At 40.5% G+C, this 72,089-nt stretch overlaps 1 long non-coding RNA gene across 1 annotated transcript; it reads left to right on the top strand.

Moving 5' to 3' along the window:
• The first annotated feature begins 27,992 nt into the window (after positions 1-27,992).
• Positions 27,993-38,641, top strand: LOC149462803 (uncharacterized). Its single transcript, XR_016312579.1, has 2 exons — positions 27,993-28,100; positions 38,188-38,641. It is a non-coding gene; the product is annotated as an uncharacterized LOC149462803 (long non-coding RNA).
• Positions 38,642-72,089: the final 33,448 nt, after the last annotated feature.

The raw sequence follows: 72,089 nt of genomic DNA, 5'->3' as shown, positions 1-72,089 counted from the left end.
CAGGACGTTTTAAAAATTCTCTTCCTCTTGGCAGGAGCGTTTTAGCAGGAAAAATGCCTAACGCTTGCTTAACTGTCCAACACGTTTACCAGCATCCATCGTTTGAGCATCACTTCATTTCATTGGCCATTAAAAATTTATTCTGACCATTGATATAAATTAACGCTCAAGCGCTAAATGTGCCTAGCGTTCACACGTCTTTAGGTGCGTTTAAGTGCGTTCACACACATCAAGCATTTTTTCTACCAAAACACTGCTGCTCCAGGATGCACTGGCCCTGGGTTTTTTTTTATGATTAACATTTTTATTAAATTTTTTTACATGTATATACATACATGACATTTTAAAGAAAAATAAAGGCAAAGAAAGGGATCGTCAATAATAATAACATGGGTAGAAAGAATAATAGTATACAATGATAATAGAGCAACAGTGGAAGGATGCACAAGTCAAGCAGGTTGACCAGAGGTGTAAACATCCCACGGGTTCTATACTGCTTCGAATGAGATTATAGAATCTGCATGTGAAGCGGTTAGATATTTCATTTTTCTGATATCTGCAATAATCTTAAATAATGTCAACATTGAGGGGGGTGTAGGGGAGAGCCAGCTCATAGGAATGCTTCTCCTGGCCGTCGCCAAAATATGCACGGAGAGTCTCCCCAACGGTTTAGAGAGACCTTGGAAGGGCAGGCCCAATAAAAAATAAAGAGGCTCAAAAGGGAGAGAGGAATGTAATACCAATTGTAGTAAGGCCAAAACCTCTTCCCAAAAGGGAGTGATAAACCTACAATCCCAAAAAATTTGAAAAAGGGAGCTGATTTCCCTCCCGCAGCGCCAGCAGGCAGGAGAAGCACTCGGGTTACGAGAATGGAGCACATCAGGGTTTCAATACCACAACATTATGATTTTGTAAGCATTTTCTTTATAAACTACACACATAGAGGATCTGGATGCATTCTCCCATATTTTCTTCCACTGCAACAAGTCAATGTCACAGCGGAGAAACTGGGACCACTGACACATATAGCAATGGGTATCAGTAGTTAAAGGAGGGACATCCATCAGGAGCTTATATGTATTGGAGATTGTGCCCTTTTGATGTGGGCCCTGAATACACAGGCGCTCAAAGGGTGTAGGTTTTCCCAGAGTCAATGAGGGTGACAGGGTGGAAAAAATGGCGAATCTGCAAATAAACATAGAAGTGTTGGGGAGGTATGTGGGTATTTTTTTGAATGTCGGAAAATGATTTCAATTTCCGAGTTACGGGATGGACCAGATGACGCAGTTGGAAAAGATCGTCTGAGGCCCATGGGAGCATTCGGTGTAAGGACAAACTATCCGGAAGGGAGGGATTAAAAAGAACATTAGTCAGAGGGGAGCACTCGGAGGACAAAGCGAATTTAACCCTGCATCTCCTCCAGATAGACAAGGAGAATTGCATGGGTCCAAGTAAAAGGTGTCGGTGAGAAGCGATGGCCGCCGCTGACATATCCCAGAGCAGAGAGCATCAATGGGTCGGAGTTAGTTGTAAGGTTTCAATCTCAGTCTATTTGTTAGGGGGGTGTCTGGTTGACCAGGAGATTAAAGATCGAAGGTGGGTGGCATAGTCATAGGTCACAATATCCTGCACTCCTAAGCCTCCCCTAGAGCATAAAGAAAGGAGTACAGTGCGTGCAATTCTATGTTGTTTGTTATGCCAAATAAAACGTAAAAGAGATTTTTGGATGGAGTGCAGCTTAGACATAGGGATGGGGACGGGGAGAGTTGCAAATAAATACAAAAGTTTGGGCAGTATGGTCATTTTTATAACATTTATATGTCCAAGAAAGGAAATAGGTAAGGTGTCCCAAACGTTTAAAGAACGGGAAATGGCAACAAATAGGGGGGGGGGGAAATTAGCCTCATATATGGAATGGTAGGAGGAAGTAAGGTTGGTACCCAAATACTTTAGCGAGTGGGTACACCAACGATATTGGTAAGACGCTAGGAGAGAGGTTAATATATTGGGTGGGATATGAAGTGGGAGTGCTTCGGTTTTGGATGTATTTACCTTGTAGCCTGACAGGGTCCCAAATAATTGTAAAGTTTTATGAAGAACCGGAAGAGAGGTGCAAGGGCTAGTTAGAGTTAGAAGGATATCGTCTGCAATCAGGGACAATTTGTATTCACGCCCATGGGAATGTATCCCTCGTATGTCAGGGCTAGATCGAATGGCAATGGCCAGCGGCTCTAGGCAGAGGATAAACAGTAAAGGGGAAAGTGGGCAACTCTGCCTCGTACCGTTCGACATCTTGAAAGAAGGTGAAAGAAACAAAGACAATCTGACCTCTGAGGACAGGGAGGAGTAAAGGACTTTGAAGGCCGCCACAAATGGGCCCCGGAAACCAAATCTCTCCAAGAACATAAACATGTAGGGCCAGCTAAGGCGATCAAAAGCTTTTTAAGCATCCAAACTCAGCAATATAGCAGGGGATGAAGTTCGGTTAATCAGGTCGATCAGGTCAATAGACCTCCTGGTATTGTCTGCAGCATGTCTGGCCGGCACAAAGCCCACTTGGTCCCTGTGTATGAGCTTGGAGATGAAACCGGTGAGCCTATTGGCCAAAATCTTAGTGAATATTTTGTAATCAGAGTTTAACAGGGCAATGGGGCAGTAATTGTCCGGAATAGTATGGCATGCGCCCCAGCCCTGGGTTTTTTTCCTGCTCCTAAACGCTACTGCTACTAAAATCTTCTAAAAGTCTATGTGTGCATGGACACATAGGATAACATGCAGGGTTGTTTGGAAGCAGTAAAAAAAATGCCCGACTTCCAGTGACTGCAAAATTGCCCTGAGGCCTTACGGTTCTGCTATGGATCTGTTTATTTGGCAATAACTTTACTTAAAATTACTAACTTTACTTAAGATAACAAAATACTTAAGATAACACATACTGTATATTGCTTTTTAAACGCTTAAGGACCGCCCACAGTACATTTACTGCTACAGGGTGGCCCCTGTGTGCAGGATCACATAGGGGGCAAGTGCAAGATGTGCACTTGCCCTATCCATGCCACTGATCGTGGCCCCGGGTGTCAATCACCGGGTCCAGCATGGTAATTACCCGCCAGCACCCGGTGATTACCAGCGATCACCTACAGAGAGGAGGGCTGCATTGTTTACCAACAGCCCTTCTGCCTGTCAGTTTGGGCACACTGCTCTGGATGGCTGAGCACAGCAATCCAGAGCAGTGTGCTTACAGTGAATCACACACCCCCACCCCCTAGTAAAACACTCCCATCACACAGTTAACCATTTGCACACCCCTCATTGTTAACCCCTTCCTGCCCAGTGCCATTAGTACAGTGTCAGTGCTTTCTTTTAGCACTGATCATTGTATTGGTGTCACTGGGGATGTCAGTGACACCAAGTCAGTTCCCCCCAGTATCAGAATGCCCACCGCAGTACCGCAGTCCCTGATCACCTCTATAAGTTGCTGATCACCACCATAAGTCAATGATCACTGCCATTATTAGTATAAAAAAAAAAGTATCTATACTGCCATTTGTAAATGCTATAACTTTCACGTAAACCAATTAATTTACGCGTATTGGGATTTTTTTTGCAAAAACATGTCATAGAATACATTTTGGCATAAATTTATGATGAAATTTGTTTTTTAAATTTTTTTATTGGACATGTTAAATAGCAAGAAATCCAAAATATTCATTTTTTTTCTCAAAATTGTTGGTCTTTTTTTTTATAGCACAAAAAATTAAAAATGATATGGGTTCAAGATGTATAAGACCTGTGAGAGGGCAACAGGCTATACATATAAGTTTCGGATTTACGAGGGAAAAGATAGTCATGTGGAGCCCCCTGGATGCCCAGACTACATGGGGAGTAGTGGCAAGATAGTTTGGGACTTGGTGTCATCATTTCTCCATATGGGGTACCACTTATGCGTGGACAATTTTTATTCAAGCGTGTCACTATTTAGACATTTGCACAATCTTGGAACTGGCACATGTGGCACCGTGCGACACTAATGTGTGCCCACCAGTAGAAGTGGGTGGATGCAGGGCAGTATATTCAAATGGTGGGAATACCACACACTTTTTATGGCAGAGATTTCTTGGCATATATACCCAACAAGGACCAGCAACGTATTGGTACATCACTGGACTTTGAATGGTTATACCAGGATGATGTCTACAGCTGCAGGCATAATCCTAGTATCATTTTTTTCAGCCAGTGATCAGCTTTCATGTAAAAGCAATCCTAGTGGCTAATTAGCCACAGAATTGCTTTTACAAGCAGTGGGACACAATGCCCTCCTCCCCTGCTGCCTTCCATGGCCTTCTCGGGCAGTCCTGTGCCATCGGGGAACCTGAGAATGCAGCCGATGTTTCTGCCAGCTGACCATAGAGCTGATTGGAGACCAAAATGGTTCCAATCATCTCTATAGTCTAAGAAGTTGGAAGCTACTAGCATTTTATAACTTCAGTTTCACGGGATATAAACAGCGCCATTTGTAAATTGGGAAAGAATCTGATCACGCCAATCTTGGTGAGATTAGATAATGTAAGGGCAGAAGAGATATCTACAGTCTGACAGACCCCAGATTTCTCAAAAAAGAATATATGACAATGCCCACTGACGTTATAGGAGATATTTGCATTCCCTGCGATAACAAAAGTGATAAAAAAAATGAAAGGGACAGTGTAAAAATAATTAAAAAAAAAAAATCTAAATTAGTGTTTACCGCGCCATCCGTACACCCCCCCCCGATATCTTGGCATATCAGACTGTGATAGATAGTGAGGAAGTGAAATGAGGAAGTTATGCACCTTCAGGCTTTCAAAGTGGTCATTGGATTTCAGGCTCCTGTATGTGGCTAGGCTCCAAAAAAGTCTCACACATGTGGTATCCCCATACTTGGTAGAAGTAGCAGAATGTATTTTGGGGTGTAATTCCACATATATCCATGGCTTGTGTGCGAAATATATAATTTAAACGACAACTTTGTGTAAAAAAAAAAGAATGTTTTTTCAGTTTCCAAAAACTTGTGGAAAAAAAATAAATCTTCCATGTACTCAATGTGCCTCTCAGCAGATAGCTTAGGGTGTCTGCTTTCTGAAAAGGCATCATCTGGGGGTGTCTGTACTGTCCTGGTATTTTAGCACCTCAAGAAATGTGATGGGCAATCAGAAAGTAAAAGCTGTGTAAATTCCATTGTCTATACCATAGTTTGTAGATGCTATAGCTTTCACACAAAGCAATGAATACACACTTATTAGAATTTTGTAACCAAAAACATGTAGCAGAATATATTTTGGCTTAAATTTATGATGAAATTTGAGTGTTTTTTAATATTTTTGTGACAGAAATGAAAATATATATATATATATATTTTTTTTGTTTATAGTGCCAAAAATAAAAAGTGCACAGGTGATCAAATACCACCAAAAGAAAGTTCTATTTGTGTGAAAAAAAACGTACATTTCATTTATGTACTGTATTGCATGACCGTGCAATTGTTAGTTAAACTAGTGCAGCACTGTATAGCAAAAAAAATGGCTTAAATTAAAAAGCGCACAGGTGATCAAATACCACTGAAAGAAATCTCTATTTGTGTGCAAAAAAGGATGTAATTTTTGCTTGGATAATGCATTGCATTATCAGTTGAAATATTGCAGCGCCGAATAGCAAAAAGAGGTCTGGTCATTAAGGGGGGTAAATCCTTTGGCTGGCAAGTGGTTAAGGACAAACAAGGCCTTTTTGTGATGTTGTCTTGCAACAATGTTTTTTTTTCACAATCCTTAGACAATAAAACATAACAAAACTAACCAAAATGCACTCTTTTTTATTGACCAATGTTAAGTTAAAAATAAATAGCGTTACTACAGATAAAAGTTGTGCACTTTGTTCTATGACTTGTCCTGTTTAAAAATACACTAAGATTATTATTCTGGTACAAAGCATTGAAATGTTATTTACAAAATGAAATACATGTTTTGTTTTTTTCAATTTTGCTCTTTTTTAAATGTGAAAAGTGCAAATATATGACACATTTAAAAATATAATCGAACAAAATAAACAAAAACAAGAAAAGGTTTAAATAGTAATGGTTATTTTTCTGCTGATTATTTTGGTTCCCTTCTGAGGAACAAAACATCAGCAGAAAAATAATAATTTAACCTTCCTGGTCGTCTTATTATGTCAATATTTTTGAATGTCAAAGTGGTACATTGTTTTGCATGGAAATTTGTTGTTTTATATTGTAGGCCTGTAATTCTTAGAAATAACTCACTTAAATCTGTCCAAACAAGAGTCTAGTAAACATCCCGGGTATGATAAAGTTTGAAACACGAAATCATAAATTATAATATAATAAATATTTATAAAAAATAAAATAATAATACATTTAATTCAATAATGTAATCAAACCAAAAACACTGGAATTTGAAATAGAGCACCAAGTTTGCACATCACTGAGCTCAGTCGCAGAATCGTCGCTGTCATCACTTTCAGTGTTTGATGACAAGTTTCCCTACTAATCACTATCGCTCAATTCTGCAAGTGATTCTAATTCACTATGGCTGTTTTCTAGGTGGTCTAAAACCACTTTTGACCTAAAGGGGCGCTTTTTGGATGCCATCGACGTTCTCAAGTTTCCAGGCAGAAAGAACGATAAAAGTGCAGGCAGGGCACTGGACAAAGCATTAGGGACAGAAGTGAGGTGAAATGGTTTGATACAGTAATGTAATCCTAACAGATTACAATGTATTGTTTGTATGTCATGTTTTTACTTTTTTTAATCTCCCTCCAGTTTTGCCCCTCTGTTTCACGCCCAGGGGTGGACTGACAACTCATGGGGCCCCGGGCAATAGGGGATCATTGGGCCCCTGTGTCCTTGCCCAAACTCAAAAAAGCCTATGAAAAAGGTACCAGGGGCATCTCATGGGGCCCCCTACTGACCCCGGGCCCTCGGGCAGTGCCCGAGTTTCCAAATGGTCAGTCCGTCCCTGGTCACGCAGCTCGCAGGGAAGGGAACCCGGATGCTGGCATCGGCTGGAGGACATCGGGGGATCTAAGGACAAGGTAAGTTGCACTACAGAGTAATCCCGAGTGTGGCTCGGGGTTACTGCTTTTGGTACTGAAAATTAACCCTGATCCACACTCAGGATTACCACCAGGGAGGTTAATGGAGAAGAAGAATACAGAGTTTATTAGGGCTAATTAGAGAAAACTATGGGTTAATAAGGGGTTAAACAAAGGAACATTTTATTAAGAAAACCTTTTTTTTTACTTGTCAGGCTATTTAAACTGACATCATCTGTAGATTGAAGTTCTTCCCTTTGATGTGCAGATGAATGTGGAGTATACAAATAACAACCCTATTTTTTATTTCTGTATTTCCCATTTGAACAGTGTTGTTGATAACACTGTGTTATAATTGTTTTTGACAGCTGCCAAGAGCTGCTCTGTGTATCTAGCATCTCCAGCTTTGATTGATCAGAGTCCAGAATTATTGTGTAGTGGAAGGGGTCCCTGCAGTAAGGTAGAAGGACTGGACATGCTACACATGCCCTCTGTACTATGATGTTTTTATTGGATATGTGTAGCACGTCCAAAGTCTGGAAATAGTTAAAGAAAAGTTTAATTGCATGGCTGTTTTGATGACCCTTTTGCATCAAAATTTTGAGTCATAAACAGGTAACAATTGACTTTTCTGATCTGCTTGCTTGCTCTAGGTTGGGAACGTAAAAAGTATTGAAGACAAAGCATCAACATAACAGCCATTCAAATCCAAAGAAAACTCTGCTTCTGCTTGAGGAAACATGAAACACCTCCTCCCTGGATCACTACCAGGCCAAAGTCTTCCTGAATGCAATAATCACTGCATAATAGCAAAGGATTGTCCAAAGCCACAGGAAATCTGTAATTCAATGAGTTTTCTTAGTGTAAATACACTATATTGCATTGTTTATCTAGACAGACACTGCAGCTTTGCACCATTCTTACCCAATAACTGACAGTCAACTAGCTTTTATAGAAGGAAGTTAGCAATGGCAGCCCCATATTTCTTTCCTGACAAGTTTACTTTAAAAGTGAACTCCTGCCTAACCGCTGACACCTTTTGATGTCTACTCTTTCCTTTATTAGCCAGAGGACATCCTCTGTGTCCCCCTCTGATTTAGTTTCATCTTAATGATTTGTGTGAAGAGTCAGCCTGGGGCAGGGTCAAAAGAGGGTTAATTGTATAAGGCAGGTACATCCCCTTCAGCCCTGCTTATTAATCAGCTGAACAGTGAGTGTGGTTGTTGTTGGTTTTACTGTCTACAGAGAGGAGACCCACATGCAGCCTAGAAAGACTCGATTGTCTGAGATTTACCTGAAGCTAAGCACACTTGGACTTATGTATAAGGACTGTGTATTTCACTAATGGGAAGCTGTAACTGTCTTGTTTGAGCTGATTCTGAAGACAAATCCTATTGTTTCTCTTTGCTGACAAATAAAGCGGACTAAGTTTCCAGAACTGTCTGACTCTGATCCTGGGCCTAACTTATCCAGATATAATCACTGATTCAATCTGTCACCTCCCATCCAATGAGAATGTCCTTAGTGGCCACTGAAATAGTCTCATTGGACAGTAAAATGGCAGTGGTCAAAAATATTAGAAAACCTGTCCTAATTGTCACTGTTCTCACTAAATAAACTGGCACTGGCATCAACTGACTGTGCGTTAGTGTTGCCATCCATCAGTATTTTTACTGGTGGCCAGTAAAAACGGGCACTTTTCTCCTTTCAGTAAATGCCAGTGACAAGAAAAAGTTGCCAGTTAAAAATATGGCTGTGATGCTCAGTGTGTGGTACCTGAGTACCTGCTAAAGTGTGTTTGGGAGGAAGCGGGGGCAACTTGGTGAAGGTGATGCCAGAGCGTGTCGTTTGATGCAGGGGCGGACTGACCATTCGAGCACTTGGGCACTGCCCGAGGGCACGGGGTCAGTAGGGGGCCCCATGAGATGCCCCTGGTAACTTTCATTGGCTTTTTCATAGGCTTTTTTGGGTGTGGGTGAGGACACAGGGGCCCCATAATCCCCTATTGCCCCCGGGCCCCATGAGTTGTCAGTCCGCCCCTGGTTTGATGTCATGATGCAAGGGAGCCTGCAAGATAGGAGCAAGGCAATCCAGGAGCAGGACTGTCAGTGTTGGGACATACTCAATGCAGTTTCCTGCTTGTTTAAGCTAGCTTCCATACTCTTCTTTTGACCTCTGGCTAGTATTCTGGTTAGTGTCTGCTGCTTTACCTGACTATTGGCTTGTATCTGTTTATCTGTAGCCACTCCAGTGTAATCTTTGGGGTTTTTTTTTGCCTGGTCCAGTCCAACACTTCCTGGTGTGTTTCTGATTCATGTTTTCTGTGGTTTGTGGTGCCTAAACCAAGGGTTGCAACCTGAGGTCAGAAAAAGCTCTGTGAGGGGGTCTTTGGTGACTCCTTTTTCATGTGCCAACCTCCAACACCATAATGAGGCACAGATCCTTCAAGGGTCATGTGCCACACTTCCAGCTCCCAGGCTATCTCTGTTCGGGTGTGCTTTCTCAAACTTGCTGGTAAGATGCAGATCCGGCAAGGGTTGTGTTCCACACTTCCAGCTTCCAAGATATATTGATGGTTGTCTGCTATGCTTCCAACACCTTGGTCCTCTCTGTTCTGGTGTACTTCCTGGAATGCCTTGGAAAAATTCAAATCCAGCAAGGGTCATGGTCCACGGTTCCATTTCCTAGGTCCTATCTGTTTCGCTTTGCTATACACTCTAGATAACCATCTGCCAACCTACTTTTGGGCACACCTGCTACTTCCATGTTATTCCATGCTGTGTAGCTGACATGTCAATCTTCACACAGGCATGCCCTGGCATGAACAAACTGTACAGCTGAGTGAAGCACACAATTCTTACTGTGTATTGTGGTGCACTCAGTTGCTAACAACAGGGGGTGTGCATTTTTTATCCATTGTATTGCCTTGTGGGTTCATTCATAATGAAGAGGCAATGAAGAGGCTGTCTTAGCTAAAGGCATGATAATGTGTACATTAACACACTGCAACCAATCACTAAAGTGTAAATGAGCTCTAAAACCAGCATAGACACATAGCCATGCTATTTGTGTTTCTAGAGAGCTCTGTTATCAGAAATGCCTTTGAAACCTGGCTGCATATGTGAACACCTATTCAAGTGTTAGAGCACTCTAGGTTTTTCCTCATTACCATACTGTGGTCTTCATTTCAAGAGATAGTCCCAAATTTTGACTTGTCCATGGTGTTAGATAAAGTATTGGTGTAGTCTCATATATCTTACCAATTCAGAACAAAGTGACAGAGTTCAATGAGTGTCAAGATGACCCCCCAGCGTGTATATACACTAGGTAGCATGGACATTGGGGCATAACTTATTGTCAGGGCTCCCGGGTATGACCAGAGGTATGTGACTGAGGCAGGGAAACGCAGACTTCAGATAAGTTATAAACAATATAATTTATTAACACTAACAATACAAACATAAACGCAGTGCAATACTTAAACATAACACAGTGCAAACAAACCAAACCAACCACCCATAGATAACAGTACATACAATGCAAGCGTCGTCAGGCAGGCCGGGTCAATAACAATCGGGCAGGTAGGTACAGGGGGAGCAAGCGGAGAATGGTCGGGGTCACAAGCCAGGTTCAGCAGGTAGCGGGCAGCGTGGTACAGAAGGTCAGGCAGAGGGATGGTCAGGAACGAGCCAGGGTCAGAGCAGGAGAGGGTCAGCGTAATCAGAACAGACAGAGTTTGGCAACAAGGAAACGTACTAGCAGGAACACAGGAACAGGAACAAGAATGCAGGATGACAAGATACAGGGCCCAGGAAAAACACACACACCAAGGCAAAGACTGCAGGTCTGGCCATCACTTAAATACACCTGCATAAGCAGTTTCAGGTGTTTGGCTGACTGCAGGGTTGAGTCTCTGATTGCTGGGAGCACCCGCTGGCCAGCCCTGGTACTGCAGCCCACAAGGCAGGTGAATCCCACCACTACTGGCAAGTCCATTCCTAACACTTATCCAAAATGTAACACTGAGCTACTCTGCTACCTCTTGTCCAATAAAAGTGTCCTTACTGGCCAGTGACATAGTTGCATTGGTTGGTAAAGTAGCAGTTGGCACAAACCAGTCCTAAATACTATTGTTCTTTCCAAAACTGAGCACTGGCATCAGCTGATGTGTGTCTCTCTATCACTCTCCTACATTCAAGGCACTTTCACACTTGTGCTTTGAAACAAAGCATGGTAAAATGCATGTGTTACTGTGTGTTCACACAATGCATGGCAAATCTCCTGCTCTATGAGTGGTGTGTTGAGTGTTTGTACTACCTATGTGGATAACAATTTCTGAAGTATCATACTGGCACTTATAGAAACTAGACAGGTACAATTCGATGTGTCACAGATAAAAATCCGGAAGAAATTTTTGTTATTCAGAGATTCAGATGTATACAAATCTCCGCATCAAAATAGTAACAAATTTCAACAAATCCAAAATGAATTATAATGAAACAACAAATTAATTTGTATTAATTCATGTCATTTGGACCTTTTGTTAGTTTGGGCCTTTTGTTAATGTTTAACGTATCCAAAATAACGCGACGACATAACAAATGAATCCAAAATTCATTTTGTTCCATTTGTTCTTTCAGTTCCATTTAATTTTTATTTCATTATTATAAAAAATGCACTACATGTAAAATGGAAACATATTGCAATAGATACAGTAAGATACAAATTTGGACTAGCCAAATTTGAAAATATGAAACAAATCCAAATATACTAAATGAATACAAATATACAAAACAAATTCCCAAAAATGAATCATTCTAACATATGGGATATGATTAAATAAAATTATGAACTTAACGAATGAATCTGAAACTAAAGACATTTTTTTGTTGTGCATATTTCTAATTGGAACTGAATAAGTGTCTAGGAGAACCTAGAAACATTTTCAGCATAATATAACATTTTCAATACAAAAAAAATTTCAGCTGAATATGACTTACTACTGCTAGCTATACCATGACCTGGGTAAATAAGAACTGTCAAAGACTTCTTTGAAAGGTACATTATTATAGAAGTCTACACATAAAACTAAAAGGAGAGACAACTCATGAAGGAAGAGAGACAGAAGGTTTTGATACCAGAAAAGGGTCATTGTCTTCAAATGAGGGACAGTTAATAGAGATGTAATATTCATGATGTAACACCATTAAACGTGAACTTTGCTGTGCGAATGTTTGATTTAGCCTACATATACATGTCATACAGTACATCCAGCACACTTTAAGTTACTCTGAACACTGTTTAATATATGTGAAATGATCTCTCATACAAGCATTGATTGACTGAGAGCAAAGTCATTTTTCAAATATTGAGTCATTTCCGTATGTAAGTGATTTCTAAGATAGGCTTTAAGATTGATGGATATTGAGTAGTAATGCATTTTCAAGCTATGCGACTATCATAAAGAAGGGTCTTAAGCCTTAGAATGCTACTTGTGTGAATGCATGTCAATACAAGTAGACAAGCATGACTGAGCTGAAGGTGAGTACTGGTATATGAACAGATCAAAGCTGAGTTTAAAGTAGAAGAATATTGATTAGGCTTGAAAGAGAAAATAAGCATAAACAACAAGGCCTACAAGAGATGTTACAGGTAAAGTATCCAGTCTCTTAAAAATATGTGAATTCTTCTACTTCATCTTGAACTAAGAAAAATGACCAGCCATGAGGAACAATAATGAAGGACCAGATGCTTGGGTGTAATCCAGGTACTCATGTGGTGACTGAGGTAATGGGAAGTTTTATATCATGCTATTATCCTGAATTGTTACAAATGGTTTTTGTTTGCCTTTAAGTTACTTTTGTACATTTATCCTTTAAATGATCCCCCACCACCACCAACACCACCACCACCACTATATTGAGCGTGAATATAGACGACTATAGAAGACTATGGTATATTTTATTTTAGGGCTCACTTGAGGTATGCAAGTTACCTACCCATACCCTGATCCCCAGTGCCAGATTTATAAGAGGGCAAAAGATGCAACTATATACAAAAATATTATTAAACAATATAAAAAAAATGTAAAACTAAATAATATAATAATATAAATATAATTATAAAATAATTTTAAAAAATGCAAAAAATTCAAGTGTTAGTTTTTTGGGTGTTTTTTTTTTTTTTACAAATATAAAGTCTGGGCTTACCACACTGTGATAGATCAGCAGCAAAGCTGACTTGCTACTTATTGTAGCGTGTACTTTGTAGCTGCAGAGGACCATAAGCGTTGTTTGATCCCATGTTCTGATTTTATCAGCTACACAGCCAGTCCATGCCCATTCTGTTAATTTTTGTTTGTTTTTGTGCATTGCCCTTTCATGTGTTCCTAGCTGCAAAGGCTAGTTATAGGTTGAGGTGGTTGCCATTTGTTTGTTGTTCCTAGCTGCAAAGGCTAGTTATAGGTTGAGGTGGTTGCCATTTGTTTGTACCATTCTGTAAATAACCTTACCATTTACCTGTGCTCAGGCCATTACCTGTTGCCTGAACAATAGGTTCATCTCCTAACCCATGGATTCTGTGTTATCGTCTGTGTTTCCCTTGTTACTGATTTCAATTTTTATTGTGACTTTGCTTGTTTGCTGCCTGCCCTGACCATTGACCTGTTCCCATTTCTGACATTATCTGTTGGAGTATCACGTTCTGGTTATACCTCTGCTCAACTGCCATTTGCACAGGTATGTCCGAGGGCTTCAACTGTTACACCCTTAATGGAAGTCTATCACTTCTTGTGGGGTTGTCTAGCGAAGATCTGGTGGTGTGTATTTAGACTCTGTATCTTGGTCTTTATAAGGGCTCATACCCTTTACAAATGTGGAGCTAGCACAGAGGGTCCAGTATTCATTTGGTACACTCTTTACAGCCCTGACAAAGTTTGTCATATTAATTCCATCCATACCATGATCCTCCAATTTCCCCTCACTTTGAATAGGTCAGTGGAATCAAGAGATGATATTTGTATTGGTTTCCAGTTGCTGCCATAATCATTAAATATTTTCTTGCAGCAAAGTAACCTTTATACTATTGGACTGTGTTCTGTTTATATTTATATTTGAAAGGAATAAAAAAAAGAATTAGTCAACTAAACCAGATCTGTGTGGATAGGGTGATATTTAATTATTTATCCAGGAAATTTAGCGGTTTCATAATGTTGTTTAGAACATTAGGGAGTACTGTAGGGGCTGGAATGTTATAGGGAATGTACCTGCTGTAATATTATGGTGGCCATTATTGTATGTGAACATTTTTTTTATAATCTTTTTTTTGAGATCAGCGAATGAAGAATTAAAATTTAAATGAAGAATGAACGAATCACGAATATGTCTACGGTAAAAAATGTTTGAAAAGGTCCATTTGCACATACGTCATTCTCTGCGTCATACAAACATCCAGTAAATATTGCTGTTTTAGTCCTGCATTGACAATTCATCATAAAATAACTTCCTGCAACTGAATCCTCAGGCAAATCAATTTTTTTTCCTTTCATTTAATTCTATTGTTGGTGTTCTAATAATTCTCCATGTTTGTCGGCTGCACACATAATCAGCAATGTCACTTATACTATACAAGTAAAATCACTGGAGGCAGATGAAGCGGCGTATATATCAGTGAGCAGGAAGATTCTCATGTCCACTGAGCTAGATCGGATGCTAATCGAGTTTTACATTTCCAGCGCATACAATGTAAAAGGGGCGGGTACACACAGCAAATAGGATGACATTTATGGCTGTCTGTGCCCAGCAACTGGAGTAAATAGGATGATGGATGCTAATATTGATAGATCAAAGTATTATAAGTGTATCTTTTTACTCGTCCCCTAAAAGAATTGCAGTACACAGGCTGAGCATTTGAAGGTAACTGCAGCCAAGCTTCGAAAAAAGATATCTTCTTCTCACTTGGATTTGCATTTTATTTTCAGACAAATATGGGAAACACTTAGTTCCAGTTTCATATGCATTCTGTAATCATTAAAGACTATGTCTACGTATTGCAAAAACCCCTGCAAAGCTACCCCCACCTATCAATGCCATATGTTAAAAATTTTCAATATACTTACCTTAAATCCAGGTTTCATCCAGCTGGTCATTCCATACTGTTAACAATGAATATGCAAACTTTAAATTCTGGTTTCTTCCAGTGGGTCATGGGTTTTTCCATTTCCTGTCCTGTTTCGAAGGTGGAAGGTGTATACTTCAGTGAAAGGTACATTTTTTTTACCAAAAAAAAAGCGAAGTTCTGCTTTAGGAAAGTTTAGGAAAGTTTTAACCAAACCTGAGAGAAGTCTTTATAATAACTTCGTGTAATTCCCTGTACTCTAGTTTCACACTGAGACAGAAACTGGCAGCACTGTGAACCAATCAAACCCCACTGCACTATACAGTGTTTTTTTAAATTGAAGGCAAAAGTTCTTTGGTGGACTTACAGGATAAAAAAGCATGGCGAACTTCAGTACAGTGGTGAGTATCATTCATTGTTCAGTGAACAATCTTGATGCAGACAGGTGAAACGTGAAGCTGCAGAGACACATGCTGTAAATGGTGATGTCATATTCTAGCTGTGCAGTTTAGCAGGAATGGTTTAATCATAACACTGGCTGAAGAGTATTCAATACATTTTGTCACACAAAAAAAAGAAATGAACACTGATTTGCTTGAAGAGACTCCTTATTGTGCCCTAGGTGCACTTCTGGACAAGGGGACCTCATTCACATATTCTGGAGATACCCAAAACTGGACCAGTGTTGGCAGGATGTGTTTGATGTCATTAATTGGACCTTCCAACTACATTGCTCTCCTGAGCCAAAGAAAGGTTCTCTATGAATTTTAGAGCTCCCCTGTGATGATCCTCATTTGGAATTTTCAGTGACCAGAACCATGTTCCTGGCCGGTAAAACAATTGTGCAGTTCTAATTATCTTCTCAACCTCGCTCAACAAGCCTTTGGATATAAGGAAAACTTAATCCTACACCAGGAAAGCTCAAACCTATACCCATAGGAATCATTCCCAAAGATTTGAAAATATCTGGTACAGAGGACCAACTAATACTACCTTAGCACCATCTGACTCAGTCCTGAACAGACTTTTGAAAGATATTGGTCCATAGATTAGGTAAATGATTTGTTCTGCTTAACACCCTCTATTTGTTACTACTATGCACATATGGTAGATAATAGTTTTCTCTTAAATATTAACACCATCCTTCCTATCAATTGATTTTTTCTTTTCATTTCTTTTCTTCTTCATTCAGACCATAATGCTCTTTTTATATAACTACAAGCCACTCAACCAGAGGTGAGCGGTTTTGGAATACAGAATGGACTTTCTGCAGGAGACAGTGAAGGAGAGATTCTGACCCCTTGGCTAGCAGATAACACCAGAAGTCTGAAAAAAATGTAGCCGTGCTCTTGAGCACCTGTGGTGCAAGATTAGGTCTCAACCAATATAGATCTACCCTTCACATACTACTCAATCATTGCCCAGGAGATCGTATATTACATCGAAAATAAGATTGGTACAATTCGTGATGAGATCTCCGCTGTACAGACATCAGACTTCTCCCCCACTTATCACTCCATGTCTACAGGTACACTCATTACTTCCCTCATTCAACCCTGCTACTATAGACAAAGTTGCTAAACATTTTTCTAATGCTCTCTTAGTCACTTGCACCCTGGACCCTGTTCCCTCGTAAATGCTATGATCACCCTTTTCCCCACCTTCCCCAACTCTCTAAAACATGCATTACTCACTACCATACTTATCTCCTAAAACTCACAAACAATCTACTGACAGCTAAAACCAATGGACATTATTCCATACTCCTACTCCTGAACCTCTCTGCTGCCTTTGACACAGTGGACCACCATTCCACCTCAAAAAGCTCCACTCCATTGGTCTCCATGACTGTACTCTTCACTGAATCTCTTCCAATCTATCTCACCACACCTTCAGTGTCAATTACAATCTCACTTCCTCCTCTCCTCTACCTTTCTCCTTCAGGGTCCCCCAAGGTTCTGTTCTTGGACCTCTCCTGTTTTGGATCTACTCCTCCTCCCTGGGTCAGTTGATAGTCTCCCATGGCTTCCAATACCATTTCTACATCACTACCTTAGTCTTAAAATACCAACCAAATCATTCTCTTCGTTCCTCCCAACACCTCCTGCTCCCTAGCTCCCTTGTCATTTCCTCCCATGCTTGCCTTCAGGACATTTTCTGAGTCTCTCCCATCCTATGCAATTTCCTACCCCTCTGTCCGACTGTCTCCTACTCTGTCTACATTTAGACGATCCCTGAAAACTCCTCTCTTCAGAAAAGCCTTTCCTGCATCAAACCACTAATAATCTGTACTTTATTTTCCCTATGAGTTCATCCCCCACATTTATTACCTTTTGTATCAATTGACCCTCCCTTTTATATTGTAAGCTGTAATGAGCAGGGCCTTCTGTTTCCTGCTGTATTAAATCATATTGTAATTGTACTGTCTGCCTGTAATTGTCTGTTTGTAAAGTGCTGTGCAAACTGTTGGTGCTATATACATTTTTAAATACAAATTCAGGTCTGCTTTAAGCACAGTGCTCTCACCTGTAAAGTTTCCAAGATATTGCAGGAGATGTAAGATGGTTTACCTCTCCAACTTCGATTAAAAGTAAAATATCAATTTTGGGTGGTTGACCCTTCAATTAATTTATTACGAAACTAAACTGAATGTTGATCTTTTGTATCTGCCTGCAGTCTGGCTTAAAGTGGATAGCTCCTTTAAATTACAATAGCATATAAATAGTCGTATCTCTCGGAGCAGCTACTATCTAAACATCTGCAAGTCAATGTAATAAGCTGCTAACTTGGTGTAAGTCTTTTTATCCTTTTTAGTGGATAATTACAACTTTTTTCTTTTAGAAATAAAGCTCAGAATTTTTATCCATTAGTAACTGATTTTTTATGTTTTTACCACATTGTAATCAGCTCTGCTAAGCATGCAGCAACTTTTCATATTTGGCTTCGATGAACATAACGTTCAGTGAATATTTAATAAGCAATCTCTTGGCTTCAGTCAGGATAACTGAATTATAAATGGAACAAACCTGATAATTGTGATCCATTTTTCAGATCTTTTATTAACTCATTTTCCCAATCAATTTTGATATTTCAGATGTGAGCAAATGCTGCCGTGTTGAATTCCCCACCTTCTGTTTAAAACTTCGATGGGCTCCAGCAGTGAGATCTCACCACTTGTACAGCATCCACTTACTTGCTGCAAGCATTAAGTGGGGGAATTTAGCTCTCCATTGGCTTCTTCATTTATTATACATAATGAAGAATACAACAAGAGGAATGAGACTCACAAGGAAGCTTACCCGAGAACTTAGGTAGTGAGGGCCCATTACTGGAGTCCCACGAAACTATAATAAGCCTGTAAGTGACTCAGAGCAATAATAAATACTAAGAACTGAAATATCAGTTTTTGATTGACTGGCCTTAGGAGGTTCACAAATGAATACTTTATTCCTGCGCAGCCATAGGAAGAATTATAAAACATTTATTAAATATGCCATGAAATATATATATAAATAGGCATAGTAGATAAGCTGCACTGGACTGATAGATACAAAATGAACTGTAAATATAATTAGGTATAACATAGGCATATATATAGACAAATAAGAGATAGATATAGATAGATAGATAGATAGATAGATAGATAGATAGATAGATAGATAGATAATGTATACTGTGTGTATGTGTGTGTGTGTATATATATATATATATATATATATATATATAGCTTTGTGAATATAAATTAAAGACGAGACCCAGGTTTGGAGATTAAGAAAAGTGTAGGTTTATTAATCATTCATGATCGGAGCCACACTTGGGCGCTGACCTTTTCATTTTTCTATGCAACATTCCATGGTCTGAGCACTGGGGCATCTCTAAATGCTGCAATTCCTCCAACACATGCATGAATATGCATGACACTCACCTATTTCTCTTTAGGGGATCTTTACATTGGTACTGAGAAGCACAAGACCTGCCTACCCTACTGTGGGTGAGCAGGCAACCTATAAACTATGTATTGACATAGCTAAGGTGAGCAATATATAGAATAAGCACCACCATAAAATCCATTTAATGGATTTCTTTAGTTCTTTTTCGTACTGACAATATAGACAATAAAGAAAGCTGGTCCATAGCGTATAATACATCATTAGAAGAAAAACAGGTCCAAAACAGGTAATTTATTAGCTATAAATTATCTATGAAACATGCCACCCTGGAAACATAAAAGTGACTGAAAAGTTGGATCTAATGAAACAAAAACAATAGATAAATATTTGTAAAGCAATATTCATTCCTTCCTGCTTTCCCTCAGCAGCATGCATCTATCTATTTTAAGTGTGTGACCCCTTAGGAATTTATTTACATTATCTGCATTTCTGCATGAATGGATCCTAAAATATGATTTGATCTTTCACAAAGTAATTATAATTAAAGACACTTTTTTTGCTAACAACACAACAATATCTTTACTGAACAAACAAGGTCATTGTTGGAAAAACATGTGACTCCTTATATTCCGTGGCTATTGGGTCTTAATTTGTTGGCATTAACCTTAAAGGATAAGTTCATCTTCTGGATAAAAATAATAAATGCACATTTTTTTTTGCAGATAAAAAAATGTGCATTTATTATTTTGGTCCAAAGGAGCCTGGAAAGCATTGCACCAGCGATCAGTAGGTTGCTGATGCCATGCAGGTCCCCTGCAGACCTGTCAGAATATCTGTACATCGTTACAGGGATGTACAGCTAAGCAGATATTCTGACAGGAAGCTTCAATGAACTACAGCACCGTGGTAGTTCATGGAAAACTACAAGCCGACAACTGCTAAGGCTGTCGGGACTTGCAGCTCATTCATTCACGGAAGTCCGTGAATGAGTGATGCGGCTGTGTGGGTGGAGTCCTGCACGGCCGCGCTTTTTTCAAATCTGACAGATAATACGGGGAAACTTCTCCCGACACTATCTGTCAGAGGGAGGGTGCGAAGGTCCGTCTTTGCCCATACAGCATGCACAGGTATTCCATGCACACATATGCAGGCAGTCCTATTCATGTTTGTTAGGAAGCAGCGGCTGCACAGGTGTATGGATTGGTATACCTGTGTGCAGAGCCACTGATAAGGGGGTCCATTGAGCCTCCTGTAGGGGGCCTGGGCCCCATCACAGAACAGGGGGGCCCAGACAGCAGCTTCATGTAGGATCATGTCTACAGTCAGTGCATACATACTGTTCCCCTGTGTACATGGCCCAAAGGGTGGTGGTAACATTATTCCCAGGCTGGGGAATCCAGAGGGCCAGGAGACAAGGGGGACTTTTTTTCTATTTCGAGCACCTGCGGACTTACAATATCATGGGCCAGTCCACATTTGAGGAGATAAAGTTCCGGCTCTCTCAGTCTCTGCTGCTGGCTGGCAGAGTGATTCAGCTTGCCTAAGTTCCCCTGCACACTGCCTGCTTCCTTCAGCAAGTAAGTGCTGAGGGAATCAGGCAGAAGAAGAGCGCTGGCAGGCTGAGGGCAGCTGGTTGGAACAGGAAGAGACCTGTGCAGGCAGCAGAGTACATCTGCGATGTCTCTCTACTTAGCTCAAAATTGCACTGCACTGGTGTGAGCCAGGGCTGAAGGAAGGACCAGGGGCGGACTGACAACTCATGGGGCCCCCGGGCAATAGGGGATCATGGGGCCCCTGTGTTCTTGCCCAAACTCCAAAAAGCCTATGAAAAAGGTACCAGGGGCATCTCATGAGGCCCCCTACTGACCCCGGGCCCTTGGGCAGTGCCCGAGTTTCCAAATGGTCAGTCTGCCCCTGGGAAGGACAGACAGATGCATCCCTAAGCAAGCCATAGATGTTGATGGGGGATTTGAGCAATTCTTTTTCCAGCAATCTGTGGTTGTAGGAAAGAAAATCACATCATGTATGGCCTCCCTATAACAGGCTGGGGGAAAAAACTATCCCATAAAGACAAAGCTGTATTTTTTTTTAGGTGAGTAGGCAGAGTCAGGGGGGTGGTGTCAGGGGAAGGGTTTTGGGGGCCCCGCCAGGTAGGCTGTACAGGGCCCCATGATTTCTAACAGCAGCCCTGCCTGTGTGAATAAGACCTTAAAGTTGTTGCAAGAAACACATAGGGCCTGATTTACTGAAGGAATTGAACAAGAGCAGGGATAAATTCCTGTGGTATGCTTACATTGTGAGCTCGCTTGTGGGCATGCATCAGGAACATGATCCTTACATCTATGTAGAAATTGCACACTGATGTTCAAAATGTAGAGTGATCCTAGTATGTCATGTGCAAAGGATTTTTCTCACAATGCTCTATAAGGCACATTCCCCAAGCAATGCACCAAATAAAAAAATATATGTACAATAATCTATTATAAAGAAAACGTGTTCAGAGGCATCAGCGTATAGACTCATGTATGCGAACTGTCTGTGATCAAAGTGGGCAAGTTTGAGCAGTGTGCACTATGATAACCCCAACAAATCTTGCACTATGAGAAATGTTATGTGGTGGTCTGCGAAGTTCCAAGTGGTTTGGTTCCTTAGGAGCTGGAAGGTGGTCTCTGTGCAATGTCAGGGTGTCCACCAAAAAGGAAAAGAGGGTGGAGGGAAAGCTCTTTTAGTGTGGTAAATTGACTCAGGAATGGTGATAATCTCAAAAGTTTAATTCATAGGGAAAAAAAGGAAGATAACTTACATTTGTTAAGGCTAAGGTCACTCTATGGGTTAAGGATAAGGACACGCAGCCTTCCATGTGTGCAGGTGGAGAAAGCCCTGTCTCCATTCGAGGTGAAATTGGTTGCTCACAATGACACAGGTGTCCAAATCCTTGGTGTTCAGAGGAGTTATAAGGCAGGTTTTAGAAACTAGGTGAGTCTAAGGCGTTTGGTGGCCTTACTGGTAGAGACACCCATTGTGGTTTATCTAAGAATAGAGTTGCAGTCATCTGGTTTAATGAACTTTTCAAGGTTCTTTATTTCACAGTAGAAATGAGTATTGTGGCTACAACCTGCCACTTCCTCAGTTCAGTGTGATACAATGCTATTTGGCATAAATGCTTGGTGCTATGTGGTCCAGATTATGTAGAATCCAAACCACACGGTGCCAAGCATCATTGTATCACACTGAACTGAGGAAGTGGCAACTTTACCCAAGAAACACATTTTTTTAAGGTGAAATAAAGAAATTTGATATTCATTAAACCAGATGACCTTTTCTTAGATAGGCGACAACGAGCACCTCTGTCAATCGTCCCACCAACTGGATTTTTTTAGATCCCTTTTTCTCACATAACATCTTGCACTATAACTTCTTACTTTTAAAGTACAGCCCACATTTCATTGGCCCTAATGAAAAAGCTGCTAACCTGAACACTTGCTAGTAGACAGCTTTTCCATTATGGTCTATGGCTGAAAGCACAATACAACCCCACAGGCCCACAAGAGGACTAGAATTCATCCAGTCCCAGACTAGGACACTGCTGGGCAGGGTTCCCTTAAATAAATACAAAAGGGACATAACTAAAATTGCATGGGTGATTGGAGACAGTTAGGATTATGTTGCATCAAAGTACCCATATCCTTAAATATTATGTTCTAAAAACATGCTAATGCTCTATATTTTTTTTAACAAATATCTTGTATGAAATGCATTACTTCAGAATTTTCTAAGAGATGCTAAGGTCTTAATCAGATCTATGGCACAGACAGATTTTCCTTTTACACCCAACTGTTGTCAACCAATTGCCCAGCAAGTAAATCCCATATTGCAGCAACTGTCATTGTTTGTGGCACTAATGATTTCAAGTTCCATTTTATTTCTGGTGCTGTGGCAATAAATATAGAAGACACAGGTCAGTTTTTCTTTAAGATTACCCTGATGTGATATCTGATCCGGTATCACAAGATTAAGTAAAAAAACAATAAACAAGCAAATGAACAGACACAACAAGTCGATGTTATCACACAGCATCTAATGTATGGTATACAAAAATGCACCGAAGAGCAGAGTTATTGTAATGAGGTGTTATGCAGGCAATGAAGTCTCTGGAGCACATTTACACAGAGGTAAAATGGCAATATGTCTAGATTAGAGTAATATAGAGGAGCCGTAGAAATGCTTGTAAGCAATGCTTACATACAGTGGTTCAAGAAGGAGTGCTGCGAATTTAGATGATTTGCAGAAACAGAATTCCCTCAAGGGTTGTAGGCAAGTTAGCTATAAGGTAAGTGAAGATCTGGGGCCATTGTTATTCTCTAAGTATGTGTCCACTAAATGATGGATTGAAGCAGGGGTGCTCAACCTTTTGAAAAGCAAGGGCCACTTAAGTGATTTGGTAACCGGTCATGGGTCACAATTAAATGGTTCCTAACTTAATTTTTTTTATTTTGAATAGCTCTGCTCTGTGCACCTTCTGATCCAATTGACCCAAATGGAAGGGAACAGATCCCCTTTGTTTTTTTTTAGTGATCAGATCAGAGATAGCCGGATATAAACAGACATAAGTTCAGTTACATCCACTGCTCCATAGAGGTGAATGGAGGGTCCGATCGGGTCTGCCTAAAAACCGCACAGGCTAACCTGATGGGATCGGTCATGTGAAAGGGCCCTAATGCTGCTTTCACACCAATGCGCAGTGGCCTACCTGCACCGCAGGTGAAGCATGGTGCATCTGTGACTTTCCTGTGGGTTAGCTGTGTTTTGCCATAAACTTCTATCATATCTTGCAGATGTGATGCACTTTGTGAAAGCACATCAAAACTCCTGCATTCCAAACCTGCAAGATATAATAGAAGTCTATGGCTCGGTGCAGCACCTAGAGATAAGTGATCCATGGCTAACAGTAACTGCACATCCATGAGGGGCACTGATTGAGCACAGAGGAGCACCTGTCATTTTTTGCACCAATTATTATTCAACACCTGGGCACTTTATTTTTCCGTATTGGGACTGAATGTTGCAATTATTCACTTTTCATGTGTGAAGCAATATTACTCGTGTATTGTAAAATTTAATGCACTTAATTTATACGCGGTTCACATGGTATTTTGTTTGTTTTTGTGTTACTGGTTCACAAATTAGGACTGCAGTGTATACTTATCAAAGTTGCATGTGTTGGTTATGAGTTGCCGCATTAGCCTTCTCACTTTCAGTGATGAGTTTGTACAGATGTTCATTTAATCTTCCTCTTGCTAAAATTTGCTTTCCATTTTGAATTGTGCATTCATTACCTCTGAACTGGACAGTGAGTCCATTGCTTGCAAGGGTTTTAACTGATAGGAGGCTTCCTTCCAGGCTTGGAACATATAGAACATTCTTTACAAGGATGCTCTGCTTGCCCCCTGATGGTGTTTTGCAGTTCAGAAATCCCTGACCTTTACCTTCTGCTGTAATACTTTTCCCATTTGCTAGGAAGACTTTATCTTTTACACTAAAATCAATTTCTGTGAAGAATGTCTCGTCACTTGTCATGTGACTTGTTGCCCCTGAGTCAATGTACCATCCATGTGAGGTACTATTCTGAGTCACTTTAAAAGTACCACTCCATGATGCACTTTCATTTTCTTTCATGACTGCTTTAGCTCTTTCTCTTGTGGGTAGCTCCCGCTTTCGCTGCTCAGCTTTCCAGATTGAACAGTTATTTTTCAGGTGACCGGCCTTTTTGCAGCGAAAACATACCCTGGTTTCTTTGCTTTGTCTTATGCCTTCATGCACCTTCAGAGCTGCCTCTGGTCTCTCGTTCTCTTCACTATGCAAATTTTCCTTTCTTCTGCTGTATTCATCAATTAATTTTCCCTTAACATATTCTAGAGTCAGTTCAGTTTCCGGTCTAGTTTCTAGAGCATTTATAAGGGCACTGTATGATTCTGGAAGGCTGCACAGAAGTATTGACAGAACATGGTTGGTTTTTAAATCTTCACCTATTGCACCCAGCTGGTCCACAATTTCTAGCATAGCATTTACATGTTCACCCATTTCCTGCCCTTTTTCCAGCCTCATCTTATACAGTTTGCGTAGTAGATATAGTTTACTGTTTAGGTTTGCACGTTCATGCAGCTTTTGTAATGCAGTCCACATACCTTTAGCTGTGCTTTCTTTCCTTATATGAATGAGTTGATCATCCTCCACTAACAGGCTTATGACTGCTTTTGCTTGCCTGTTTTTTCTGTCCCATTCTTCCGGGTTGTCATTGGGTCTGTGTGTATCTAGTACCTGCCACAAGTCATCTTTGGATAACAGCATTTCAAGCTTAAACTTCCATAGCTGGTAGTTGGTGTTGTTGAGCTTTGCTATTGTATACTTCATATCTGAAGCACTTGCCATCTTTCAGTGAATTGGATTGTAAATGCAGCACTTACTTGCTTGTAGTTTTCCTTTTTTTTTTTTCAGTGTCTGGAGCTGGGCCCATAACCTGTTGGTTATGTGTTATAGAAGACACTGATAGTGATAGCAGAATTCAGGCTTTACTTGTGTGGCTTAAGTTACAAACATACAGAGCACATTTCAGCAGACTTATTACAGCAGACATGTTACAGTCTCATTACTTCCTGAAGAGATGATAGAGAAGAAGAAAGAAGCAGCAAGCTTTACACATACACAACTAGTAACCTTTAGTGTATAGTGCCATCTACTGGTCAAGTGATATTAACACACAATACTATTTATAGTACATTATAGTACATGCTGTTGCATTCCCAACAGCATGAATATCTATTCCTAAGCGCAACAGCACTATATCTTATTTAGCTTCTCAGAACAATCTCCCACTGACAGCCAGATACCTGCAAATGCCATTTGGGGATTGCAATGCAATACAGTAATACATAACCCCTCCAAGGGAAGTGCTCCTCCAACATTCTTCAATCTGTAAGTGGGCTAACACCCAGTAGCATCTACTTTAATCATTTAGAGCAGGGGTCTCCAAACTTTTGAAACAAAGGGCCAGTTTACTGCCCTTCAATACTTAGGGGGGCAGGACTGTGGCCAGTGGGAGTAGAAAATGCCATGGGCTTGGTTTACTAAATGGGGGCTAAACATTTTTTACATAATTGGTGTCAGTTGGAGGAATAGTGCCCAATCTTTGGTGTCAGTGGGAGGCATAGTGCCCCATCATTGATGTCAGTGGGAGGAATAGTACCCCATAACTGGTGCCAGTGGAAGGAATAGTACCCCATAATTGATGTCATTGGGAGGGATAGTGCCCCATTGTTGGTGTCAGGGGGGGAAATAGTGCCCTGTCTTTGGTGTCAGTGAAAGGGATAGTGCCTCACATCAGTGGAGTGCCCCAAGGGCCAGATAATAAGAAAAGCAAATGCCATGGGTTTGGTTTACTAAATGGTGGTAAAAAAATGTACATAATTGGTGTAAGTGGGAGGAATGGTGCCCCATCATTGATGTCAGTGAGCGGAATGGTGCCCCATTGTTGGTGTCAGTGAGAGGAATAGTGTCCCATCATTGGTGTCAGTGGGAGAAATAGTGTCCCATCATTGGTGTCTCTGGGTAGAATAGTGCCCCATCATTGATGTAAGTGGGAGGAATGGTGCCCCATTGTTGGTGTCAGTGGGGGGAATAGTGCATTGTCTTTAGTGTCAGTTGAAGAGATAGTGCCTTGTATCAGTGGAGTGTCCCAAGGGCCGGATAAAAGCAAGCAAAGGGCCACATCAGGCCCGCTGGCCGCAGTTTGGGGACCCCTGATTTAGAGCATGTTCACTTTTTTCAGAACAATACACTATGACACTTAATAGTGGGCCATTTTTTTGACAATTTTGGATATATAGGTTAGCAGACACCTATTGAGGACCTGGCATGCATCTAACAAATGTAATTGCATCATTATCCCCTTCTAATATGGTTTGTACTGTATTAAAACATATGCTATAGCTCCCTTGTCACATAGATTCCTGTAGACCTTCATTTTCTCAAATAATGTTATATAATTTTGTATATAGCCATTAATTTCACATCCATTACATTGTCTGCACTCCTATACCCTCCTTGCGGAGTTATATCCCATATCCTAAACCCCACTTCCTGTGGGAAGGGGAAGTAAGTGATAAGATTTAAAAATGAAAAACTCATTCAAATATGTTACTATTAAAAAAAAATTATAAAATAAGAACTAGCTTTTAAACATCTTTTTCCTCCTTCTTCACTCAGCCACCTAGTACACAACAGTGATGTAGTTTAGAATGCTTTATAAGTTACAGACTGGATTGACTGTGATACCAAATTTCACCAGCAGGAGGCACCATAGATGGGGTGCGAACACACAGCTCCCTTTTGGTAATACAGGAAAGGTGCAAAGGAAGCTGCAAATGTTACTAAAGGTTGCTAAAGGCAAGAATTTATTTTGCATTTCAACACGTAAAATATATAATCACATAAAAATGTTCACGAGAGAAACACTGGTTATCAATGGGCTTAATTTATAACATTTTCTCAAATGCCACATTTCATCTTATCTAAATTAAATGTAGATAGATGATACCTGCTACATGTAATGTTTAAGTCATAAACTATGCAAGACTGTACTATCAACTATCACGTCAAATTATTTTTAATTCAACGAGTGGGTGCATTTCTGCTGGTGTTAAAGACTTCATTTGTATAAATGGGCTCGATACTGCTACTTGGTGGTCACATGGGGTGATGCATTATTTATGGATGTATGCCTGAATAGTATGTATGTACTTTTCCATTACTTTTTGCAGTCGGTGTTTGCAGATGAGCTAATTAATAAAAAAAAGAAAAAGAAAAAAACACTGCTGCCTTGCGGCACTCAGCTCTTCATTTGGAATCCTGGTCAGGATGGTATCTAGATGGAGTTGGCATGTTTTTCCTGTGATTGCGTGGGTTTTCCCCAGATACTTCAGTCTCCCCACCCTCCACTCCAAAGACATACTGGTAGGTTAATTGACTCCTGGCATATGTATGTATGCATGTGTGGCAGGGACCTTTTATTGTGAGCTCCTTGAAGGCAGGGACCAACATGAATGTAGAGTATGTATAACACTGTATGGAATGGAATCATTGCTAGCGGCAACCAACAAAAAAAATGAACAAGTAATCAAATTGGTTGATATGTGAAATTGCTGTGCAGATCATTTTCATCTACAGTCAGCATCAGGATCGGTGGTTGGTAAGATTTTTTTTTTTCATTTCAGCAGCATGAATCCACAGATTCTTCACACATTCACATGTGTGATGCCCTCTGAAGAGCCATCTATATTCATATTGGTCTTTGGAGGGCATTTGACAGGCAGTGAGGAAGCATTGTATTGCCTACTCAACACCTGCTTTAACCCCTTGGACCTTGCACAAGCAACCCCATTCACTTGAACAGGTCATGACTGACGGGGGTACAAAGGGTATATTTCCTGCCACAGCTGCAAAGCAAAGCATTGCCACAGCATGTTCTAACCCTGGCCATGTTTCTGCCAGTTGTCTGGACAGATCATTTGACTGTTTGCTGACCATGTCTCTGGCTGCATCTGAACTGAATCGATGTTCTGAAAATCCCGCTGACTATATTCTTTTGAGAAACCAGCCTTAGCTATCACCTGCAGACAACTGCATTCCTGGAATCACAGGAACTCTTTTTTTCTTCCTTTCTGTAGCCTTCTGAACTTCCTGGCCAGGGAACATGGCATTCGTGGGGCAGCCACGTAGCAGTAGACTAGGCTTGCTTGGCTTATAGGAACAGTGACTGCTATAGGTGACACTAAACAAAGCCATAATTCCCTGAACAATCGTATGGAGGTGACCATTCAAGCACATTGGTTTTAATACAATTGGTTGATTTTTGTGATACACAAGGTAAAATGTTCAGTATATAATCAATCCAAACAATGAAAAAGTTGCACACAGAAGGAGTAGCAGAATGTGTTTTGTGATGTAATTCTAATTATGCCCATGCTGTGTGTGAGAAATATCTTTATAAATTGACAAATTTGTGTAAAAAAAATTTACTTTCATTTTTGCATTTTCCAAAAACATTTTACAAAAAAAAAATCAAGTCTTCAAAAGATTTCCTATGCCTCTTAGATACCACTATGCCTCTTAATACCTTGTGGTGTTTGCATTTCACAAATGTGGTCATTTTGTGGGGGTTTCCACTGTTCTGTTTCTCCAGGGCCTCCAAAAATATGCCTGAAGCCTGAAGGTGGTCCTTGGATTTTGTGCCCCTCTGTGTGGCTAGGCTGTAAAATAGTCTCATACATGTGGTATCTCCATACTTGGGAGGAGTAGCAGAACGTGTTTTGGGATGTAATTCTAAGTATGACTATGATGTGTGTTAGAAATATCTTATTAACTGAAAACTTTGAAATTTATTTTCTTTGCTGCATTTTTCAAAAACTTGTGGCAAAAAAATTACATTTGCAAAAGACTCTTTATGCCTCTTAGAAAATAGCTTGTGTTTGATTTCCAAAATAGGGTCAATTTTGTCGGTTTCTGCTGTCCTTGTGCTCCATGGCCTCCACAAATGTGATAGATGGAAATCAGATAGAAGAGATTAGATGAGTAATTTATGTTCCTTGAAAACCCAAAGGCTTTCTTTGGATTTTGGGCCCTTCTATGCATCTAGGCTGTGAAAAGATTTGGATTATTTTTTACCAAAGAAATGTAACAGAATACATTTTGGCTTAACATTTTGAAGAAAGATTATTTATTTGCAAAATTGTATACCAGAAACCAAGAAAAACATTGTTTCATTTATATAGCACAAAAATAAAACCCAGTGGTGACTAAATACCATCAAAAGAAAGTTATATCTGTCTAAAACAATGATAAAAAAATTCATATTGTATTACTGAGTAATTGGCATCCAAAGTGCTACAGCGCTGAAAACCTAAAAATGACCTGGTAGGGGGTAAAAGTGTCTGGTATTGTGGTGGTTAGGCCAGCTCTGGCTTAATGTTTTCACTTTTTATGTAATAGCTACTAGTACAGCTCTGAAACACTTGCCTACTGGGCACTTTCACCCTCTTCCTGCCCAGGTCAATTTTTAGCTTTCAGTGCTGCCGCATTTTCAATGACAATTGCACAGTCATGCAACACATATGACATTTTTTTATATTTTTTTTACTCAAATAGAGCTTTCTTTTGGTGATATTTAATCATCGTTGGGTGTTTTATTTTTTGCTAAACAAACAAAAAAAGACCAAACATTTTGAAAAAAAGTTTTTCTTTGTTTCTACTATAAAGTGTTGCAAACAAGTAATTTGTCTCCTTCACTGATGTGCCTTGGTGAGGCTGCACTGATAGGCACTGATAGGCAGCATTGATGGGCACTAATGTGCAGCACTGATGTGTACTGATGAGGCGGCACTGATAAAAAGCACTGATAGACTCAGGGTCAACTTTAATATTGATTGGACCCTGGGCAAATATTTCTTGCCCCCCCATGCAATTTCACTCTCTACCTGCTCTAAGACAAACAATAAATAGCAGCTAGGCTCAAAATAATTTTTTAGCAGATCAGGCAACAATTGCAGTTGGTTGGCAGAAGTTCCAGCATGTCATTACAGCTCATTGACTGGTTCGTAGAGGTTACAGTACATATTATGGCTTACTGATTAGTTGCTAGAGGTTACAGCACATGATTTCTGCTTGCTGAATGGTTGCTAGAGTTTACTGCACATCATTACTAGTCACTGATTGGTTGCTAGAGGTTACTACACATTATTACTGCTCACCCACTGGTTGCTAGAGGTCGCTGAACATACTTACCACTCACTGATTGGTTGCTAGAGGTTACTGTACATCATTATTGCTCACTGATTGGTTGCTAGACAAGTCACTACTGTTCACTGATTGGTTGCTAGAGGTTAGTGCATATCATTACCGCTCACTGGTTGATATAGGTTACTGCACATTATTACTGCTCACTGTTAGGTTGCTGACAGTTACAACACATCATCTCCTCACTGCCTGCACACCATGGACTGGGAAGGTGAGCGGACCCACTAAAGCAAAACTATTAGGGATTCTAGGATTCCTGGAATCAGTGGTAGTGCCAAAGGGGAGAGTGTGATCAGTGGCAATGCTGGGAGGTTGATGGGATCAGTGGTAGTGGTGGGGAATGGGATCAGTGGTAGGGGGGATGGAATAAGTGGCAGTGCTGGGGGGGGGGGGATGGGTTGAGTAACTGTACTGGTGGGGGGATGGAATCAGTGGCACTACTTGGGGGATAGGATCAGTAGCAGTGCTGGATGGGGATGGGAGGTAACATTTCTAAATCGACCATGAATGTAATTTACACTGACCACCAGTGTAAGGGCAATTCTGCACTTACCACCAATGTAAAGGGAAATTTACCCTGACCACCAATGTAATGGGGAGTTTGCACTGATGACCAATGTAATGAAAAAATTACACTGACAACCAATATGTTTCTACACTGGCCACCAATGTAATGGGGAATTTACACTGGCCACCAATTTAAAAGAGGCTTCTACGTGGACCACCAAAGTAAAGGAGGATTTGACATTGAACACAAATGCAAGTTAGGATTTTTTACCAACTACCATTCCCAGTGACCACCAATGTGAGGAGGGATTATACTGACCACCAAGATCTGGGGGACATGTACACTGGCCACTAGTGTGAATGAAAGGATTCTACACCATGCCGCAATGTAATGAGAAGATATACACTAACCACCAATGTAGTTGAGACATTTAGCCTATGTTCACACATGTGAATGTGGGGAACGCATGCATAATTGCTTTCCTGACATCACAGAAACTTGCTGCCTTTTAGCAGATACACAGCAGTGCCATTAATTACTAATGACACCCTCACGCATATGCTGACTTTCACATTTCCACATGCACCAAAACTCACAGTGCTGTGGCTTAGTGTGAGTTTGAAAAAGGGTCAGGGACTTTATTTATGCATTTCTAGCACACTGAGCAGCACATTAAAATTAATGGGCTGCCCTACACTTGACATACATCTTTAGCAACCCTGTCAGTACCCCATTGCATCCTAAATTCCCATGCTAACCTTTGCACCCCAAACCTCCCCTATACTCTTTACTCTAACCCTCCCCCCCCACCTTAACTCCACATGCCTCCTCTGCTCATCTTTGCACCAACCTTACCTCTGTACATCTCCTGGGGCTCATCCGTGCACCCCAAACTGTAATTCCTTTTCTGCCGACCTATACACACACAACACTTTGCTTACCTTTGTAGAACAGGCTGATGTGACCACAGTCGCAGGCAGGACTTTCAAGCATGCCCTTGTTCACCTCCTCAGCGGGCAGCATTCAGCAGAGGTGATGGTGGCTGAAACCTCAGAAGGGCATAAGATACATATGATGAATGCTGCCAATATTTATGTATGAATGCCCTTGCTATTTACATATCAATGCTGATGGTCCATCTCTATTTACATATGAAGGCTGGTGTGCATGTGAGTCATGGCAATAGGGCAGAGCTGGGCAGCATAAATGACAGCACTTTACACTGAGATATCGGGACACTGCGCGGGACAAAGACTTCAAGGGACAAGGAAATGTAAACTGGAACAGTTGGCAAGTGTGGGCAGCTGCTTTGGGCCCCACAACAATGACTGGACCAAGGGCAGCTGCTCCTTTTGCCCCTCCCTAAAGACAGCCCTGGATATGCTGCATTGAGGAGGTGGCACTGATGAGGTAGCACTGGTGTGTGGCACTGATAGGCACTGATAGATGGCAATGATGGGCACTGATGGGCGGCACTGATATGCACTAATAGGCAGCACTGAAGGGCACTGACTGGCGCCACTGACTGGTGGCACTTATAGGTGGCAATGACTGACAGCACTTATGGACACAGATTGGCAGCACTGCTGGGCACTTTTGAGGCTGCACTGATAACTATGGCATTGATAATCACTGCCCTGATTATCAGTATAGATGCCTCCTTTCAAAGTTGCCAGTAATCAGCAGTACTTTTCTCACACTGCGCAAGGACAGTACTGCTGACAACTGGCAAGCGTATCTACTTGGTGCTCAGCTGTGATTGGACACAAATGATAATGTGGTAAAAGCCACTGCAAGTGGCCCTTTATTGTGTCATGTAATCAACAGTGTCCAAAGGACACAGCAAACACAGAGAGCACTGGGTGTGCGCTGCTGGGGAAGAGCGAGGGAGCCCATTCTGGAAGGACGTCATCTGTAGCTGTCATTTGGCTATGCCGCAGTAAAGAAGGGGTAATTCCATTGTTGGGCAACATTATAAAGAGTGATGTAAAAATGTGCAAATTATTGTGGCTAGCACACTAATGCTATCCAGTGAACAGTCTTTGAAATAGAGCTTGAATTGCAAGTTCTCTATGCAAAATGTTTGTGGTCTAACCTGGAAATACAACATACATGGTTCAGTATTGTAGTGCCACCTGCATTTAAATGAAATGTACATGGAGAATGCAGGAAAGAGATGCATTGTTGCTGTCAACAAATCCAGAAGGACTCAGCCTAGACCTTGGAAGGGGGTAGATCTCTCATGAATAGTAACACAGGCTCAGTGGAGGTTCAAACTCTATCCAACATCAAAATAAATAACATTTAAAGGGAATATGAATTCTGCACATCCTAAACATTCGAATCATGCACAATACTAGTCTAAAGCAAACCTTTTAAGACGAAAACAAAAAACATATAAATACATTTTTCTATATGTTTTTAATGGTCACATGACCATCACGCAGGCTCTGCATCCAGGAATCCAACAGTTGGGGGAGTAGACTTCTAGTGACAGTCGGCAGCTCCTGCAGACATCACATATCCCAGCGGCTGTCACTCAATTGTGAAGGGATAGGCAGAGGGGCCTGTCTACAGTGATCTAACCACAGAAGTAAAGGCACACAGTGTAGGCATGGCATCCAGTATCTCCCATTCAAAAGTCACAGTCGCAAACTGATGATGCTAGGAAAAATCTGTGTCAGTGCTTAGCTTGTTCAAAATGAACAGAGTGAAGTGGCAGGATCACCAGGTGTGTAAATGTAGTTTAATGTTTCTTAAGTAATAAAAAAGGCTCAGTAGAAGTGCATAGGGACAACAGAAACAAACCCCCAACTATGCAATTTAAGGTTCATATACACTTTAACTGGAGATCCAGTTTAAAGTTTGTCTATAACCATTTTTTTTATTTTGGATAGAGTAAGGTAAGGGGTAAAACAGTTTTTGTTTTTTTGTTGCCATCTGGTATCATTAGAATGATTTCCCCTAACTTCTTGTCCCATAGACTTAACAGTGAATGAAAAAAAAAATATCTTTACAATGGGAGGGAAATCCCCTCTTAGATAATTGTCGCAACAACAATTGGAAGATTTCCACTCTATTCCTATTCTGTTGACAACTCAAAACTTTGAATCTACCCCAGGACTTTTTTCAGTGGTAGTATACAGTTCCGGCATCTCCAGCACTGAATGTACATACTGGCAAGGGATACTTGAGTGTGCTGGAAGGTCTATTGAGGCTGGCTGTTGGGGGATCTCTTGCCATTGGGTGATGTAGTTTTGTTGGGGGAGTTCTTATGTTGCTGAGGATAGGGGATTTACTGTTGTAGGGAGGATCTACTGGTGCTCCTGGATTAATTGTTGCTGGAGGAATATGATGATGCTGATGGGGAATATATTATGACTGAAGGGGTCTTATGTTGCTGAGGGTTTTTTTTTATGTTGAGGGGAATCTACTGTTTCAGGGGAGGTCTGTTTTTTCTGGCTGCTAGGGGATCTATTGTTGCTAGCAGGGGCAATTTTTGCTGGGGTGGATCTTTTATAACTGGCGGGGGATTTTATGTTGCTGGAAGAATATTATATTTGTGGGAGGGATCTATTGTGTCTGAGGGGTTCGTTGTTGCTGGACAGGATCTATAGTTGCCGGGGTCTCTGGTTGCTTGGGGAATCTATTGGTGTTGGAGGGTTTGTTGTTGCTGGTTACAGGGGACCTATTTTACTGCCTTTCTTATTATCATAAACAAAATTCCATATAAATTACTTCGCACCACAAAATGAAACTTGGTTCTGTATTCTGTAAAAGGGGTGGTACTGGGAGGAGGTTGGGGGAGGGCACTCAAAGGTGGATAGAGGGCAGGGACAATGGGTGACTTGGGTGAGCAGGGGAAGTACCTGCAGCTATTCTCTGCAGAAAAAAGCCTGATCTACCCTTATTTTCATTCTGGTGACATTGGTGAACAGGATAATAAGAGATAATAATCTGCATAAAAGGGACCCAGACAACAATAAAAATTGGACAGTAGTCCTAACGCCACTTTATCAATATCTAAAAAAGGTTTTTCATTTAGTTATACTTTAAATGCCAGTTCACACCACAAAAATGCACTCCATATGCATTCTGGATACATTTCTGCTTACAGTTCACACCACACGCAGTTCTGGTGCAGTTTTGATGCTGTTTTCTATGTTCCAGTATGGTTATGTGCAGAAAAAATGCAGCATGTTCTACTTTTTTTTCTGCACTGACTGACTGACTAGAACTGACTGCACTGGCGTGAACCAGGGCCATTGGAATACATGGAAAACATTGTGCGTGCATTTTTGATGCAGAAAAAAAAACGCACTGAACTGCATCTAGTCTGAACTGCTTATTTCTAATAGGTGTATTTCATGTTCTTTTGTCTACTGGTTACTGTGAAAATCCTCCCTCTAGTGGTGCCAGGTACTCCCCACAATGGTGATATTCTGGGGCAGGGGGAGTTAAGAGCAGCAGCTGCAACTGTGGAGGATTGTGCCACTTGCTCTCTTCCTCGTGTCCCGTCCTACATTCATGCAACTGCTAAAGTTCTACTCAAAAATTCATGGCATTATTCAACTGTGAAGGATACCCTCTTCCTCCTGTCCCCTCCTACATTCATGCAACTGCTAAAGTTCTACTCAAAAATTCATGGCATTATTCAACTGTGAAGGATACCCTCTTCCTCCTGTCCCCTCCTACATTCATGCAACTGCTAAAGTTCTACTCAAAAATTCATGGCATTATTCAACTGTGAAGGATACCCTCTTCCTCCTGTCCCCTCCTACATTCATGCAACTGCTAAAGTTCTACTCCCACAATTCAAGGCATTCTGCAACTGTGAAGGATGCCCTCTTCCTCCTGCCCCCTCCTACATTCAAGAAACTCCCATCAAGTTCTACTCCCACAATTCATGGCATTCTGTGAATGGAGGAAGGGCAGATGAACTCCCATGTTCATAGGTAACTGTACAAGTGTATTCAAGTTTTGTTACACAGTTCTCAAGGGCCCTACCAGCACCAAGTTCCTTCTACAGACCCCATCCCTTCTCTATCATGTACCTTGCTTGGCTTTGCACCGAGCATTGCATTTCAATTTTTCATTTTGCTTTCACCATCCATAATTGTAGCCCAACGTAAATTCATATAAATCATGGCAGAGAAACTGGAAGGAAATCTTATCATGTATTGCCTTGGAGATAAAGGTATTTGATGGGTTGACCTGGCAGCATTGTGTCGAAACTGGGAAATAGCTTTTATTGGACTGATCCTTCAAGTGCAGGAATCTATAGTAACCAATAAACATTGAGTTTTATTGTTTCCCTTGAAAGCTATGTATCCATACTATTATTGTGTTCTTTTAGTAAATTTCTATTTGTAAGATTATTAGTTAGAAGCTGGACCTGCCTTTAAATGGAGATATGTGTTTGTAGGTATAACATGCCCACAGACATTACCCCATCAATACACCAATTTGAAGTTTCTAGAATACATATATAGGTTGGGTTCCAAGGGATTCAACACCAAGTCACATGACTCTGGTTAATATATAAATTGCGATATTACATCTGGAAAGAAAATAGTCTGTGGGTGTTTGTGCCACAACATAAGGAAGGCAGGTAACTAAGTAGACCGTTGCTAGGCAACAAACAGACTAGTAAGGCTAAGCACTTAGACATCCACCTATTTTTCTAAGAACTGCAGTTTCCTCTATAAGCTGTGGACATATAGTAGATGTAGAATCAATGCAATGATAAAAGTTTTTTTTTTAATATCAATGTATTGTCAAGAATGTGTATATTGGATTTGTACATGAGACAAAGGCGATGTGTGGAAAGCCCTGAAAACATTGTGTCATTGATTGGTGGGTGTCTCTATGAGGAGTTTGCATACCATCGACTTCTTATAATCAATTAGAAGAGGGGAGGGCAAGATAGGTGATGATGGGAATTACTGCGAGGTGTCAGGGGGTTTGTGTGTGTTGTAGAGGAAATAAATGGTTGTGAATAAGAGGTGTTCTTATCAGAAAATGTTATGCTGACCAAAGCAACTAAAAAGACATTAATGTCAAGTGCAGAATTGAAAATGAATCAAGGATTCTGAGATACGGGAGGCTTTTTGCCAGCAGCCATGTAGGGCACATTGGTTAGTAAAATGGAGGCACAGGTTTGGGTGGAATTGGGGACTACTTAACTAGTGATGGGATCTTTCTTCTATTCATAAGACTTAACATCTTCCAGGAAAAGAGCAACAAATGCTGTATGCAGACATGTTGGCCTGTAAGAAAAGTTCAAGTTTGAGCTTTGCAGAACTTTCCTTAAGCCTCAAGTTATTCCTGTTAGTTCACAGTGTATTGATGAGAGAGGCAACCTATATTAGAGATGTAGCCCTGCAACCAGTTGCCAGTGAGAACTGAGCTTATCAGCTGGTCAAGACTAAGGGACCATAGGTAGGACCAAACTAATTAAATAATGAATAAATAGACAAACAGTTTAATGAAGTATAAAATAACTGAGGCCTTATTATTATGGGTTTTGTTTATAAATAAATAATTAAATACCATATACGAAAGCCCAAAACAATACTAATAATCAATGAACACATTGCATTGAACCACAAAACTCAACTCAGTCATTAACTCAAGTTGACCAGGATAAAAAAACATGTAACGTAGGCTGTAACAAGTGAGGGATGGTGGGATACTCTTGTATCAGCTGATTCTCCATTACTGACTTTCTTCCTTTTATAGGTCCATGGAAGGAGCAAGAAAAAGACATTATCTGACATTCTCATGAAGAAAAGCTTATTATAGGTAAGGGATACTACAGTGCAGTGAAAAAGGTGACCTCCAAGGACCTAGGAGGTTGGGGAGGAGCTTTGGATGACGTCATGATGCAATACGGAGCCAGTGAGTATTACGGCAATAGAAGTGTATACTAATTTGCACATCGTAATACCGGAGGACACTCTGCAACACAGAGGCAGTGAGCATTATAGCACCTGTGGTGTATATTGATCTGCATATGGCAATATCGAATGACACGCTGCTTAATCCCTATCAATACTGACTCCTCACGGCACAGATTTCCAGATTGCGGAGCAATTTATTTCAGAGACTTATTATACTTGGTGCAGTTGGGTATCTTATGCATGTGAGTGTGCATTTTGTACAATATTTTGATATTAAAATGTTTTAAAGGTTACTCACTATGTGGAGTCTTTTGTTTATGAGGTGATGTGATGGTGGGAGTTGTGTTCTGAACAAGGTGTGTACTACAGTTGAAATCCATCTAGTTGATCTTCAGTGTTTGATCTGGGACCAAAGAGCAGTTAAAGCAAACATAATACTATGTGAGGTCACACTGCTGGAGGTGAGCAGACATCTGGTGGTGTGATCTTGCACTTTTATGTTTAGAAGCGCTTAGTGTTTGTAGAAGGATAGAAGCACTTTAATGAAGAATATTGGACTTGTAATTTTATATTCAGTTTATGTTGTGTTTTTTACCCAATATTGTAGCGCTGCACTGGTCACTGTGTTTATTAGTTTTGCCTGATAAGGGTAATGTGCGAAAGCAGCTACTTTTGGATTAATTATTAATTTATTATATATAATTTCACAATTACATTCAGCTATTATTAGGAGGAGGGTTATTGTTGATCCATAGAAGCGCACAAGATTATATACAGTTAGGTCCATATATACTGTATATATTTTATTGTCACACCTTTGAGGTTTGCCTCAATCCAATAGGTGAGGGTGATATTATTATTATTATACAGTATTTATATAGCGCTAAAAGGTTTGCTCAGCGCTGTACATTATAGTGGGGGACAGAACATGAGACAATACTGTAACAAAACAAAACACGAGGGATTCAAGGGCCCTGCTTTTTTGAGCTTACAATCTAGGATTACTTTGCTCCCCCACCTTACCAAAAGAAGAGAACCTTATGATATACTGAAAGCACATACGAAAATTTTAGGGGACACCAAAATCCACACAGAAAAGTAAGCCTGTTGGTCTTCGGAGTACTAAATAAGTAAAACCTACATTAGTTATGCAAATAACAGTGATGGTGTAATGCAGTCATCCCAATTTGCCTGCCACCCTAAATCTATGCCCACCTCGCCAATGTTATCAAAACCATATGAAGAGTTGTATGAGATGATTATATGCTGTTGCAGAGAGAGTTCAAGCAAATCCCCTGTTTTGCTCTACATGGGCGAAGTATACGTTTCCTCTAAAGTGGTTCTAAAAGCTCTCCTCTCTTCCTGCATTTACAGGCTTTACTGAGACGAGCTTTACAGGAGCCACTGGCTCCTGCAGCTGTCAGTCGAATCCTGTGAGGAGGGTGCAGAGGATGGGGCCAAACTGTGCTGTGCATGCCTATGGACACACAAAATCCAGCTTGGGAGCATGGCTGCACGAGTACCCCCATAGCAAGCAGCTTTGCTGTGGGGACACTCTGGGAAGAGGAGGAAGGGATAACGCTGGAGGGGGACCCTAGAAGTCGAGGTTTGGGGCAGCACTGTGCAATGTTTGTTATTTTAATGAAAAGATGTAGTTTTACAATCACTTTAAAGCATTAAAATCATGTGATCAGTGTTACAGACAGGCAGATATCATTTTAGAAAGAGATCAGAAATGGCAGGCCTCATATTCTACTTAGCACAGGTTTCCTTTATTAAAAAACATTGACAAAGACCAGGATTGCCAAGGTCGTTGTTTCATAACAAAATGTCAGCTATAATGATTAATGAAGAGCTATGTAGCATTATGTTGGATGAAATTGTTGCATTTAATATTGTCCGGGAGTCCTGGTTCCACTCTAAAATTATATGACTGTTACTGCAATTTGACATTTTGAATGTTTGTTGTTTGATGTTGCGAAGCTGAGTGACCCCAATGTTGCTAAATTCTCTCTCTGATTCGGGAAGCCTTTCTTTGCATTTGCTCACAGGGACTTCCAGAAGGGTGTTATGGCCAGATCTGGATGTAGATGTAAGCTCTCTATTTACTGTATATACATGTTTGTAAGGAAATAATGAGCAACGCAAAAAAATATTTTTGCTTTATCAAGTTTTGTTTGTTTTTTTATTTATAACATCAGAGTTTTAAATATTATTACTGCCTATCTATAGATATTTTTTACATTTTGGATAGACAAGTTAAATGTCTATCAGATTGTATTCTTGTCAGTGACCCCATTGGGTAAACATTGCCTCATTTCCTGTCCCTGTCACACCCTTGTAGCATGGGGGCAAGGCCAACTGCCCTCATGGTTGAGATTCACACTTCCATCTTGGAGGCCCTGGAGGTCTGCCTGGTTCTGGGTGGCCTGAAGCCTAGTAGCACAACTCACTTATTTCAATTTAAATGCCACATACCTAGGTATCGATTCCATAGATAGTGCTACTTTCCCTCATTATAACTTGCACAGTCCATAGGATTTGTCACATGGTTCCCCCATTCACTTACAAACACTTAGAGGGGCCCTTGGCATTCATTGTATAGTCCATCCTACTTGCCATAGACAAGACAAAGTGTGGAACTGTCAACACTCTAACTTTCCTACTGAGGGCGACAGGACAGACTCCAGCTACTGCAGCCCCACTATCAGCAGAATCCATGTGGGTGCACACACCCTTAACACTTTACAGTGATTCCAGTATGTTCAGGTGTGAATGGGGCCTAAGAGTTTTGTAGCTTGTAGCTCAAATCTCAAAAAGCAGCCAACAAGCAAAAACCTGTTGTATTCAATAGCCCTTGTTCACATTTGAGCATCCATTCACTTGTATCTGAACGCCTGTCACTCTAAAAAGTACAATAGCTACTTTTCAGGAAAAATTTGGCATTTTTGGCCCCATAGACTTGAAAGGGAATGCCTGATAATGTTTGATTTGAGCATTTTATTCAGGTTTTTTTTAGCCTATATTAACTGATTTCCTCCCAAAATTGATTTCTATTGGCTAAAACGAAAAAGATAAGGCTGCATTCACACTTCGCAATTTCGAATTGCGGGCAGAATCGATTCTTTCTTTCTTTCTTTCTTTCTTTCTTTCTTTCTTTCTTTCTTTCTTTCTTTCTTTCTTTCTTTCTTTCTTTCTTTTTCTCTCTTTCTTTCTTTCTTTCTTTCTTTCTTTCTTTCTTTCTTTCTTTCTTTCTATTTCAATGGTTTTTATTAAATTTTTTAAACAGTATAAACAGAGGCAGTAAAACACGCCCACGCAGGGGCTATCAATTGCACAGATAAACAAAATGCCAAATAAATAAAAAAAAAAAAAGGGGAAAAACAATGCTCTAATGCCAACAGGGCAAAAGGTACGCCCACGCAGGGGCTATCAAAGGCACATAAGTTACAAAACATTAATGTAACTGATTATAACAACTAAATGCAGCTGTCCTAGTCACACCAAAAACAGAGAGAGAGAGAAAAAGGAAAAGAAAGAAAAGAAAAAAAAAAAAAAAAAAGGGGGGGGGGCAAAGAGCAGGGATTCAAGAGCGCCAACACCGAACGCCATTACATCCCCAGACTAGCCGGGGAGAGTGAGGGAAGGGCATATTGCAACCACGGCTCCCATATTTTCAAAAATTTACGTTGGGAGTCATTGCGGATACTCGACATCTGTTCGTTGAGCATCATAGTGGTCATACGATCCCGCACCCCCTGAAGAGGGACAAACGGACTCCTCCAGGCCTGAGCAATTGTTCTAGTGGCCGATAAAAACAGATAGGAAGCCAACTTCTGCTGGTGAGCCAAGAGGCCCGGTATGGGGCAATGAAGCAAAGCATACCGAACATCCCGGCGTATGGAGAGATGGAACAAAGTGAAAAGGAGGCCAAATACACGAGACCAAAAACGAAACAGTCTCGGGCATGACCACCAGATATGCAATACATCACCACGATGACCACAACCCCGAAAACATCGATCACTACAGGCAGGGTTAGCCCGGGCCAACCGAGCCGGAACCCAGTACCAACGAAACAAAACCTTATAGGCTGCCTCCAGTGTGGTCGTATTAAATGAGCATTTAGCTATGAGTGACCAGGCCTTATTCCAGTCCTCCGGATCCACAGCCACTCCCAGGTCGCGCTCCCACTGAACAACATATGAAAGAGAAGTATGCGATGAGCGTCTGTTCAGAGCTGCATAAAGAAGGGATATAAGGCCCGGAGCGCCCGGACGCTGTTGGCAAAGCTGTTCAAAGGCAGATTTCTGGTACGGGAACGCAGAAGTACCCCGCAGCGAGAGCAGCCAGTGTCGCAATTGAAGATATCGAAAAAATTCCGCTGGGGGGATATTCCGGGACTCCCGAAGAGAGTCCCAGGTGGGAAAGGACCGAAAAATCAAAAAGTGTCGCACCTGCGAAAAACCATTAGTCACCCACCAAGAAAACGCCCCTGGGTGATCCAAACCCGGCGGGAAAAGAGGGTTGTTAATAATAGGTAGCAAAGGCAGAAAAGGTGACATCAGACCACCAGAATAACGTACCGAGTCCCAAACTTGTAGGCCATGAAGTAACATCGGACTCAGTGCCATAGGGCGCAGGGCAGGGGGAAGCCATAGAAGGGTCGACAGTGCGATAGGGGCACTTCTTTCTTTCTTTCTTTCTTTCTTTCTTTCTTTCTCTCTTTCTTTCATCAGATTGTACAGTCTATGGTTCAATTTATACACATACCAGTTTTGATGATTGTTACCCAGTATTCTTTTTTTTTTTCATTTTTATTAGGTTGACATATCACTCAGAATGTATCATTTTAATAATAGTGATTATTATTATTATTACTCATTTTTTTCAGCACTTATATTCTCATTTTTGTTCAACACGCATGTTCTCAATTTTGTGCAATTATGTTGACACTCCTATTACTATTGACTATTTGGTTTTGATTAAGACCCAGTGGAGGGGATAATGTATTGATATCAGATTGATATGAAAATCTTCTTTCTAGCTCTGATGAAGGGGGTACATAGACCTCTGAAACGCGTTGGCTACTTTTTGAATTGTACCCCTGACCTTTAATGGAATAAAGTTGTATCTGGACCTCTTAGCAGTGATGTGGTGCTTCATTTTCAACTCTTGTTATATTGCACTACAAGCCATGGAGACAGTGGAGATCCTCTGGGGTGTAGAAGCTGCCTGCCCAGGACCAGATCATTTATACCAACATTAGTACCTTAAGATAACAATGCCAGTAAAACAAACCTACGAGTCCAGCGCTATCTTTTCAACTTTTAGAAATGAATGGCACCTAAACACACATTTTGCATTTTAACTCGATTGCAGTGCTATCTGGAATCACATACAGAATCACAGTGATTCTTCCCACAATTCAAAATCATGACATGTGAATGCAGCCTGAGGTTTGAATGCACAAATGTAAAATGCCTGTAATACTCTTCTAAAAACTAATGTATACACTTGCAAAATGCTCAAAAAATCTCATATAAAAACTTCTGAAAACCGCTCTGCTCAGGAGTGAATGCAGCCTAAGACTTTTAAGTTCTACTCTCTTCTACTTCCCATATCATTTACATAATATCATTGTCACGGTAAACATAGCCATACATCACTGCACTTTTTCCTTTGGTGCTCCACATTTATCCTGTTATTGTGATTTTTTTTTCACCAGAAAAATAACTGATCATTATGAATATAAAATATTGCAGAAAGCTAGTGTACCTGACAAGATTAATTGGCTTATTTCCGAAGGAAATCAAAACCAGGTCTGTACAGAGTCAACTCTGTCCTCAGTTATAAAACTGTGTTAAAGTTTTGTGTTTTTTTTCTACATATATTTGTGGACCTTCATATGTGATTTATTATCTGAAGGGCACAGACAACCACATCTTTCTCATAGGCATTTAAAAGCCCCTAGGGAAATACTTTTCTTTTATGTAAAGCTGGAAAAAAGGGGATCTAGAGGAATACAATTGGGGATTTGTAAGTCAAAAAAATAAATAATCTGATTTAGAGAAACTTATTTTAATATGACATCCAATAAAGTAACATTATTAATCTTTGCATCCATAAATCTAAAGACCATCTCCATTCAATGCATTTTTTTTAGTTTTCAGTGTTGAAGAGTGTGGAACAGTCGCAACTTCTATTGCTTTTGTATTGTTATCATTGGGAAATGGGTGTCTCCAGGACAGGAACACATGAAATGCAATAAAAATCTGAAAGACTGTATATCCCTTCCAAACCCTACTAAATATTTAATCATTTGTTGATGTGTCTGTCCTATTGGAGAGATATCAAATGAATTCCTGTCATTTTGACATCCCTGCATCAGGACAGGAAGTCTGGTGAAATCTCCTTGATAGGACACAGACAGCATTTTTTTACAAAACAAAGCAAAAAAAAGTTTGGGCTAGAGTTAAGATTTAAGGTTTAACCACTTGCCTATTGGGTACTTTTACCCCCTTCCTGCCGAGCTTTCAGCTTTCTTATACTTTGGATGACAATTGCGCGGTCATGTAACACTGTACCCAAACTAAATTTGTATCATTTTTTTGAGACAAATAGAGCTTTCTTTTGGTGGTATTTAATCACCACTGGGGTTTTTATTTTTTGCTAAACAAACAAAAAAATACCAAAAGGTTCTGTAAATAAGTAATTTTACTCCTTCACTAATGGGCACTGATAGGCTGCACTGATGAGGAGTCACTGATGGGCACTGATAGGCTGCACTGACATGTGGCACTGATGAGGCTGCACTGATAGGCGGAACTAATGTGCACTGTTAAGTGGCTTCGATGGGCACTGTTAGGCGGCACTGATGGGCACTGTTAAGCAGCACTGATGGGCAGCACTGATGGGCACTGATAGGTGGCACTGATGGGCACTGATTCAACTGATGGGCACTAATTGCCAGTACACATGAGCACCAATGGACACTATTGGCTGCACTGATGCGGCTACACTGATCATCAGGGCACAGATGATCGGTGCCCTGATGATCAGTGTAGATGTCCCCCTGAAAAATTACACTTACCTGCTCTCCTCTCCTCATGTGCTGTCAGCATGAGGAGAGGACAGCCGATAACCGGAATTTCCTATTTACCCTGTGATCAGCTGTGATTGGACACAGCTGATCACATGATAAAAGCGGCTGTGATTGGCCCGTTCCTTAGTCATGTGATTAGCTGTGTCTGAAGGGGTTGATGTACAGGAGAGTGCAAAATCTGGTGCAGCTCCTCATGGTAGCCAATCAGCTTCTAACTTTGGCTTGTTCAATTAAGCCAGGGGTCTCCAAACTTTCTGAACAAAGGTCCAGTTTACTGTTCTTCAGAATTTAGGAGGGCCTTACTGTGACCAGTAGTAGTAAAAAAGCTCCTGAATTCAATGGGAAAAAACACTTTCGTTGGTGTCAGTGGGAGGAATTGTGCCCCATCATTAGTGTCAGTGGGCCCCATTGTTGGTGTCAGTGGGAGGAATTGTGTCCCATCATTGGTGTCATTGGGAAGAACTGTGCCTCTTCATCAGTGTCAGCTGGGGGAATTATGTCCCATTGTTGGTATCAGTAGATGAAATAGTGCCCAATGTGCCAGATAAAAGCAAGCAAAAGGCCGCATTTGGCATCCTGGCCGCAGTTTGGAGACCACTGAATTAAGCTTTGACATATAGTTTTAGTAAGTCAACCCCAATGTCTATGATATCCAGTATGAGCTTATTATAGGGAATTAGGGATGAGCCAAACAAAGGTTTGTTGAACTGTGCTGAAATTCTGAATGTTAATGAAACTCTACTAAAGCTAATCTTTAAAATCAACTCCAGCCATTTGCAAGGCTAGTAAGCAAGGGATTGTCAAACACATGGCATGCGTACTGGGCACTACCCTGGGGGACAAAAAATTACTGTTTGGTGGGGGGCACAATTTTATAATCTCTGTAAATAACATGCCTGGAGGATGCTCTGATCCTTCCAGTGAAGTGGCACATGTGCACAGTGTATCCAACCTACTAAGGTAAAAGTGGCATTTATAAAGAAAATAAAATGCCCTTTAGTTTTTAATGACTTTTTGCTGCCAGCCTGCTTTTTTTAAAAAATGGCATGGGGACCCTTAAGGGTCTGCATTGTGGGGGACCTTTTGAGAATGGGGGGTCCCCACTTTGCAGAGAAGAGTAAATTACAGATATTTTATTTAATTTTTTTTCTAAAATGTCGCTTTTGCTGTAGCTTATCTTATAGCACACATTGCATAAAAAAACAACAAAATTCATTGAGCTCTGTAAGCAAAAGCCTTTCTTCATCAAGGAAGTAAATGGAGAACCTTTAAGTAGACCTCACCTCAAAAAGTGAAGATATGAATTTATTAAAAAAGTTATTTGTGACTACACAGTACTCTTAAAATGTACCCGTTGTTTGGACCCCTCCTGAAAAATAGTAGTGTACATCCTTGAGGCTGCTGTATACCTGCACTATGAGTTTATCTAAGGCACTGTCCCACTGACTACTAATCCCATGGAACTTTAGTGAGATTTGATGTCACTTGCTGAAGAAAAAGTTAAACCTGAGAATCCACAGAAGAAAGGATCTCCCTGCTTTTGCTTCCTTTCTTCTGTGGATATGCCTTCTACCTCCCCTCTTGCTTCTTAAATATTCCTCCACTAGTAAGCAAATCATAATTTTTTTTGGAGTGCAGTGAAGTGTTGTGAAACAATCCGTGTAGTCAGTAATAGGGAAAAGGTAAGTCGAAGAGTGCCCACGGTCAATACAGGCAACTAATTCTTTGCCTTCTGCCTGTTTTGGACACAGCTGTCACAGTTCAAGTCCTCTTTTATATAGAAATTAAGTCTACTAGCTTGAAATCATAAAACAAAATATTAATTTGCCATTTTTCATGGTTTCCTAACAAAGTGAAAAAATGAAAATATATTTTAAACTTTTTTTTTTAGTTATGGCCATATTAAAGTAAAAACTTGTGCACTAAATTGCTATAATTTCTCTTAAAATTGTGAGCTCTTTTATCCAGATCTACATGACCATACAGTATGTATTGAGAGTATGTGATTCATCATATATATAACAATTATATTTTTAAGTATCATAAATAAGTCACTTCTATTCAAATATGTAAACATAGCAAATATTACAGATTTTTAGAAGAAATAAAATTGTTTTTATTGTGAACATAGTTAATTATGTAGAACTACAACATGGGTTAATTAGAATAAAATGTGAGAAGACCTTATTTTTTTAAATTTAGCTTTTTATAATAATATATTTTTCGTGAGTTAAAATTATACTGCTTCAACATTGCATTAAAATATATACAGTTAATTTTTATAATTTTTTTGTTCTTAAAATCCCAAGTGTCTTGCTTCAGTGAGGGAAGGGGATGGGTACTCAGAAATAGGCTGTTTCTATCAAGGAAATGGATACTGAAATGTCATGAATTTGCATGGACCTAGTCTGGACCAGAATATGCATGTGTATCTCAGTTGCAAGCATATGTGTTTCATGTTTGGCTTTTAGTAAATTGGGGTAAGCCATCCCTGTTGCATCGCAACCCAGTGATTGCGTTTACATCTCCAATAATTTTGATCCTTTGCAGTTTTGTTGCCTCTTGGTGGCTCCTATTGTTTACACAAATCTCACTTCCTCGTTAAAGCAGATTTACAGCCAACTACAAAAAAAAAAAAATAAATAGCTGGTACTTTTTTTTTACAAAGTAACTAAAAGCCCCACCATGGTCATATGACAGGTCTGGTCTTCTTGTAGTGCCCACATTGCTTTCCGGATATAGTGGATGCCACTAATTGGCTGTCAAAAGTCCACCACTTGCTTCTCATAGTGTCTCCATTGAGTCAAGTCTTCCAGTGTTGGCTGCATGATGTCATAATGAGGGGTGGCAAGGAGATTGGTTGGCTTTCCCAGAGTATCAGTTAACAGGGGGTACAGATAGTCATGTAACAACAGACTCGGGTAAGTGAGAGTTTGTGTTTAAAATAACAATTAATGAATAGCTAGAAGTGTAGTGGGAAGGCATTTTATTTGCCCCTACAGTTGGATTTTAAAGTACTGTATATTGAAAACCAAAATGTTTTCATTTGTTTCTTAAGGAGTAGGGAAGGGGAGGTCCATAAAAGTTTTATTGCTTTCTGTGTCTCTGCTGAGCAAATAACCCTATTTATTTGACCAGACAACCACTGTCATCAAAACAGAACATGATGGAATATTCTAACATTTATAGTTGTCACCAGAACAGGTGAGGGAAATACTTTTAATAGGAACACCCTTTCCAATTACAATTGTCTAAGAGTGGATTTCCCTTCCCCTCTAAGAGGGGATTTCCTCTCATCTTGGAGATTTCTTCTGCCCCTTATGCCCTTGGCACTGGAAATGTAAGGATTTCCCTAACAGACCACAGACAGGAAAATTATTATCTAGCTATCTAGTTAAGCAGGTATTAGAACATGCAGCACATCTATCAAGTTTAATCTTTCGTAACTCCAGAAATTGTGACCAGAAACGAACTCTCCTGCGCTCTGAGACCCAGATAGGTGGTGGATAGATGGAACCAGAACTGGAAAAATTCAACCACCAGTGCATATAGGGTTGTGCAGCTCCAAACAAGACTGGGGAAGCCCGACCAGTACTGCAAAGCGAAACAAAACAAAAAGCGCACCAACCTTGTGCATTACCTCAGTAACCAAATTTTATTCAATACAGAATGATACTCACAAACAGCAAAGTAATTCAAGCATTTAAGTCCTCACAGGGACTTGAACATTAGGCAGCCTGCGCGAGTCCCATCATAGGGGTAGACACTCAGAATAACTGACGCGTTTCGAAGGGCATCCCTTCTTCCTCAGAGCTCTGAGAAATAAGGGATGCCCTTCGAAACGCGTCAGCTGTTCTGAGTGTCTACCCTTATGATGGGACTCGCGCAGGCTGCCTAATGTTCAAGTCCCTGTGAGGACTTAAATGCTTTAATTACTTTGCTGTTTGTGAGTATCATTTTGTATTGAATAAAATTTGGTTACTGAGGTAATGCGCAAGGTTGGTGCGCTTTTTGTTTTGTTTCGCTTTGCAGTAACTACAGAAATGTTGGTCCACAGGAGAGCAAAACAAAATTTCTGGGAAACTGTGGCTCGTTTTTCCTAAAAGGGGAAGAAAGTTCCTAATAAGTTCACAAGGGTAATCAGTTCCTTGGCCCAAAACATTCCCAATATTCTCCATTATTAGCAAAAGTGTTCCTTTTCATTCAACATGATGGAATTCAAGCTTCCAAATGGTTGCATACCTTATGGGATCAAAGAATGAGTGGGGTGGGAACTAGGTGGTTATTTTGTTGTTAAGCAGAGGTGGGCCCAACGTAGGTTATTCCATTTCACCATTAATTGGAAAACTAAACGTTTTGGCTGGTTTGTGCTTTAATTTGCTTGCCTTTAACCCCTCTACAAAACTCAAATGTCTGTTTTTACATTGTGGTATCTAAAACCCATTATATTCCTAGACATTATTAAGCCAATTATTGAAATAAAATAATAGATCATTAGAAAACACTGCAGAGGGACCACCTAATATGAACAGTTCATTCATTTTCCAAATAAAAGCAAGCCATCTTTGCACAGTCAATTTTGTTCTGGGGTGTAAAACTATGTTCTGGCTTTCCCTTTTTATCTTACACATATTTGTGCACCTTCTTGTGTGATTTATTGTTTTGAGAGAACGGGCAAACGCATCTTTCTCGCTGGCATTTAAATGCCCCAAGGGAACATCTGCCTTTTTCTAGTATGTATTCTAGGAAAAATGGAGTCTAAATGACTATGACTGGGGAATTGTAAACCTAAAGAATATGCAATTTTTGAGGAACAAATTTAAATCTGACACAATAAAATAACTTGGTTGATCTTCGTTTCTGCTAGTGTAAGACTTTATGCTACTGTTTTTTTTTGTTTTTTTTTTGTGCTTCTGTCACATGCAAGTGCCTTTTACCATCCGAACAAATATAAAGCTTTCCGCAGCTTCCTACACCTGGCTGTCACACATGACAGATGGCAATGCTTTGCAACGAGGACAATTCTTACAGAAAAAACAACCTTATCGCCCAATGGCATCAATGTGCTTCTGAATGTAATAATTGTTGTAACAACCTTCTCCTTCCAAATGTTAAACATAAAGTCACTGCAAAACACAGATTCAAATAAGTAAGTGGGTATCTCAGAACTGATGCACTTTCTCTGGTTTGAAATATTATTATCATTGCTTATATAAAATTGATAGGAGACACTGCAGTGAGTTCCAGGATGGTTTATAAAACATAATCCCCACACTCTAAATAAATCATGATAGAGAAAAACATACAATTGAAAAAAAAGCAAAAAGAAAAAACATACCTGACAACCAAAGTATTTGATGTTCAATCCCGTTGGAATAAATAATTTATTAAGCTGCTAGGGAAGTCTAACATTCTGTGTATTCAGGCTGACCTACTTGTATCATATAAAAAGTGATATATATATTTTTTAAGAGCAGGGCAAACATCCTCTAGCTGTTAATGAACTACAAATCCCAGCATGGCCTGCCACTAACAATACTTCCAAAATGGAACCATGCATTGAAAACACAAATCTCCATGTTCTCCCAATTCAGAGGGCCAACCAAGATCTATGGCTCCTCTCCAGGGCTGTGAATAAATGAAAAGACATTAACCTCCCTAGCGGTCTGATTATGTCAATATTTCTGTACTCAAAGCGGTGCATTTTTTTGCATGGAAATATGTTGTTATTTTATTGTAGGCCTGTAATTTTTAGGAATAACGCACTGAAATCTGTCCGAACAAGAGTCTAGTAAACATCCCGGGTATGATAAAATTTTAAACACAAAATAATAAATTATAATATAATAAATAATCATAAAAAAATAATAATATAATAATTATAAATTTAATTCAATAATGTAATCAAACCAAAAACACTGAAATTTGAAATAAAGCGCCAAGTTGCACATCACTGAGCTTAGTCGCAAAATTATTTTGAGTGTCTGATGACGAATTTCCCCACTAATCATTATTACTCTGCAAGTGGTTCTAATTTACTATCGTTGTTTTCTAGCTGGTCTAAAACCGCTTTTGACCTAAAGGGAATGCTTTGATACAGTAATGTTTTACTATGTGATTTTAGTGTATTGAGTGAATGTCACTTTTAAAATTTTTGAATTTCCCGCCGGTTCGGTCCCCCATACGTCCCAATGCTCGCAGGGAACGGAAGACAGATGCCGACATCGGCCGGAGGAGATGGCTGGGGACGCTGTAGGGGGGACATCGCGGGAGTGCAGGACAAGGTAAGTGAAACAGGGTTCCCAGAGCAACGCTGCAAGGTATTCCCGAGTGTAGCTCGGGGTTACTGCTTTTGGTACTGAACGTTAACCCCGAGCTACACTCGAGAATACTGCCAGGGAGGTTAAAGTACAATACAGTTAAAACATAAACATACTGAATTTAACGTGAACCTGTCCGTTCTAGGAACTGGTTAAAATCACAATGCCATTAAGGTTTAGGAACCCTAAAAACACATGTCAAAACCCTCTGTTATAACCAACAGTGTTCAAATCTAGCTACAATTGATAATGAAGATTTGTCTGCACTGAACTGACTGGATTTGTTATGGAAAAACCTAGTTACCAAGACCCCTCTTAATCACTTGCTTACCAGGCACTTTTACCCCCTTTCTGTCCAGGCCAACTTTCAATGCTGTTGCACTTTGAATGACAATTGCGCAGTCATGCAACATTGTACCCATATGAGATTTGTATGATTTTTTTCACACCGATAAAGATTTATTTTGGTGGTATTTAATCTCTACTGGGGTTTCTTTTTTTTTGCACTATAAACAAAAAAACAAACAATTTGAAAACAAAAAAGTTTTTCTTAGATTCTATTATAAAATTTTGCAAACAGGTAATTTCACTGATGTGCGATGATGAGGCTGCACTGATAGGCAGAAGTGATGGGCACTGATAGGAAGCACTTATGGGCACTGATAGGAAGCACTTATGGGCACTGATGAGGTGGCATGGATAGGTAGTACTGATAGGCTGCACTGATGAGCAGGCACTGGTGGGCATTGATGAGGAGTCATTGATGATGGTGCACTGATATGCAGCAATGATGAGCACGGATAGGCGGCACTGATGGGCAGCACTGATGGGCAGAACTGACTAGTGGCACTGACTGACAGCACTGACTGGTGGCACTGAATGGCGGCACTGCTGGGCACTGATGGGCGCAACTGCTGGGAAGCACTGCTGGGCAGCACTGATGGGTGGCACTGCTGGGCACTGATGGGTGGCACTGCTGGGCACTGCTGGGCGGAACTTCTGGGCACTGATGGGCGGCACTGATGGGCACTGATGGGCAGCACTGCTGGGCAGCACTGCCCTAATTATCAGTGCAGATCCGCTCTGTGACATTTGCTGGTTATCGGCAGTACTTTGCTCAAGCTGTGACATTATGAGGAAAGTGCTGCAGAAAACCGGCAACTGTGTTTAGTTTGTGATCTGCTGTGCTCAGTGGACACAGCTGATCACGTGGTAAAAGGCCAGTGTGATTGGCCCTTTACCTAGTCATGTGATCAGCTGTGTCCGTAGGACACAGTGATCACTGACAGCCCCGGGTGCATGCCACTGGGGGTGCGCAGGGGGCGTGCTCTGGGAGGACATCATATGACTCCCTCCCGGAAATGGACAGCTGCGCTGTAGTCGTCTTTCAGCTATAGTGCGGTTGTAAAGCGGTTAAACAAAGAGAACTAACTAGAACTTTTCTTGATAAAGGGGCCAGAATAGAGCATCTAATAAAGGTAGGCTGCAATTTTTATTTTATTTTTTTAAGTTTACTATGTGAATAGGAATATGTAACAAATATAAAATAAGTGTTATCCCAATTTGGCTGCAAAAGTTAAAAAACACAATAAAGCAGAATTCCACCCATTGCGCAAGTTCCGCTCTAAGGCCTCCTCCCCCGCTCCTCTTTGACATTTGGCTCTTTATCGAGAAGGGGTGCTATACCTGGTTTTGTCAGGTACCCACTTGCAATTCCATTCGAGTTGAATAGATGATCTGATTGGAAGTTCAGGGACACATCACAGGTCCCCAATGATTGTGAGAACATTCACAATGCCACTGCAGGGTTCACACATGCACAGTGATCACCCGGCTGTGAAGCCGCAAGCTGTCACAGAAGAGTGCCCACAGTTAAGATGCCAGCACCCTCGGATGAGCACAGCGCAGGATCCTGGAACAGGTAAGTGTCTGTTTATTAAAAGTCAACAGCTACAGTTTTTGTAGCTGCTGACTTTTAATTTTGAGAAAACTGACTGGAGCTCCTCTTTAAGATCAATCCTAATGTCTCTTGTAGAATACCTGGACTCTGCAATGTATACAGGGTCTTGGTTCCTGTCCAAGTCAATATTAAGCTCATCCTTGCTAATATTAAGCTCCAGCTCCACCATTCAACAGGTTTAGCATAAGACTGTTGACTGGGGAGAGGTAAGTGGGTGGTGCTTACACTGGTGTGGACAGAAGTATACAGCCTGGTCTAAAGGAACACATGGATTGATCTGAAGGCACTTCACTCCCTGTGTCAAGGCAAAAGTTCTATATGGTTCCTTTATGGACAGTTGTCTAGTCTCTATAAAAATCTTTCTTCTATGCATACTTTTCATCGCCCATTGACATACTTTGAGTGTGTATGTACACAGACCCAGCCACCATCAATTACAGTTTCTTTAGTCTATGCTTTGTTTCTAAATAGCAAAATGTCTTCCTCATTTCCCTTTCAGATGCAATGGGAATTAGATTGCAATAGCCAATTTTCCAATAAAGACTGGCTTAAGGTATTTACTCTCACTTACTCTTTTTTCAGTGTCTTGTAAATGTAACTATAAGAAACTGACAAAATGGTATTATTGTCAAGCAACACTCACTAAACATTTCCAAACTTTATGCCAAATGAGTGTTAGAGATGCCATAGATATGAGACTTCCTTTATTCATATTTGGTGGGGCTGTACATCTATTAAACAATATGGGACACAATCTTTAAAATATATAATGGCTGCTACTTTACTAAGTATAGAAACACCCCATAAACAGCTTTGCTATCATTGATTCCAGGTACAGTTAGTCCCTTACACTAACATACATACATACATACATACATACTGTACATACGAATCGTTGAAGTTGTGCACTTTCAAAGCTACAAATATGCATTTGCTTGTCCAATAGTGTGAGTTAGTTCACATTTATGGCATACATTCTTTTTCCTGCATCTTCTACAGGTGGCTGTGCTTCTGTGTACTTTACTGTATACATTACTGTATCTTTATTTCAACCTTTTTCATATGTATTTCATGTATTATTTGTGTGAAATGTGTTATAAATCTATTACAGTAATTTATTGGGCCGATTGTGTTGGTTAGGTTCCTAGGCTAACTTTGTTGGACTTACAAACAGATATTGTAGACTTACTTTACAGTGATATTAGTGAAACATTCAGAATTAAGATTTTTTCCTAATAGCTGCTAGATCAATTGTTCCACGACACTGGAAATCACAGGTGGTTCCCACTTTGGTGGAGTGGTTTGAAATCCTGAATAAACTCATATGTATGATACATAGGATTGCTTAAGACAATGATAAAGCAGAACAATTCTGAAAAGTGTGGACATGTTGTTTGGTCTTTGCCAATACTTCTACATTTAAACATCATTTTACTTGAACCTTCTTTACTTTTTGAATCCCAAAAAAATCCTCCTCTTATGCTCTCTTTCTTTTCCTTACTGCTTTTTCTCCTATTTTCTATTGCTTTTTCTTTTTCTTCTCTTGTTAGTTAAATGACAAAACTTACAGAGATATCACGTAGTGGTATGGCTGGTTGCCGAGATGTGGAAAATCTATTTTGCTTACCTATCATTTATGCTGGCCATTAGGATCTCTTTCTCAATGAGCAAACATTAACCTATGTTGTTTGAGTGTGTAAGTCAAACGTTACTACCAAAAAGTATATAGAAATTGTAAATGCAGCTCTAATAAAATATCATAAATAAGGTAGCATTAAATTGACGTCAAACAATGAATGAGTAAAATCAAAAACAGGTAAAGTCAATAAACTTGTAGTGCAAAATGATCGTGACTCTTGTGATAAGGTCATTAAGCTTGCTAAGCAGAATATCCGTGACTCCTGTGATAGTGGCAAAGGGTACAGATTGCACTAACCAGATAGCATAGATGCTTGCGCATGGAGTACATAAGACCTACTCCTGGTACTCTGGATCTGGAACACTTCAAATGGCAGTAGTCATCTGTGTAGCAACCACCCTATCTTGGTGTACACTCCGCATGGCTTGTTTGGATGGCCGGCTTGAATTTTTTATATGTAAGTGTGATTCATATATACACTTTGATTTTCAACTAATAAAGATTACTGCACTATTGGAGGCTTTTGTCTGAGGCTTTATTTTGAAGGTGTTCCCTGCCTCCTGTTTACCTGACGTATGGTACTATATGTGATCCCCCTGGTGGCTGTCATCGACATCTCTGGAGGCTGGCTACTGAATCTTGATGGATGACACTTGGTGGTTGCTACACAGATGACTACTGCCATTTGAAGTGTTCCAGATCCAGAGTACCAAGAGTAGGTCTTATGTACTCCATGCGCAAGCATCTATGCTATCTGGTTAGTGCAATCTATACCCTTTGCCACTATCACAGGAGTCATGGATATTCTGCTTATCAAGCTTAATGACCTTATCACAAGAGTCACGATCATTTTGCACTACAAGTTTATTGACTTTACCTGTTTTTGATTTTACTCATTCATTGTTTGACGTCAATTTAATGCTACCTTATTTCTCATATTTTATTAGCGCTGCATTTACAATTTTTATATACTTTTTTGGAGGTCTTTGGAGGTTACCTTTTATGTTAGCGGCTTTTCTTCTCATTATTTCACCCAGCGCTTGATTACATGTGTTATAAATGTTACTACCAGTATTTGTATTTATGGTGGGCATTCTGACACTGGCTAACTGACACTGACATCACCATTGAGACTAATACAGTCATCAGTGTTAATAAAATGCACTGACACTGTACTAATGACACTGGGCAGCAATGGGTTAACATCTAGGGCAATCAAAAGGGTTAACTGTGTGCATTACTACGGTATGGGCAATGTGTGTAATATGTGTTGATTTACTAAGAGATGAGACCCTTTTTGTCTCCCTTTGTAGGAAGACAAACACTGGAACATCCCCACAGTCAGCAGAGAGATCTGTATTGTTCACCAACACAGATCTCTTTCCTGTCACTTGCTCCGGCGGGTCCGGCATGTAAAGGATCCAGTGGCATCGCGGGAGGGCAAGACACACACACACACACATATATATATATATGATTCTGAGAAGCCGGCATGCACTGTAGCAGTAAAGCTACAGTGTGCGGTCAGCAAGAGGTTAAAATGGTTCTAAATGCTGAAGGTCTTTTGCCTTCATGCATTCTATATAATAAATTTCAGTGTGCAGCTCTCCCCTCAGTCCCCCTGACACTTACCTGAGTCAGATCACAATCCAGCACTTTGCATGAGAACCTCAGTTCTCCCAGGTCTCCCTCTCCCCATTGGCTAGATCCATAGGTTCCCACTGCTGTCAATCAGAGTCAGTGAGGAGGGAGCAGGGGGGCAGGGCTGAGTCGCTCTCTATGTGTCTCATGTAATACAGGGCCGGCTCAGGAGCAAGCATACATGAGTGCAAGCTGCTCGCTCTGGGGGCACTCAGCAGAGGGGAGGGGCCAGGAGGTCCAGCGGGGGGCCCTGAGAAGAGAAAGATCAGGGATGCTCTGTGCAAAACCAATGCACAGAGCAGGTAAGCATAACATGTTTGTTATTTGTTACTTTAATTAAAAAAGCAAAGCTTTACAACCTTACAAAACAGCTAGAAAAAAGGAGAAACGTTAATCTATTTGTCATAGTACCAATCAGCTTGCTGCTTTTATTTTTTATTCTGCATTGTAAAGTGCATCTGCACTTCTCTGGATGGTGCCGGCAGCTCCTTTACTTTCCCGTTCTGTTTCTATATTGTTTTGCAGAGTCAAGCAGACAATCTCTCAACTGCAAGCTTCAGCCAGAGCTGACGGTCTAATTTTTTGGCCCCTGGGGCTCACCAAGACAAACGACTAGCCTGAAACCTCAAGAAACTGAAACTGTGATCAGAACAAGAAAATCAAAACATTTAAGGCTTATACTACACAATATGCGATCTGTACAGCCTTTTGTTAGAGACTAGCTAGAAGCTCATACCCTACTGAGTTATAAATACACTGTATACAACATGACCATGGCCATGGGAATGTAGAGAGATCAAAAAAATAGCGGTTAAAAAAAAAGAAAAAAAAAACAGGTTTCTGAAGCAACTGCTTAGCTTTAAAAAAGAAAGAAAAAAAATCATTAGAATTATGTAGAGATTAAATTATTAAATTAGTTAAAAGATGAAAAAGAAAAATTGTTGGCCAAATGGGGTTGGACCTTGAAAGAGCTCTGCTATTATCCAGTAGAAAAAAATCATTACAATTAGAGAAAGTCTGTCTGTACGAGAACATATTCTCTGAGCTCTAATGTGCTTTCACCTAAGGAATAATTACTGTTATTAAAATGCTTACTTTTCTCGACTGTATCCTCATGGCCACAAAGCTCCATCTTTGAAAAAAAATATCATTGTATTAATAACCCTTCTATATAAGAAAACAAAAACAGAGCTGCAATGTTCCCTAAAGAAATAATTCCTGTTATTTCATCACTTCCCTTATGAGCAGAAAATCTCTGAGCCTCAATGATAGTTTTAGCTGGGAAAAAAAAATAATAACTAAAATGCTGGCTATATAGGAATGTCTCCCTATGGTTAAAATGTTCTCTCTCCACTACTTATAAAAACATCTCCTCTAAGCCCCAATGTTCTAAAAAATAATTTCTAATAATTTCCAACCACTATTTTGTTGAAGAAACCCCCACTAAGAGTGATGTTGTATTTGTGTGGTTTGATTGAGTTGTGTGTGGTACATGATTGATTTGGAAAAATATCTCAGAACTTCCCGATAGTCAGGTGTGGTTTTAGATTAGGTATTGGTACTAGGGCCTAGAGTGTTTTTTATTTCCTCCCACTCAGAGGGGAGGTATAGAATTATTAGAAGGTGGAAGTAACCTTGTCTGGGCGACTAGTGGGCCTTTGTGTTAGTGAAACTTTGCTCTTCGTTGCTTTGTGGTTGAGACTTTCTGGACTTTATAGTCATTTCCTAAAGTGTGTGGTCTTAGAGGCTGCTCACCAGCAACTGTGGTGTCCTGCTGGACCCTTTGAGTTTGCTAAAGTAAAGAAAAGATGGGAGTGCTGCACTGGTTTATAGAGTCCATTAAAAGATTATATTCTTCAGCCAACATGTTTCAGGGGCTCAACACTCCTCCTTCATCAGGGCTTGTAGAATCAGTGAAACATAAAGTGTAGTGCCAAACATAAACTGCTGAAGCTGAAATTATATCAAAAACAAATAACAACAATAATATAATTGTGATAAACGTCTGTGATATAAAAAAATCAATGAAAGAAATTTAAATAATGATCATTCACCACCATAAAGTGATCTTGCGTGCAGCAAAACAATTCAAAAATGGCGTCACTGTGCCCCGTCACCATTCCACTGTAGGAGAGGAGCTGCGTCTATGTGCCGTCCTCTGGGGGCCCGTCCACTCCTCGGCCACAGTCTGAGCCGCATGGAGGGCTGGAGGGCTGGAGCTCGGCTAGATAGAATGACACCCACCATCAGAGTCTTATGTCAAGACACATGTACCTTTGGAATCTTTGTTTAACTACACTGGCGTTTACGCTGTTGTAGTGGTAGCCATAATTTCCAGTGAGTCTTCAATTCACTGGAAGACAGTGCCAGCATTTTTTAATTGTTTTGCTGCAAGCAAGAGTACTTTATGGTGGTGGATGGACATTATTTAAATTTCTTTCACTGATTTTTTTTTTATATCAAGGACGTTTACTACATTATATTATTGTTGTTATTTGTTTTGATATAATTTCAGTTTAACCAGTATATGTTTGGTGCTACACTTTATGTTTCACTTATATGTATTTAGGTTTGTATACTACCTATTGGTGTCAGCTGCCTTACACTTTCAGTCAGCATGAATATTGTTTGTTTTATTTGAGGACTTGTAGAATGATTACTAAAGGGTGAGGGATACCATCCTGGACTGTAAGTTGGAACCCTGGTAGGTGTATAGATCATACTGGTGACTGGACAGGTTATCATTCCACATTGAACCAGCAAACACAAATGCTCCTGTGCTTGGGGATGGACTCGATGCAGGATACAACCACATTAAGAATGTCCTGGAACATGCACACCTTGCTACCCTCAAATAGACCGGGGAAAATCTGAATATACTGAATGAGGAAAGAACAAAGAGAGGGCGCACAGGCCTAGTGCATTACCATAAAAAATGTTTAATAAGAAATAAAATAGGTGTTGTACTCACAAACGAGAATAAAGTCAAGGCACATCATAAAAGAACAGCTGGGTCAACACCGCGCTGAGCAACAGTCCGCAATGGGGAGTGTAGACATCCAATAGGCTGACACGTTTCGAGGACTTGCCTCTTCCTCAGAGTCAACTGACCAAATGTCTGCTCCCTCTTTTATATGCTCACTATATGAACCAAAGGTCACATGAGCCGTCCTGGACACTCCACCTGCATCAAATTGTTGTACGGCATATTTTTTTACATTGTAACCTGTCTCCTTTAATATTTACCTTTCACTCGATAATGCTATAGTTATGCATGGCATTCATTGTTTAGTTACATATTGTTACCTGTCTCCTTTAATATTTATCTTTCACTCAATAATGTCATAGTTATGTATGTCATTTGTTACTTAGTTGTGTATTCATTGTGTCAATTTGTTGTGTGTGGCGGCTCTGCATTTTGATTGGATTGCTCGGGCAGTCCTCCTTCATTATGTATAAGTTGTTTGCCGGGTGCAGTGAATATTTAATGAAGCGCTGACTTCTCACATCCATCCGCTCCGTGAGGACGTCGGTGACGAAATACGTAGGGCGGAGCCTTTGGATGTGACGTCAGCACGCTCCTGGTCTGCTTGCACGGCGCATGTGCAGGCTCCAGCTGGGCTTGTTATACCTGTTAGACACGCTGTTTATACTGGTGTCAGTCTGGACACCATGGGGTTTATTTACTAAAGCTGGAGAGTCCAAAATCAGACTCCCTTCTGCATAGAAACCAATCAGCTTCCAGGTTTCATTGCCAAAGCTTCATTGAACAAGCTGAGGTTAGAAGCTGATTGGTTTCTATGCAGAAGGGAGTCTGATTTTGGACTCTCCAGCTTTAGTAAATAAACCCCCATGTTTGTAAGTGGATTTTTTTATTAAAGTAACATTGCTTTTATTACATACTGCACCATGAGTTTGTCCTTTTCTCTTCCGAGTCGAGGTCTGAACATCTCCCATTGAGGATACTCTACAGTTCTGGAGTGGATTTTCAGCCCTGCAGAGCACTATTCCTTGGAGTTCATCCTGCATAGTTCCTATTGTTGCTGTCATCATACTGATCACCGCTCCCAGAGCAAAAAGCGCTTTATGCTGGTTTTTCATATATCAGCATATTGCTCTGGTGAGTTCTATTTAACCAATTTTGGTGGTGGATTAATTTGATGATATATGTTTTTGGACACTATTGATTATTTGAACATTTATTATATTTTTTTTTGGACTTGTTTATTGCTGGATTTTATTTATCACTTATTATTTGTCTATTTTGATATATATTTGTATACACTTAAGCGCAACCTGTTTTTTTACTTTGTACACCCTATATATTTTTATAGGTTAGGTTTTGCAGCTTATTGATTTGCATATATTTTCTGTGCCACTGGTTCTATTTATTGTATTATATTGGTCTTGTTGAACCTCTTCTTAAAAATGTGTATTTTTATAACAAACCCAAAAATAATGGATATTTTTTGAACTGTGCTGTCTGCCCACATTGTTGGCAATAGGCTGTAAAGCGGTCAATGAATAGCTGAATGGTTGGCCCTAAAGAACCCAAACTTGGCATCCCTCCTTATAGTGCATGGCTAGCCATTTTATTTTCTGGATATGGTAGGGAATAGTAAATCCCCTGCTACTTTTTTTTATTTTACTGTCTTTTTCTATTTGGGGAGACACAACAGTAGGTGAAAGGAAAACTCTACAAATAAGGAAAACTCAGATGCCCACACTGGTAAATTTATCTTTACTTCCTCTTTTGTTGACAATGCTAAAATATTTGTTTTGCCATTTCTTTCTGTCTTGGTGACCCTAATCATCAGGATTTACTGGGAGGGTTGCGGGCAGCAATAAAAGCTTGATAGAGCTTCTAAGCTTTTCATATTTCCTCCAGGTTTATTGGAAAACTGTTGGAATATGGTAGACTTGGGCTTTGCTATATAACAATTATATTATTATAACATTACATACACAGGTATTGTGATGTACAGATTGATGTGTTATACTCCTTGATGCACAATAAAATATTTATGTTAAAAAGATGGAGGTCTATAATGCATAAATTTGATCTGTGCCTCTGTTTCACCAGTTTTAACAACCTGTGAGGCTTATTGGTTGCATTTGATCATAAATGAATGAATGTAAGGAGGTGGCATCAACTAGTGAATTTGCTTAATTTATGCTTCTAATATTCAAGAGACTATACTACATGTTAGGTGGTCAATTCAATGTATTTTCTGCTGGCATAGTTATGCTCTACAAGGCGAGAGTTACCAGATTTCCGATGTGCACAAACAAAAATACACCATAATTTGAGAATAATAAAGTAGCACAAAAAATATTAGTAGAAATATATTTTTATTTTATAAGTGGATTGATAATGCAGACTAAATCTAAATAGGAGAGGAAGATAGTGAATTATTTTTCAAATTATTTTGCTGACGGATTCCTAAGCCATATTAATTTACATTAATTAGGAAAATGTAACCAAAATTAACATTGCATGAAAACATTATATTTAATTCTAAAAGCTTTTCCTACCCCTCCTTTTAGACATTGGAACACAAGCACTGTTCTAGCTGTTATGATCTTAGGGTTGATTTTGGTGGATGTGTTCAAACATAGCTCTAAACTGGGTATACAAGTGCAAGTATTATGCAGGTAGATAACTGACATAAAAATGTAATAGTTCAGGACTAGAAGTGATCCCAAAATTCAAGTGGTGTTAGATTTAGACAAAATGTCATGAATTTTGATGTCCTAAACCAAATCTGAATTTCATTGTTATTTTTAGCATTAAGGGTTCTCAAAATTCTTCTGGGAAAAAGAGACCAAAGGCTGCTCTAAAGGTTTTTTTCTGCCAGTACCACTAGGTCCCACCCTTTTATCTCAGTACTCCTGGTAAAATTTTTAAAGATAGTGATGAAGGTTGTGGCCTCATCATCTTCTTAGGCAGGGCTGCCAGTAGCTTCCCAAATGTTTTAGATTCCCATTGACTTAAATTATACTTAAAACTGACTATACCAGGCATGAGAGATAAGAGCACAGCATGGTCAGCTTTCTAGCCACACACCCTCCCCCACCTCCCCCCCCCCCACACAGCCATTCACTGGGAAGATCAGTGTCCTGCTGTTTCTCCTACCCCACCTCTCTGTGCAGCTGAGAATAGAGGGAATATGATCACTTATAAAAAAGGGGGAAAAGGGTATTTATAATTTTTTTTTCATCTATACACACGTTTAGCCTTTCATTTCTGTTTTAAACTGAATGGGTTGTTTTACAAGGTAAAGGTTTACATATACTTTAAAATGGGAGTATGCAAAATCTGGTACAGCTTCCAGGTTTTATTTTCAAAGCTTAATTGAAGAAGCTGAAGTTAGAAGCTGATTGGCTACCACACACAGCTGCACCAGATTACGTTCTCTCCAGTTTTAGTAAATCAACCCCAGTGCTGCATATATTATAAGGTGCTGAAGGATGTATTATGCTCCTTGATGCACAAAAAATATATTTCTATTAAAAAGATGGCGTGGTCAGTGCATACATTTGCTTTATGTCTCTGTTTCACCAAATCATAACTTTTAACATCTTCTGAACTCTGAAACTGTTTCCTATATTATAGATCTTTAAAGTTTAAAATGTGATTGAGAAGCTCATAATGTTTCAAAGCATCATCACACTATATACCTGCGGTGTATTTACCACGAGGCTAACAAGGCTTTTGACTAGGGTGGAAATTTTCAGGGGGGGGGGGCGACGCCGCCCCCAGAAGATAAGGCACAAGCTGCAGGGATGGGGACCTAGTGCAGCACTGCTCTGCTCACTGCCGGAGTGTGGCTGAGTACTTCTGTGAAGTCTTTTAAGGTTGGTAGTGCAATCGGGCAGTTCGGGGGGGGGGGTGTTTCTAGCGGTGGGGGGTGGTTTGGGGTTTGAGGTGGGGGCGGTGGGTGGATTGAAAACTGAGAACCAAAGCTGCGGTTGGATGAATGCTACTCGGGCGGAGTTTGACTTGGGTGGTGCTGTGGCAGAGCGGGTCCAGGAGGATGCCTGCTTGGCTCTGTCTCTCTCACCTCTTGAATCTGCTGGCCTAGTGCTCCTTTGCCTCTCCTGTGTTCTGAGTCCCATCCAGCCATCATGTGATCTCTGCATGCCTCTAACAGCTGATCACTCCACCCCCTAACAACTGGAGCTGTGACTAGTGAGGTGAGGTGCGGGTGGGGGGTGCTCTGCCCTGCACTGGGAGCCAGGGACCTGTCAGTGTCAAAAAGCAGTAAGTAGATTAGATGTGCAGGGACATTGAGAGTGCCTGTTATGGTGATAAGGAAGGTCCATTATGTGTGCAGTGTTCAGCAGGCAATATACAGGGATAGGAGATCAGGCAGTACACAGGGTGGTGCACCCTCTGACATCTTTATTCTCCTGTATCCCATCTGCAGTTTCTGACCATCTCCTGTTATATGTCCTCAGTCTCTGACCGTCTCCCATATTATGTCTGCAGTCTCTGACCGCCTCTTGTAGTATGTCCGCAGTCTGACCATCTCCTGTAGTATGTCTGCAGTCTCTAACCATCTCCTGTACTATGTCTGTAGTCTCTCACCATCTCCTCTAGTATGTCCACAGTCTCTGACCGTCTCCTGTAATATGCCCTCAGTCTCTGACCGTCTCCCGTATTATGTCTGCAGTCTCTGACCGTCTCCTGTAGTATGTTCGCAGTCTCTGACCATCTCCTGTAGTATGTCCGCAGTCTCTGACCATCTCCTGTAGTATGTCTGCAGTCTCTGACAATCTACTGTACAATGTCTGCAGTCTCTGACCGTCTCCTGTACTATGTCCGCAGTCTATGACCATCTTCTCTAGTATGTCCGCAGTCTCTGACCATCTGCTGTATTATGTTTGCAGTCTCTGACCGTCTCCTGTAGTATGTCCGCCATCTCTGACTATCTCCTGTAGTATGGCTGGAGTAAGGGTGTGCTGTAACCTCTAGCAACCAATCACTGAGCGGTAATAAGCAGTAACCTATAGCAAATCAGTGAGGAGCAATAATGTGTAATAACCTCTAGTAACCACTAATGATGTGCAGTTACCTCTAGCAACCAATCACTGAGCAGTAAGGATGTGTAGTAACCTCTAGGAACCAGTGAGTGTGGACTCGTTCTTTATGTTTACATTACTAACGTCTATGTGTGTGTGTGTTTGTTTTTGGTGATGCTGGGGTGAGAAACAATATTGCATGGTGGGGCAAGAAAATGTTTGCCCAGGATCCAATCAATATTAAAGAGGGCCCTGGCTTAGAATTGCGCTGCCACCCATGAGGTGGCGTACGGGGGTTGTTGGAGGCTTGGGGGGTGCCCAATTTTAGTGTTGCCTAGGGCAGCACAACGAGTAAACACACCACGGCTGTATACGCTGAGAAAGGAGTGCAACACTCACAAACGGCCTTCTGGATCAAATTTTAATGATCTATAATGAATATTATTACTTTACATAGGACAGTGCTTGTTTGAATATCTATTTGCCAATTTTTATATAGTAGCCCTTCCAGTATCGGAAGCCAACACTTGTGTAAGTGTTTAACAACTATATTGAAATGTTTTGTTGGCTTTGAGGAGGTGCCACAGAGGCTACTGGCAGTGTCAGATGGAAATTACCCTTTTTATCAACTATCCAAGAAGTCCTAACTTTTTTGTTTTTTAATTTCTGGGGGGTTAGGACACTATAATGAGCCCTACCACAAGCCCACAGTAGAAACCAGTTGGTTATCATGTAGTACAGGGAGTAATGATAGTAGGAGATGTAATTTAAACATTCACAATCCACCCTGGTGTCCTCTGATTTCCTCTCCTGTTGGTCCTGCCAGTGAAGTTCACCTAATGCAGCTGTGATGGTATGGCAATGATTCTGCATTGCTCCTGAACTAAGTGCAAAGTTTCCACTCTCATGTAGACTGTGCTTGCTTGCACTAACCTGGGATGAAAAAACTCTGCAGGGGGAGTGGCAATCAACATTTTCAATGCGGATTCAGAAACCTTGTAGCTTGTTAATTAGCTCCTGGTCACACCCAGTCCTGCCCACTTCTCTCTGGATTGACAGCACTACATTTGTTACTAGAATCCTCGCACTATGACCTGCAGTGTCTGGGAGGGGGAGCATGTGAGACATATGAAGGAGGACTTGGTTCATTCAAGAAAGGTAAAGGAAGATTTTTGCTTACTTTATGAGGCTTTAGACTGTCAGGAGGCTTTAGCTATACTTTAGGTTGCACCTCTTCCTCACTGTCTGCTACTTTACAAGACTGTGTGAATGGCTGAGCACAGAGGAAACAACATTTTGGGGCCACGCAAGACCTCTTCAACAGGTATGTGCTGTCTGATGCCTCATGAAGGGGTCCTGCATGCCCCCCCCCCAAAAAAATAGTCACTATTTACTGCTGTGATGTGATCATTTTAATAGATCTAAACATCCATAGTGTGCTGGTAATACATACCTTGACTACCATTAAAACAGTATTAACCCCAAAATCAATAATGGAATTTATTGCAGCTTACCAATCAATAGATGTGATGGCTAAATCAGTTTTTTTTTCTTAGGCTTTTTCCCCTGTTTTCATCTGGTGATCTGGCCAGTAACACATCTCCTTGATTAGAATGCCTCCACTCTTGATGAATGAGCACAGGTTTTCTAGATCATTGGGGTGCAGACCCACTCCCTAGAAGGGGCAGCCACACGCATTTCTCTATGCTGCTACATGATGATACTGCCAAGTAGGAATATTTTATTTGAGCACATATCACTGCTGATCCAAATGGATGTTCATATCTTGTGGGATTTCAGTGCCAATCACTCCTGCTGCTGAGCAGGCTCAGTTAGATTTCAGGGCTGTCCTGGTCCCTTGTCAAGCCTCCTGTTGGGGATTGGCCAGGATCCCTTGAGAGTACAGACTAGCCACTCCTTACCTGCGCTCTCTGCTTCTAGAACTTTCTCCAGAGAGGTAGTCCACAGAGCCTCTCAGCTCTGACCCAAATTTGACCCTGCTTGTTATCACACCCAGACTGTTACTCAGCCCTCCTGACTAACAATTAGAGTTATAGCTCCCCCTAGCCACCTAGAAGGGTGCTACATACTGTACATACAGTATATATGCATCAGTCGTGGCTGCCTACCATTGACATGGGAAGAGAAAAAAAAAGGACCCTGATAATCACATGGCTTGACAGAAGCCTAGTTTATAATAAAATAATGCATGCATACCTGGATTTAAGATATGTATACATTATTTTATTATAAATTAGGTGAAGGAAGGGTTCAGAGAGGGAGGTAGGCTGGCCAGGAGAAAATGAGGTATGTAATTTCAACCTAAAGAGATTTTATATTAAATATTTAAAAAGTATCTGCATTTGAAAGGACAGAAAATATTTTGTTTACACGTTTTCTTTAGAGATGGATCAAGTTTAAAATACTTATGCTGCTGTACGAGGTTCCACTAATAAGTGCATAACCTTGTAAACTGAATGTTCCTGGTCCGGAGGTTGAACATATTTGTACATGTTTTCTGGTCTCTGGAAATACAGCCTCTCAGGGACCTAATTGAACCAACAGCAAAAACGTGTTCATGATGCTAAATATGGGTATTTGCTGCTTGTTTTCACAAAAATGGAACATTAATTATATGAAATAGTTCAATATGGTAAGCAGACGGTTGATGAGCTGTGGCTTCGTCGTTCTTAGAATTAGACACAAGTGGCGAGTGTCCACTAGGAGCAGGATAAATAAACATTAAAAATAATGACAACGCCAGTGTGTAATACTATATCATGTATGCACAGTGGGTAGTTTGCAGTAGAATTTTAGTCAAGGGAATAAATGTTGGATTGATGATGGGTATAGTCATTGGGGTATGTCTGTAAAAGAACATTTGCAAATCAATTTACTTGCAAAATAGGCACTTGTGAATAGGGAGTACATTGTATGTACATATGTGTATTTAATAAGACAATGCACAGTGCCAGATGCACTAACCCATTCTAGCAAGCGTTCAGTTTATTGTAGTCAAATGGGAAAAATGTTGGTGTGAGTTATTGCACTCCTATGTGCATAGACAGAGTTATGAAAATGTGGAATAGTCTTGATCCTAAAAGATTCAGTACATTGTTTCAAAAAAATATTGGATACATTTTCAAAGGCACAGAATATTATAGTTGTGCTCTAGGCAGGTATCCCTCCTTGAATAATGCCCCATCCCCATCTTGCTAATTGCTGCAGTAATTTAAAAAGAAAATACTCATCTAAATTTTGCAAATTCCTCACCTAAATCTGTGATCATATGACCCGATGGTTCCCAAGTCTTCTCTCTTACTCTATGAAGAGCTGGAGGGTTCTTTGGGTATCTATGTCACTGCCTGTAATGTGGACATTTCCCATTGGCTGTTCAGGTCCTGAAGACTCCTGCAGCACCATTATGAAGCCACAAACAGGACAATACACAATGAAGGAACAAACCTTCAAAAATTAGGGGACTTCAAAGGCACTGTGGTTGAAGCCTCATACATTTGTTAAAATACATAGAATTTATGAAAGTCCATTAAAAAGGTGGAGAGTTTATAACCACCATATGTTTACATTGTAGCATACAATTATATAATGTTGAACATTAAAATCACATAATTAGGCATCAGTTTTGTTATGTAGAATATGCCAACGTGTTTCTAAGTTCATATCTACTTCATCAGGGACATCGCGGGACCATATAGAAAATTAAAATAAAATACTTGTCACTACAAAAAAAATGATACAATTAAAAAAATTTTTCACACAAATTGTTTGAAGCCACAAACATGGTTGATAAGATTGGTCAGTTATGTGCCCAAACTGTAGTGCTGGATCACTGCTGATGAAAGAGGCACTGATGAGGGATACATAACAGTGGGGTAAGGTTAGCAAAAAAGGGCTTTGGGGGCTTTTTTTTCAATGGTGAATGGGATGGAGCAATATTTTTCCTAAATATTTAACTGCTTGAGGATGTTATGTAATTGCCTTTGGTGATCAGAAAGGATATTTTCCCTTTTATTAACTATTTGAACCAAACTTTATAAGGTCTTTTTTTACTTTTGAATTAACTGTAAGGTGGTTGTAATTCCTTACATATATCCAGTGAAGTGACTAGCCTCATATGATACACAGAGATGAAACAAATCCTCATGCATAAGTTATAGCTATTTATCTGCAGACATCTCTTCTCTACATCTTCCTACAGCATACACTTTACACAGCATCTCTGAGCTCTAGAAGGCAGGAGGTGGAGATCTGCCACTGCAGAGCACATAGCAGGGAGCTGAATGTAATATGAGACCTCAGTGAAAGGAAGGGACACACCACCTCCACACAAACCTGTAGGTAAACATGCACAGCTAAGGCTGTTATTCACAGGCTGTGTGCTGGAGCTCCCCTCCCTGTTACCTTCCATCCCTTGGAAATAGTATTAGCTGTCAGAAATGCAGAATGCAAAGCAGACAGGCAGCAGACAGAAATCACACTCAGTGCTTTGGATTGAGACACGTACACACTGTAGAAAATAGTTCAAAACATTACAGAAAATAGTGCACACATATTTTGGTGCATTAGGCAGCCCATTCAAAGAAATGAAAATGAATGTGTTTCATACCATGTGTATTTCAGACATGATACATGAACAAAGCATATTATTATTATACAGTATTTATATAGCGCCAATAGTTTGCTCAGCGCTGTACAGTACAATGGGGGACAATACATGAGACAGTACAGTAACAATACGATTAAATACACGAGAGGTTCGAGGGCCCTGCTCCTTGGAGCTTACAATCAAGGAGGGAGGGGATAGTGGTACGGGAGGAAAAACTGTGGGGGGTGGAATGGTAGGAAGAGTGGAGGAGATCGGCAATTAGCAGGGGGCGGGGTAGGCTTCCCTTAAGAGGTGGGTTTTCAGGGTACGCCTAAAGGAGAGGAGAGTAGGTGATAGTCTGATGGATTGAGGTGGGGAGGTCCAGAGGATGGGTGATGCCCTGGAGAAGTCCTGGAGGCAGGCATGGGAGGAGGAGACCAGGGAGTTAGAGAGGAGGTCCTGTGAGAAGCTGAGAGTGCGTTTTGATATCCCTCTATAGCGTGCACTTGTCTCAATTAAGAGCACCAAGTGTCATTTCTGTCTGCTGCTTCATTCCACTGCTATCAGCTTGAGTCACTTTTGACAAGTATTCTTGACATCAAGAGAAGGTGACATGGGAGGGACCTCCAGCACACAACCTCTGATTGACAGCTTCTATCCTGTGTCCTGTGTGCTAGGTGTAGGTGGGGGGGGGGGGGCATGTCCCTTCCCTTCAATCAGCTCTAAGAGCTCTCTTCACTGAGCTCTGCAGTGTGTAATTTCAGCTCTCTGCTCCCTTTTTTTATCAAAGCCCAGACAAGCTTTATAAATTCTGAATTAGGATATGTGGAAATGAGAAGAGTCAGATAAACAGGTACAACGTATGTAGGATGATTTATTTAATCTCTGTGTATCACCTGAGGCCAGTCACTTCACTGTGTATATTTACAACCACTTTAACACGTGTACTAGCACACTGCTACAGTGCAAGCCCAGCTTAAAACCCAGAGCTCTATGCATGGCAGAGTTTTTTCCTGTATGCATTTCAATGAAAAATGTTTAACCATAGGAAAAAGCACTTATTCAAGAAAGGGAATTTATTCAACAAAGGAGCATGTACTATGTGTCAACTGTGCTTACTCATGTCCTACCCTGATTTCATCTTTATTTTTCAATATTGTAGATGTGCTGACCACAAGTTATTAGGTCAATCTAAAGAGATTTGTCCTATCTTCCCTCGAATGACATTCTACTGAGACTTACCATCTTCTTTTCCCTGCCTGGGCTAAGAGTCAAATGCAGTGTGTTATCCACAGAAAAGGGAACATCAGAACTTAAAGGGGGTTCGGTGGCCATGTCAGACAATATCTACAAGTGGTCATAAACGTAGAGATTGTAATCAATTTAAGTACCAGCTTTCACAAACAAAATATGATCAATCAATTTATGAATGTAAACGGTCTATTTAAAATGATCATTCATTCAATTTGCATTAAGATTGGCTCTCTAACACAAATGTAGATCACTGTTCGATCAGTCAAAAAGCAATCAACAAAATTCTTCCACGGTTTATCAACATGAAAGACTCATAGCATTTGAGAGCTCACTAAATGGATCAAATTGAGGGTTCGTGTATTTCCATTTTAATTCAAATTGATCAGTTTAGTTTAGATTGAATGGTTTTTTTAATACACGTGAGCTGCCATAACACATACTTCCAACTTTTGGACACACTTGTTATTGCCCCGAATATTCTGCAAGACAAGCTCACACTGGTTGCAATGCTTATTCTTATTGAACTATTGATGCTCACCCTATATACAAAGTGTTGCAACCCCTAGCAAACCCTAATATGACTACAGTAATGTACTATTCTTCTACAGTCTTTTGGTTTTTGTACATGAACACTACGCTCTGCTCTGTCTTTAGAAATATTGCATAAACATATTTATCAAAGGAAATTAATTAACAAGGAAATGTGACATGGTCCTACAGTCAGTGTTACAACACAGTCCACCCAGATTTATTATACCTTTTATACCATGACACCTAATTTTCATTTACTTATACTCAGCTTTTTCACAGCAACATGGGGGGGGGGCAATCTGGCCCTTGCTTTCAGTTTTCCCTGGAGGGTGGTGGTGCATATCTGCCCTCCGGTCACCATTGCCATGTTGCTGTAGATGTGCCGGTATGTGCGTGCCAACGTCCCACCCTGTTTGGCCGGGGCTGCGCCACGCACTCCCAGCCCAGAGGTCTCCTAGGCAACCTGATGCCAGCATGGACAGTGTGCTCGTCTTACTGTGCATGCATCGGTCGCCATGTTTATACCCCTCATTTTTTATTGTCCAATGCATTATGTATTGGCATCACTTGAATGCACAAGGGGATATTTCCTCTCCAAAAACGGAAGGCATTTTTATACCAGGTCAGATCCTTCCACTAAGAAACCAGCTACTCTGACCA

Source organism: Staurois parvus, unplaced genomic scaffold, assembly GCF_062004578.1.
Source record: "Staurois parvus isolate SC_StPar_1 unplaced genomic scaffold, SC_StPar_1.0 ptg000166l, whole genome shotgun sequence".
Classification (NCBI taxonomy): domain Eukaryota; kingdom Metazoa; phylum Chordata; class Amphibia; order Anura; family Ranidae; genus Staurois; species Staurois parvus.
Note: the sequence above shows the minus strand (reverse complement) of the source record. Positions and strands in the feature narration are given on the sequence as shown.